The 72,089-nt window shown below is 42.7% G+C and overlaps 4 protein-coding genes across 4 annotated transcripts in view; 3 read left to right on the forward strand and 1 right to left on the reverse strand.

Annotated features, from left to right (window-relative positions):
* Positions 1 to 2,081: 2,081 nt before the first annotated feature.
* lnc.lemp (lncRNA encoded micropeptide) lies at positions 2,082 to 4,399 on the reverse strand. The gene is made up of 2 exons (XM_080849368.1): positions 4,104 to 4,399; positions 2,082 to 3,840 (listed from the first exon to the last, which is right to left on the reverse strand). The coding sequence occupies exon 1, from the start codon at positions 4,306 to 4,308 to the stop codon at positions 4,138 to 4,140; it is 171 nt and encodes a 56-aa protein (XP_080705494.1). The 5' UTR covers positions 4,309 to 4,399; the 3' UTR covers positions 2,082 to 3,840; positions 4,104 to 4,137.
* Positions 4,400 to 13,693: 9,294 nt separating this feature from the next.
* Positions 13,694 to 37,295, forward strand: ttbk1b (tau tubulin kinase 1b; the record flags this gene model as incomplete). The annotated part of the gene is given in 14 exon segments (XM_080849163.1): positions 13,694 to 13,801; positions 16,812 to 16,959; positions 19,939 to 20,012; positions 20,405 to 20,545; positions 20,938 to 21,042; positions 22,937 to 23,002; positions 23,117 to 23,209; positions 23,375 to 23,500; positions 24,201 to 24,352; positions 25,557 to 25,758; positions 26,278 to 26,459; positions 26,674 to 27,181; positions 36,320 to 37,201; positions 37,203 to 37,295. Coding segments are annotated over 14 exon segments (2,880 nt in total).
* Positions 37,296 to 48,963: 11,668 nt separating this feature from the next.
* LOC308373659 (solute carrier family 22 member 7-like) lies at positions 48,964 to 59,211 on the forward strand (the record flags this gene model as incomplete). The annotated part of the gene is made up of 10 exons (XM_080849255.1): positions 48,964 to 49,347; positions 49,634 to 49,737; positions 49,919 to 50,073; positions 54,777 to 54,945; positions 57,086 to 57,209; positions 57,285 to 57,394; positions 57,483 to 57,697; positions 57,800 to 57,908; positions 58,034 to 58,240; positions 59,091 to 59,211. 10 exons carry the CDS (start codon positions 48,964 to 48,966, stop codon positions 59,209 to 59,211), a joined length of 1,698 nt encoding a protein of 565 aa, XP_080705381.1.
* Positions 59,212 to 71,624: 12,413 nt separating this feature from the next.
* The window catches only part of LOC308373658 (solute carrier family 22 member 7-like), a gene marked incomplete at both ends in the record, with an annotated part of 3,772 nt that continues 3,307 nt past the window's right edge, over positions 71,625 to 72,089 (forward strand). The window contains one exon of the mRNA XM_080849254.1: positions 71,625 to 72,005. Within this exon, the coding sequence (XP_080705380.1) occupies positions 71,625 to 72,005 (381 nt within the window). The remainder of the gene's footprint in view (positions 72,006 to 72,089) is intronic.

Raw genomic sequence — 72,089 nt, forward strand, 5'->3', positions numbered from 1 at the left:
TCTACTGAACTCACTGTCTCAATCTCTTCTGCAGTTACACAGAGGATTTCATCTGCATTTCAACCCATCACTCTCGTGTTCTGCTACATTGTGCACTTGTTTCTTTCTCTGTTCCCTTTCTCTTGGTTGCTGACTTGCTTTACATTTAGCTGCAAAATGATTCTCTTTGCCACACTTTTTGCAGTCCACTTTATCCGCTGGCTGTTGGTAGTGCACTAGTGCCCTGGTCTCTGTATTGCATGCACCTCCTCCACTTTAGGTCCGGAGATGGTTTTGACGTTCTCGCGCGACAACTCCGAGGCTATGCACAACTGAATGCATGTGTCGAGCGTCAGGGTCTTCTCGCGGAGCAACCGCTCCCTCATGCTGACATTGTTGCCTCCACACACGATTCGATCCTGAATGAGCGAGTCTCTTAAAGTCCCAAAGTTACACGTCTTTGCTAACACTTTCAGGTCCGTGACATAACAGTCTATTGCTTCACTCGAACCTTGGTTTCTCGAGAAGAAACGGTAACGTTCCACAGTCTCGTTAGCTCAATTTTATCAATGATGTCCTGCATCTTCCACTCAGCCTTTGCTGTCTCACCCATCAGAGTGTCCAACAGCTCTCTCCCGCTCTCACCAACGAGATAGCTGAAAAGTTTTACAGTTTTCTTTTCGTCGTCGTCCACGGTTAAGTCTGAATAAAGTAGAAACTCTTCCCTCCAGGTCTTCCATGACTTTGCGAGATTCCCTGAGTCCATGCATAGCTGTTGGGGAGGTTTTAGTCCCTCTATTTCGGTTGGATGAGAATGCTAATCCCTAGCTAGACTTATATTAATATTCTCCTAACGTTGCAGTAGCTTTTCTCGCGAAACGATACTTTAACTGGTCAAGTCCGTGACCGCTGCCACCATGTTTAATTCTGCTCCTTTTCTTATAAATGAACTACAGAATTACTTTATAACAGCCCAACCGGGCAACTCTTTATTAGCTCACTTCAGGTGTCACATTCCAACATGTCCGTGTGTACACAATTACTATTGTAACAGTGCCAAGGTGTACCCACACAGATCAACAATGCAGAGAGGAAAAGAGATATCCGAGAACATCAGGAAGAAGGTTCTGACAGCCCATCAGTCTTTGGAAAGCTATAAGACCATCTCCAAAAGATTCCAGCTCCATTCATCCATCCATCCAAGACAAATCATTTAGAAATGGAGGGCATTCAACATGACCGCATCTCTGCCTAGAAGTGGACGCCCATCAAGACCATCACCAAGAAGCACCAGAAGAAGAATAAATCAGGTAAAAGTCAACCCACACATCACCTCTAAAGAGTTTTGGACCTCTCTGGCAGCATCTGGGGTAAATGTACATGGGTATACAATCAGACGAAAATTGTTGGTTTTGATCGTGACCAAATAATTCTATCTCGGACTCATCTGTCCAAAGAAGGGACTTCCAGAAGGCCTTTGGTTTATCCAAGTGCTCTCTGGCAAAGTTTAAACGGGTAGCTTTGTTCTTTCTTGAGAGCAGAGGCTTCCTTCTATCAACCCGATCATGAATGTCATGTCTATTCAATTTTCGTCTGATTGTAGACCCATGTACATTTACCCCAGATGCTGCCAGAGAGGTGATGTGTGGGATTCTTCTGGTGCTTCTTGGTGATGGTCTTGATGGGCGTCCACTTCTAGGCAGAGATGCGGTCATGTTGAATGCCCTCCATTTCTAAATTATTTGTTCACAGAAGTGAACCACATTGCTTTAATCAGCACAATCTGTTGAACATTATGAGTTAAAAAAGACTTCCCTACAAAATCAGGAATCTGTTTATATTTTTCAGAAGACAGGATCTACACACCTTACCATCTGATTAGCTTGTTCCTACACCTAAAGCATTTTACCATCATCCCTGTACTCCCTGCAATGACGACTGCTGTCACTTTTCATCTACTTATAGTGATATAATCAAATGTCCTCAGGTAGTTCATGGAAAATGAGTAGGAAAATGTCTTACGTTCAGCCTGAATCAGTGTGTGAACAGTTTATTGTTAATACACAGCCATATCAATAGGCTACAAATATGCTGCATTTGGAGACATTTGATCAGAAATTAAGGGGATGAATATTTGTGGAAAATTGCCATAGCTCAGTTTTGAGCTTGCTGTTTGTGAAGTTGAGCTACGAGCTGATCTAATCATTTAAGATATAATTTACATTGATTCATTAGGACATTTCATAGACACAGTGAATGTGCACTGCCACCATTAGACTAATACAATTAACAACAACCTGTGTTGGGCTCCTGACTGCCATGGGTCCAAATCGCATACACAGCTTAATAAGTAGACAATATAGTTAGTCACAGTCACAGGTGCAGCTATGCTGTATAAGCTATTACTAGAGTTCCCCTGAGCTACTTGAGAAAAGGTAAGTTGAGGTGGGTCGTAAGGCAACAACTCAACTTTGAACCAATTTTTTTTTTAGTACATGGGTTTGAAAACTTGAATATGTGACAGCATTTAAGTGTACTATTTAAGTATACTATGGAAGAGTAAAATAGGGAAAGCCTTGTGTTTTCACTGTCGTTACTACCCTCAGTTATCACAAATCATCTTCAGACTGAACTTGCATCATACTCCAGAATGCAGTGAGACTGCTGTTATAAATGCCCTTCTGCAATATGCCTTAAGAATACATTGTTGAACAATATAACATGTCATCAGTCTTTGTCTATCTCTCCAATCTAACACAACTAAAACGACAAAATAACTACAAATTTTGTCCAGTATTTCATTCATCTGAATTTGTGAAACAGGAGAGTACAAGGAATACTGAACTTTTCTAAAGCCATGGATGAAAAAACAGTACAAAAAGATGGGAAATACTGAACTAGAACAGCTCTCACTCCTACAAGTAAACATATCAATACCTAAATATCCTCTGCATGTTTGATCTGTTAAAAACACAAACTAAGGGGGGCGCTGTGGGGCGAGCCAATAAGCCCCCCCCCATTTGTGGGCTACAATGCCCGCGGGATGCAGGTTCGATTCTGGCATGCTGTCGTTTCCCGATCCTCTTTACTCCTCCTCACTTCCTGTCCAAAATGCTTCAATGTTCTATTCAAATAAAGGCTAAAAAGCCCATAAATAAATCTTTAAAAAATGTATAAAAAAACACAGACTAAGAAAATGTCACACATGTTAAGCTTCTCATTGCACGACAGGTAGCATAAAGGAGGTCAGATGGGATTTTAGGCCAGTACTTGAATACAGGAGATAAAGAATGGAAAACTGATTCCCAACATTGTCCCATGACACTATACTTGCTGTGTGTCAATGGCAAACTAAGCTAGATGCTGGTTTCAAACATTCTTGAAGCAAAGTTAAAAAAATAAACATAAAATCGACAATGACTTCCTGTTTCAACCAGCTTTAAACTCTTCAGTGAAAATGTTCATGCCAAGAATCTTGATACATTTTGCACATCCACACTGAAGCCTATTACACTTTAGGTCTTTTTAAAATTTATACCAGATGGGCTACAGTGCCCTAGAAACCTCTTTATTGCATAGGTTGAAATTGGAGAGTGTTCATAGGGTGACATAAAAACAAGGGGTAAGGTCACAGTGTAAAAGACAATTGATACACTTTTAAATGTTTATCAGTTCAACACAGAGAGCTATGCAGAGCTGCCTCAAACACAAACTGAACAGCATAGATGTGTGGAAGGAAATATCATAAAGACATAGACAAGCCCATAAAAAACAGAGTCACAGTCCTCATAAATTGGTGGAGACCAGCATAGGTTCCGGAAGCTTAGAGGTCCTCATGATGGCAGGAACTTCTGACCTGATCTGTTAAAAAGCAACAGGGGACATGCATTTTGATCACTGGTGCAACAAAAACGCAACAACATAACGTTGCATAATTAAACCTGCCACAACATATAATCTAAAATTATGTAGCAAGCAGTGCTGCGGTGGTAACCTTGTTGCATAACACTTAATTTGAGCCTGGTATATATGTTCAGAGAGTAGCCTAAACCCCAACTGGCCAGTTTAGTGTAGCCTACTTGCATAAAACATAAATACCATGTCAATAATAGGCGACCACTCACCAATTAAAGTAAGAATAATAGATATCTCACGGCCTCATGCCAAGTCCAGCTTTTTCTGCGTTTCTGCTAGTTTATCTTGAAGCCTTTTCTTGCGCCAGTCGAGAAACTTTCGCCGCATTCTGTTGCCCTGCCAGCCGGCAAGGAATCCTGTTGCGAACGAGATGGCTATGGCGACCTGTAACGTCCTCTCCGACACATCTGCCATTTTCACCTCTGTGTATGACTATCCCCTTAAAGCTATCTTTGTAGTTTGACAGGTTTTGTGGGTTGACGATATGCAACCATGTGTACGGATCTGTCACGTGATAGGCTTTCTACAGAGTGTCTGGTGGTGCAAAAAGTACGGGTTGACAGTTTGAAACGACTATGCATGGACATCCACAGGTGAAGGCTACTTTGGTTGTATTTATCTAGTAAAAATACATTATTACAGTGCATGAAATGCCCTGTATTGTTATTACAGTGCATGAAATGCCCTGTATTGTTATTCTTAGGCTTCTTCTTATTATTATTACAGTGCATGAAATGCCCTGTATTGTTATTCCTAGGCATTTTCTTCTTCTTATTCTTCTTACCTTTTTCTGCGATTAATTCAGCCCGAACCACTTAACGTAGAAACTTCATTCAAACTTTGTCGCGTAGGTCTAGTAAAGGACACTTATGCTATGTATTTTTCACTTTTCTAAACTTTATACTTTTTAAGATATTAAATAAAAACGAATCGAAATTTTCCCATTGACTTACATTGGGCCATTATGACATCATAATAGGGTCTTTAAACTGGCTTGCACCTGTGCTTCACTGACAGCTGCGCCAAATCAAAGGAACCTCTTCTCTGTCCCTCTCAATTTAACTGTAACTAGGAACATTAAGACACCTTCCATTCTCTACTTTTTTTCTCTCCATCTTTCTCTCTATCCCTCTCAGTCTACTTTCTCTCACACTCAATCTCTCTTCACTCCATTTTTATCTCCTTTTTTCAATATTTTCACTCTCTTTTTCTCTTTCACTCTTCTTTCCTTCTTCCACTCATCTTTCCTTCTTCCACTCTTCTTTCCTTCTTTCAGTTTTCTTTCCTTTCTTCACTCTCCTTTCTTCTTTCCTTCTTTCACTCTTCTTTCCTTTTCTTCTTTCCTTCTTCAACTATTATTTCCTTCTTTCACTCTTCTTTCCTTTCTTCACTCTTCTTTCTTTTCTTCTTTCACTCTTCTTTCCTTCATCCTCTCTTCTCTCCTTTCTTCACTCTTCTATCCTTTCTTCTTTCCTTCTTCCACTCTTCTTTCCTTTCTTCTTTTCTTCTTTCACTCTTCTTTCTTTTCTTCTTCCTTTCCTAACTTTTGCATTTCATGCACTGGTATTTCCTTCAGGAAATGCATTTTCTAGTTACAGTGCATGAAATGCCCTGTATTGTTATTCCTAGGCTTCTTCTTCTTCTTCTTCTTCTTCTTCTTATTCTTGTTACCTTTTTCTGCGATTAATTCAGCCCGAACCGCTTAACGTAGAAACTTCATTCAAACTTTGTCACGTAGGTCTTGTAAAGGACACTTATGCTATGTATTTTTCACTTTTCTAAACTTTATACTTTTTAAGATATTAAATAAAAACCAATCTAAATTTTCCCATTGACTTACATTGGGCCATTATGACATCATAATAGGGTCTTTAAACTGGCTTGCACCTGTGCTTCACTGACAGCTGCACCAAATCAAAGGAACCTCTTCTCTGTCCCTCTCAATTTAACTGTAACTAGGAACATTAAGACACCTTCCATTCTCTACTTTTTTTTCTCTCCATCTCTCCATCTTTCTCTCTATCCCTCTCAGTCTACTTTCTCTCACACTCAATCTCTCTTCTAAACTCCATTTTCATCTCTTTTTTTCAATATTTTCACTCTCTTTTTCTCTTCCACTCTTCTTTCCTTCTTCCACTCTTCTTTCCTTTCTTCTTTCCTTCTTCCACTCTTCTTTCCTTCTTTCACTTTTCTTTCCTTTCTTCACTCTCCTTTCTTCTTTCCTTCTTTCACTCTTCTTTCCTTCTTCAACTATTATTTCCTTCTTTCACTCTTCTTTCCTTTCTTCACTCTTCTTTCCTTTCTTCACTCTTTGTTTCTTTTCTTCTTCCACTCTTCTTTCCTTTCTTCACTATTTTTTCTTTTCTTCTTTCCTTCTTTCACTCTTCTTTCCTTCATCCTCTCTTCTCTCCTTTCTTCACTCTTCTTTCCTTTCTTCTTTCCTTCTCCCACTCTTCTTTCCTTTCTTATTTCCTTCTTTCACTCTTCTTTCTTTTCTTCTTCCTTTCCTAACTTTTGCATTTCATGCGCTGGTATTTCCTTCAGGAAATGCATTTTCTAGTTATTATTCTTCTCACCTTTTTCTGCGATTAATTCAGCTCGAACCGCTTAACTTAGAAACTTCGTTCAAACTTTGTCGCGTAGGTCTTGTAAAGGACACTTATGCTATGTATTTTTCACTTTTCTAAACTTTATACTTTTTAAGATATTCAATCTTCTTTCCTTTCTTCTTTCTTTCTTCCACTCTTCTTTCCTTCTTCCACTCTTCTTTCCTTTCTTTTTTCCTTCTTTCAATTTTCTTTCCTTCTTTCACTTTCTTTTCTTCTTACCTTCTTTCACTCTCCGTTTCTTCTTTTACTCTTCTTTCCTTCTTCCACTCTTGTTTCCTTTCATCTTTCCTTCTTCCACTCTCCTTTCTCTTCTTCTTTCCTTCTTTTACTCTTTTTTCCTTTCTTATTTCCTTCTTTCACTCTTCTTTCTTTTCTTCTTCCTTTCTTAACTTTTGCATTTCATGCACTGGTATTTCCTTCAGGAAATGCATTTTCTAGTTACAGTGCATGAAATGCCCTGTATTGCTATTCCTTCATTTCTTATTACAGTGCATGAAATGCCCTGTATTGTTATTCCTAGGCTTCTTCTTCTTATTATTATTACAGTGCATGAAATGCCCTGTATTGTTATTCCTAGGCATTTTCTTCTTCTTCTTCTTCTTCTTATTACAGTGCATGAAATGCCCTGTATTGTTATTCCTAGGCTTCTTCTTCTTCTTCTTATTCTTGTTACCTTTTTCTGCGATTAATTCAGCCCGAACCGCTTAACGTAGAAACTTCATTCAAACTTTGTCGCGTAGGTCTTGTAAACGACACTTATGCTATTTTTCACTTTTCTAAACTTTATACTTTTTAAGATAATAAAGAAAAACGAATATAAATTTCTCCCATTGACTTACATTGGGCCATTATGACATCATAATAGGGTCTTTAAACTGGCTTGCACCTGTGCTTTACTGACACCTGTGCCAAATCCAAAGAACCTCTTCTCTCTCTGTCCCTCTCAATTTAACTGTAACTAGGAACATTAAGACACGATCCATTCTCTATTTTTTTTTCTCTCCATCTCTCCATCTTTCTCTCTCAGTCAACTTTCTCTCACACTCAATCTCTCTTCTTCACTCCATTTTGATCTCCTTTTTTCAATATTTTCACTCTCTCTTTATCTCTTCATCCAGAGCCACTCTGGTTCACTCTTCTTTCCTTCTTCCACTCTTCTTTCCTTTCTTATTTTCTTCTTCCATTTTTCTTTCCTTCTTCCACTCTTCTTGCCTTTCTTCACTCTTCTTTCCTTCTTACACTCTTCTTTCCTTCTTTCACTCTTCTTTCTTTTCTTATTTCCTTCTTCCACTCTTCTTTCCTTCCTTCACTCTTCTTTCCTTTCTTCTTTGATTATTTCACTCTTCTTTCCTTTTGTCTTTCCTTCTTCCACTCTTCTTTCCTTTCTTCTTTCCTTCTTTCACTCTTCTTTCTTTTCTTCTTCCTTTCTTAACCTTTGCATTTCATGCACTGGTATTTCCTTCAGGAAATGCATTTTCTAGTTCTTACCTTTTTCTGCGATTAATTCAGCCCGAACCGCTTAACGTAGAAACTTCATTCAAACTTTGTCGCGTAGGTCTTGTAAAGGACACTTATGCTATGTATTTTTCACTTTTCTAAACTTTATACTTTTTAAGATATTAAATAAAAACGTGAATGTTCCCATTGACTTACATTGGGCCATTATGACATCATAATAGGGTCTTTAAACTGGCTTGCACCTGTGCTTCACTGACACCTGCGCCAAATCCAAGGAACCTCTTCTCTGTCCCTCTCAATTTAACTGTAACTAGGAACATTAAGACACCTTCCATTCTCTACTTTTTTCTCTCTCCATCTCTCCATCTTTCTCTCTATCCCTCTCAGTCTACTTTCTCTCACACTCAATCTCTCTTCTTCACTCCATTTTTATCTCCTTTTTTCAATATTTTCACTCTCTTTTTCTCTTTATCCAGAGCCACTCTTGTTCACTCTTCTTTCCTTCTTCCTTTCTTCTTCCACTCTTCTTTCCTTTTTTCACTTTTCTTTCCTTTCTTCACTCTCCTTTCTTCTTTCCTTCTTTCACTCTTCTTTCCTTTCTTCTTTCCTTCTTTCACGCTTCTTTCTTTTCTTCTTTCCTTCTTCAACTATTCTTTCCTTCTTTCACTCTTCTTTCCTTTCTTCACTCTTCTTCCCTTTCTTCACTCTTCTTTTTTTTCTTCTTTCCTTCTTCCACTCTTCTTTCCATCTTCCACTCTTCTTTCCTTCTTTCACTCTTCTTTCCTTTCTTCTTTCCTTCTTTGACTCTTCTTTCTTTTCTTCTTCCTTTCTTAACTTTTGCATTTCATGAACTGGTATTTCCTTCAGGAAATGCATTTTCTAGTTAATATTGATCGACATATGTTTCATGTCCTGTGTTTTTCACATTCCTACAGAATTACAAAATTTAGACGAGGACAATAAAAATAACAACAACGTAATGTGACAGCAGTGGGATTAGTGTGTAAATCCACTGTAGCGGAACATGACAAAATAGCCTAAGTTAAGATGCAATAAAACATCTGAGTGGTTGGTTAATGTGATTGGCTTGGCAATAATTTAACGAGACAATGTTTATTGAGCAACAATAGGCAGGTCTAACTAAGTTCTGCAATTGAGGCATCCAAATAAGTATATTTGCAATGAGGTGATTCATTCAAAGCAACTAGCCTATTTCTTCACAAAAATGCATCTATTGACGACCAAAATTATAGTCATAGGTCAAAAAAAATCAAGGTAGCCTATTTAGATTGTTTTCTAATTGTTATTCCCATCTAACATTAAGATAAACTTAAAAATCTTTTTGGATAAAAGAAGTAGGCTACAACCCCTTTATATTATTTGAAGAGACAAATCTTACAAGAAAATCTGAACTATAGGCTACTGCATGCAGAATGCATCCATTATAAGACCACATCATCTGTCCATCTTATCTTAACAGGAGTTAACTGGTTATGTTGTATTCACAGAGAAAGAGAGAGAGAGAGAAAGAGAGAGAGAGAGAGAGAGAGAGAGAGAGAGAGAGAGAGAGAGAGAGAGAGAGGAAGAAAAACATTCGCACAAAATGTATCGGTAATTTCACAAATTAGTATATTGCAACTAGAGGACTATTGGTCCAAGTTCAATGTGGAAGAAATTCCTCAATGGGCCGTTCTAATGTCATGTTGGGATTCACGCCTTTCAGGTTGCCACGCAACATATGTACGCAAGAGCGCAGTGCATGAAGGGAGTATCCGTGTGATGCTGATTCAGAGCTGAAGCGGAGAACGGGGAGGATGGGAAATGGTGCAGCATCAACGAAGAAAAAACCGCAGCGGCCCTGGGAACGGAATGATGCGCCTCACCCAAACGTGTCCATCTGAGGTCTTACTTCGTCGGCAGGCGAGCAGGTTGGCAGAACAATAGCTACTTTATTTCTTTGTTATCTATGAAATTCGTCATTGCATTGTGCTAAGTTAACGTTCTTGATTTTGTGTGTCGCGTGTGTTGGCACCTTGTCAATACTGACCCTATGCATAGCGGGCGGGGTGCCTGTGTGGGAGGCAAACGCCCATCGGATGCGAGTGTGCTATTGTGATAGAGTAAGCGTTTTGGCACATGTCAGTGAATATCTGTTAATTTACAATTAAATCTTTGTCACCAAAATTATGTCACCAAAACTGAAAACGTTAAATAAGCGCATTGTATGCCTCACGACAGCGATCATGAATAATTAACAAAAACGCATCAGAAGATAATCGTTCGTCACAAGTAGTGGACATAGGGAGTTGTAGTATTTAGATTAGAAAATCCTTCCTACTGGCATGACCGATGGAGGTTTTTGTAGAACTACATATCCCAAACTACTACTCACATCCATATGGAGCTAGGGAATGTTTGCTTCCGATTGCTCCTCATATTAAATGATTGAAACTGCTCCAATGGGTAATGAAAGAAACCCCTATCAAGGTTGGGGTTAGCATTAAAGGCTATCTATTGGACCAGAACATATCTAAGGCGGGACCAGCTGTTAGCGTGATCTTGATGCTTAGATTGAGGCGACGCGCGCCGCCTGTCGCAATTTGAGTATAGTGCCACTGTGTTTGCTCACTGTGCTCTCGCGCTGCAGTGCGGAGAAAATGTGATGGCAGCAGTGCAAGACGATCGGCAAGGCTGTAAATATCGTGATATTGCATATCGAATGCTTTATGCCAAGGGTCCTGTGGATGTACTACAATACAGTAGGCTGCAGCAGTGACAGTTTCATAAGTGCCCGGTTATGCAGGAACGTAACACAGCTAGGCTGCATGGAAACGATTCTCTGTCATAGGCTAGTTACCGTGATGTAGCTGTTGGATGGCACTGTCTTAGAATTACCATTTGTATTCTTAATAACATGCTCGCCGCTCAGGCGAGTGACGACATTTGGTAGACCTATCGTAGGCTACTTTGATAAAGGCTGTGTTTATGTTTTGTTTTACTTCGCTGTGGTGACAGTCGCCTAAATGGTGTCCTGACAAGACAAGAAAATAAGTCAGTTGAAACTCTTGCCTGTATATACCATGCCATATAAATCCCATTAAATTCATATCAACGTTAAAATGTCAGAGAGGTACTTGTCAGTTTTCCACCGGTACCTCTGCAGTTCTGCGCTACCAAAGATGCTTTTGACTCTGCGACCCCCGCACAGTCCCCGATGAAGGTTATCAGAAAACGAAAAGGAACATTTCGCTATCTCACCCATTGCGCCAGGTAAATGAAACATCTCTGGCTTTAAGCGAGCATTCTAGCTAGCCTGCTGATTTTACTTAATTACATTTTCTTCCACAGATTGTGCACTTCACAGAAACGGACAGCAGCATTATTTATCCTGGTCTAGGCTCCGTTGCTTATAAATGTATTGGAATAAAGCACTGTGCTATAATGGCTTTGATACACATGCATCAATATTTTTTTTAATTCTCTCTTGTCTTACACCCGTATAATTGTGATGCGATATATTTGCGAATTATTTGGTAAACAGTTATTCTAAGCTTGGAGCCATCTGTGTTTTGTTCAACATGCAGGTTTAACCCTAACCCTAACTTTTAAAAAGTGTATCATTATGCAGACATGTGAAATCATTTTAATGCTGCCACTTTCTAAACAAGCTCAAATCTAGTGAGTAACAGGTGAGGCAAGTGTTTCTTTCAGTTTCTTAGAACAGTGGTCAACTCCTCAGTTATCTCAGTATCCATAATGTGTCTCAGTAAATGCCGGCTTATCTGACCATCAACCCTTAACCCAGCACTTTCCTTAGTCATGTTGTAAGCCATTTTATCTGGAATGAAATGAAAGACATTGTTTGACAGTGACATTGTTAGATGCATTGTTGGAAAGGCACTTTTAATAGCTGCTGGCAGGGCTGTATGGAGAGAGAATTGAACTGTAGAAGGTTTGAGAGGTTTTCCCTGTGGGGGTCCTTCTGGTGCTGCTCACAAAGCACTAGTCTTTTCTTTTTTCTTGATGGCAGGGTCCCAGTTCTTTCACATTGCCAGGAGTGACAAGAGCGGTGATGTTTTTAAGTAACGTGGAGGTTGTTTTACACAGGGGATCTCATGTCGAAGGATCTTTGATTGGCAGAGTATACTGGGTGTACCCTCAGATGTGCATTAGAATGGAACTGGTGCTGTTTGGTAACTTGTGGTCCAATGCAAAGGGGTGACATGAATTAAATGATGTTTGTTTATTTTTTCAGCCATGAGGAAAGATGACACCATTTGCATTGGTTCCACTGCATTAGATAGCTTTGACCCTCCGGCAGTAGGGTATTGTTTGAAGATTTAGACAGGGAATTTGCGAGTAGTCAATAGTAATGGTCTAGATCTGTCACCTAACCAACTGACATCTGAGGATTTGCGTGACTTTGAGGATATTTTATGTCTGGAGGGAAACTGCTGGAGCCTCCAGCATACTGGTGCCAAAAATAGCTTCTTACTCATCTCTGAGAAGCAGAAAAAAATTACTGTACGCCATCCATAACAAGACGTCTTACTGCTTCATGTGGATCTCAAGTGCATTTGGCACATTCTTGAAGCCTCTTTTCTAAAGACTAGTGCTTTCAAAGCCATAACAGCTCGGAGAATGAATCAAAGATCATTCATCGTCAGAGGAGAACAAAGCTCATTTAGATATTCTAAATGTGTTCTACACTCTACACTGGAAGACGGAGGAACATAATACTGACTTCTTTCTGTTTAAATGGCCATCTGTCTGAGCCTGAGAGTTGATATCTGATACTCCTCAAAGCTTTTGGCTGGGTGTAGTCTGCAGCCTGTGAGGCACCAGTCACCCAAGCTAAGGGGAGCTGATGCATAACACGATTTGCGTGTCTTGCATTGAGATACTGGCATGCTGTGACTCTTTGTTGGGGAGGTTCACACGCAGGAGTCACTGAGGGGAGCAAGTAGGTACAGGCAATTAGGCAGAGCCTGCATGTTTTTAAGAGGGCCCGATGATGAAGATGTTCACGTGGGTGTGCCGTTAACAGGCAGGCGTGGTATGCTGCAGACAGTGGAGTCATACACATACAGATTCAAATCCTGAGCGATAAACAGACATCTGTCTGCTGTGAAATATCAGTAGTGTTTGAGGCCGTATTTTAGAAATTAGTTTTATTTTGCCTATTTGTTAGAATTCTGCCCAGGTGTGTTCTATTTACCGTTGCCAGTTTGGGCACAGGTGTTCATTGTGAGGTCCTTTAAAATGTTGTATTCAACCTCAGTGCTTGTTTGTGTTCGTGTTTAAGTACACTAACTGGTAAGGCTGGAACTTGCTGCTATACAGTTAATTTGTCCAATCTAAAATTACATCATAGGCATTTACGCAATATGAATCATCATCTGCATAAGGTTCGATGAGCAATGGATGTCAGCAGGACTTCTGTCTTATTCATCTATCAATCAAAACCTTTTGCCATCAACTTATCTGCCTCTGAAATATAGTATGTCAAGCTGTAAACATCTCTTCCTGTCTGATTTCCCCCTCAGCACTATTTGTTTGTACAATTTGGTTCTGATAACTTCATAAGGTCTAGGGGAGTTGTCCAGTTAATTGTATAACCCTGTAAGGGTAAGTTAGTCTTTACCGAATGTCTTGGTTTTTAATGAGTGTGTTTGGTGTTGCAGGTAAATGGCTGGGTGCAGCAGGCAGAAGTGCCCCTCTCTAGCCGGCAAATGCAGTGTGTAGGGCCTGCTGTCCAGGGCGACGTCAACATGAACGGGGTCGGGGAGCCGGTGGACATCCTGCCACCAAACTGCATGGTGAAGGAGCGCTGGAAAGTGGTGAGTTACCACACGCCTACATTTGTGTGTGTGTGTGTGTGTGTGTGTGTGTGTGTGTGTGTTTGTGTTAAGTGTGGGTAAGGGTGGGTAAGGGTTGTGGGTGTGTGATGTGTGTTAAATGACTTTACACATTTGCCATAGGATGTGTTTATTAGTCAAAGGCACATACTTTGTACACATTGACGTGTTCAGGTGTTTGTGAGGCCCTTTGAAGTCTCAGCCCTCTGCTGTCAGGATACCAGGTGTGAGAGGAGGAGACACTGCAACACAATATGGCCTCTGTTGTCCAACTTGCACTCTCACATATGCTCACCTGTATCTTGCAGAGTGTGTGTGGAAGTGGGTCCATTGGAGTGATACTATATGAATACCAACTATGCTATTGACACTCTTTACACACACGCAGTCTTAAGATGGGTCATGGCAAGGGCAGAATTCTTGTTACGGTGAAGTTAACTAGACCGCTTAGTTCATTTCTCATGATGAGGATCCCATAGTTTCCTTATACAGTTCATTTATATGTCTCCAAACCAATTCCAACTCTGAGGCATTATGTTCCCCTTAAAAACAGTAGCCAGCGGATACAGTGCTGTGCAGTGAGTAAACCTCAGACCCTGAGACATTAAGAGACGTGCTTTTAACGCACACTAGCACCAATGGGTTTTGGCCTCCTTGCTAACACATCCGCCTCCCGTGCCTGCCTTGTGAGTTTGAAGTGGAGTGTGGGACTGTGCTTGTCTGCACAACGCTGGTTACATAACCATAGCTAAATTATGCTGCATATGGATGGGAGGCATATCTGTAAACTCACAAAACTACTTTAGCATAGCGTTAATGCTAATCATGACTGGACCTTGTTGTCAATGGTCCTAGATTTCTGTCCCTGTCAGTCTGACTTCAGAATAAAAAATACAAAACATTTTCATAGTGCTGTAGTTTTGATGTGGGAGAACTACTGTACCTTGAATAAGTATGGTTACATAAAAACTCTACAGATCTTGTCTGACCTGGCCTTATCTGTATTGCTGGTAAGTGACCAGTCACATTAAGTGTTGGTATTACCATTAACAATAACCGGCAGAATATTTAGGTCTTGCAACATTTTTCCACAAGAAAACTGATAGAAGATGCAGGCTATGCTCATATATTACCATATGTAAATAGTTCAAAAATGCAAACGGCAAACCCAAACGCAGAACTATTTATGGAGGTAAGCAGGTGTGAATAAACCCACTCCACACCTGCCTACGACCCTCTTGCCAGTCTCTACAACTGAGAGGCAGCAATTTACTAGAACCTCTAACAAGGCTCATAGTTTCATAAACTCAGACATCTGGGGCCCTACTATGCTTCATGTGTACTGTGAGGTCTTCTCAACAAAGAAGGGAAGAATTCATCCTAATTATTACAGAGAGATGAGTCGAGGTTGTAAATCATATTCTTTCACTGTCAATCACTTTTCACTGCCTCACACCTCCTCCCTCTGTCCTGCTCACACAGTGCTCATGGCTCATGGCTCATTGCCCTGTGAAATTAAGACCCATAGTGCTATATAATAACTACTTCAAGTTCAAGTATTTATTTGTCATATACACAGAAAAACAGAGTCAGACTGGGCATTGAAATTCTTGGGACAAGACACCGTACAACAACCTACCATAGCATAACATAACATAACATAACATATAAGTACTCTGAACATAAATTCCACATATAATAAATATACAAAATAAATATAAATATACAATACCATCTGCTAAACATATAATACACATATAGTAACCTAAACTAACCTAATATACCTATACTAACCTAAGACAAATCAAATGTGTATCAAACTCTATCACTGTCCATTTAAAAGCCTGATGGCCCTGGGAAAGAAACTGCTCTCCAATCTACGGGTGCGAGATTGAATACTTCGGTAACGCCTACCAGATGGCAAAGGGGAAAAAAGTTTATAGGATGGATGGTAGCAGTCTTTAAGGATCCTGCCAGCTTTCCTGATGCATCGTGTATGGAAGATGTCCTGCAGGGCTGGGAGCTCCCTGCCTATGATAAACTCCGCAGACCTGACCACACTGCGTAGGGCCTTACGGTCCTTGGCTGTGCAGCTCCCGTACCACACTGTGATGCAACCAGTCAGGATGCTCTCTATAAGTACACCTATAATAGTTAGTGAGGATGACTGATTCCATACCAAACTTCTTCAGTCTCCTGAGAAAGAAAAGGCGTTTCCGGGCCGCTTTCACCACCTTGTTCGGGTGAACAGACCAGGTGAGATCATCGCTGATGTTCACCCCAAGGAACCTGAAGCAACTAACCTTTTCCACTACAGATCTATTGATATATAGGGGCGCATGCTCTTCCTCCTGCCGTCTCCTATAATCCACAATCATCTCTTTAGTTTTACTGATGTTAAGAGAGAGGTTATTAACCTGACACCATGTTGTCAGGGTATCAACCTCCTCTCTGTAGGCTGCCTCATCGTTGTCAGTGATGAGGCCCACAATGGTTGTGTCGTCAGCAAACTTCACGATAAGATTTGAACTGTGCGTAGCCGCACAGTCATGCGTGAACAAGGAGAACAGGAGGGGGCTGAGCACACAGCCCTGGGGGGTGCTTGTGTTGGTGATTACTGTGGATGAGGTGCGGTCACCGATTCTCACCACCTGTGGCCTCCCCGTCAGAAAGTCAAAGATCCACCTGCATAGGGAGGTGCTTAGTCCCAGGTCTATGAGCTTGGCGATGAGTCTGGATAGGATGATGGTGTTGAATGCGGAACTATAGTCAATGAAAAGCATACTTGGGACCCATAGTACTATATAATAACTACTTGACCAGCAGTTTGTCCGTTGGGTTTTGCTGGAGATTTAACTCTCTCTCTTCTTTTCCCCTTTTCCTTGCTCTCTGTCTGTCTGTCTGTCTGTCTCTGTGTCTGTCTGTCTGTCTGTCTGCCTGTCTTTCTGTCTACCTGCCTGTCTGTTTGCCTGCCTGCCTGTCTGCCTGTCAGCTCAAGAAGATTGGGGGAGGGGGGTTTGGGGAAATCTATGAGGCACTGGACTTGCTTACTCGGGAGAATGTGGCCCTGAAGGTGGAGTCGGCCCAGCAACCCAAACAAGTGCTCAAGATGGAAGTCGCTGTTCTGAAGAAACTCCAGGGTAAGCATGTGTGCTGGCATGAGATGTGTCACATGGTTCAATGTCAGCTAATGAAGTTGAAAACTCTCGATGCCTGGCAGTCAAATGCTCACAAGCAAACGGATGTAAAATGTGTATATGTGTCCTTGTATACTTCATCACTGATGAAAAGATACAATCCATGTCTTACATTGCACGGCTGAATGCAATGTTATCACCTTGTACACTATTTCAGGGAGAATCATGATTGACAGTCTGTTATCTATCTGTCTCCTGGGAAACCGACAGTATTTTAGATGAGTGGTAGTGTGAGTGATCTTAGCCTGTATCTGCTTTTAGAGACCCTGCCCCCATTGCACACAGACATGCATGAAATATGTCAAGCCAAAAACAATAATCCATTCAGTGAGAAGTCTGAATATGTAGATGAATAACGTTTTCAACTAACTGCAAACAAAACACATGGCTGTCTTTGGAGAAACTGTAATAGCTTAGTTAATGCAAATACTACTGTGACCCTCTTTCTGTATCAGGAGTGGTGTTCATTCTGAATGACATTGCAGAGCGTTTTACACCTTTTTCACTATTGCTAAATTCTCTGGAAAGATGCCAAAGTAGGGGTGAAATGCATAACATCCCTATTACTAGGGATGAGAACCTTTAAGATTTTAACGATTCCGGTTCCTTATCGATTCCTGCTTATCGATTCGATTCCTTATCGATTCTCTTATCGATTCTTATTGGGTAAGGGGTGAAAAAAGAGCACAAACGGATTTTTTACATTAATGTTCTTTTATATAAATATCTAGAATGCTGTACACACCATAAACAGAATGTTTACATAAATAACCAAAAACTTGTATTAAAAAAAAAGACATTCTTGCCACTAAATATAAAACAACAATATTTAAATGCATATGTGGTGAGAGTGTCAACTCTAAAGCTATACATTGACATTGCAGAGCACTGTTGATTGCTATTTCACTCATTCACTCATCTATACTGTATCAGATGAGTGTATGAGTGAAATAGCAAACAACCCCTATACAACCCTTCCTCTGCTACCTACTGATCTTTCTTTTCCAGAGCAGATATACCTCAGGAAATGTCTCATAATTGTTGGAATATTACAATACATCCAGGTTTAGTTTAAGTTAGTCCAATCTAAACCCCTCCCTCATTGCACTCTTGAGATAAACTAAATCTGGCAATAAAATGGCACTAACAAAATCGTTGAATTTTCTGATCTGACATGAAGCCCTTGTTATTGAGTAAAGGACTGTATATTTTTTTGTAGGTTGCTTGGTTGTTTGGCTAATCGCGAACTATTATGCTTAACGCTTCTAATAGCAATGTAGAACCCACTACAAACACAATAACGTACTGAAACATACTTACTTGTATCATGCACACAATGCCTCACATACGTATTTGAACAAAGATGATTCGCAAACTAGGCATTCAGTATATTTAAAACTTAACTATTGCTGCCACTGAATTGAAAGAGAAACGTATCCATATCTAGGGAGCTGCACGCGTTGCTAGACAACGCCATTATTAACGGAGTCTTTTGCGCTTCATCCCTGACTTAAGGTAAACTCCTCAAAATGTTTTATCATAACGGTGTTACTCGTGTGTTATCAGCAAACTTTCTAGAACCAACAGAGGGGAGGCAAGCACTGCCTCTGCCTCAAGCCAACAGCTGAAAATAGAAGATTCTACAGCTAAGCTAGCCTAAGTTATATGACAATGTCCAACATCGCCCATTCTGTTAAGCAATTAAATGCTAAGTTTAGTTATGGTTAACACGACAACGCAAACGTTTGCTGATAACACACGAGTAACACCGTTATGATAAAACATTTTGAGGAGTTTACCTTGGTAAGTTAGGGATGAAGCGCCGTCGTTAGTTGAGCTGCTGCAGGCATCAAAAACATGACAATCTTGTAATTTAATACCATGTTGTGTGCTCAAGTGCTTATTCATAGTAGATGTACCTCCTCCTTTTGACGAAATACATGTTGTACAGACGTTACAAGTGACCATGTTTGCATTTGTTCGAGTGAAATAAAGCCACACTTTAGATCGCTTCTGTCTAGTTGCCATTTCTGCTGCGGTCTGATTTTTTAAAGGGAGAGTTCGCGCATGCGCAAACGGCACAGAGGTCCGTTAACAGACCCGGTTATGAATTTGGCTAACGATTCCAAAGATTCGGCTCATTAGGAACCGGTTCTAAACAAGAACCGGGTTTCGGTTCCCATCCCTACCTATTACTGTTGCAGGGATGCTGCAAAACCTGACATTCATTTCAGTGCATTCTCTTGGTTATAGAACTGTTCAATATAGAGTTGGTATGTTTATGTTTTAAGTGCCAATCCTTAGTTTGTTAAATACTGTGCTAAATACTTAAACTGTAAACTCTAAATCCAACCCGTGGACTCATTTTGGCAAATGTACATGTTCACTGGTTTCCACTGGATGACTGTAATTAGCCCTAGTGGAGCAGTCAGCCTGAGCACAAACACTGTGTCTAATAGGCTTTTATCTTATCACAGGAGGGTCCAAACACAAACAAACACAGTAATAACCACTTCAGAACTGTGCCTTTAACATTCCACGTGCAGTGCACCGGCGGACACACACACACACACATTCTCTCAAAGTGCAAGGATCCGATTTTTTCCAGCTGTGACACTGCACCACTACTGGGAGGCTTTAAGGGTAATAAGCGTGAAAGAGAGAGCAAAAGAGCGAGAGAGAGAGAGAGAGAGAGAGAAAGAAAAAGTGTGTGTGTTTGTGTGTCTGTGTGTCTGTGTGTCTGTGTGTGTGTGTGAGGGTGTGTTTGCCCTTATTTAAGGACACTGTGAAATACCCCACGATGTCCTCTAGCCACTTTTCTCATTAAGCTGTGATGGCAGAAACACTGAAAACAGTACCTTCCATTTCAGTTGTAGTTGTATCCCAGACTCTTTCGTAACCATTACATTTTTTTGCTTTCAGGGAAAAACCATGTCTGCAAATTTATCGGATGTGGACGAAATGAAAAGTTTAATTACGTGGTCATGCAGCTGCAGGTAGGGTAACCACATCACATGCGTTCTGTCATCTGTGTATCTTTATTATTGTAGATCATAATTAAATTATCAGAGTTTCTGTAGTCAAATGTTTACAGTGCTCCAATGCATAATTCCCGGGATGCACATTAATGAGTTTATCGATTCTGTAAATCTCATAATCCCCTAATAATCCCTGTACAGTTACCAGTCAGTTCACTTGTGTTGCAACACATATATAGATAGACGAGGTCATACAAGCGAGGAGAGGATAAAAGATTGATTCTCTCTCTCTCTCTGTCTCTCTCCCTCCCTCCCTCTCTCTGTCCCTCTCTCTCTCTTTCTCTCTCTCTCTCTCTCTCTCTCCCATTCTCTTTCTCTCTCTCTCTCCTTCCCTCTGGTCTCCTCTGTAGGGGAGGAACTTAGCTGATCTGAGGCGCAGTCAGCCTCGGGGGACCTTCTCCCAGAGCACTACACTCCGCCTGGGCAAACAGATCCTGGAGTCCATAGAGGCCATCCACTCAGTGGGCTTCCTGCACAGGGATATAAAGCCTGTATGTAACCTTCACACCCTCTCCCCCCTTGTTTTTTTCTTTTGGAGAAAACAAGATACAGCGCAATTAAATTGTTAAAATGGTAGACGGCCGTCATCGATCATTCTGCCCCCAATTTGTGCTGCTGATCAATGTCATTGAATTTGCTTGTGGATCACTGACAGACTTTGTACGTGTGTGTGTGTGTGTGTGTGTGTGTGTGTGTGTGTGTGTGTGTGTGTGTGTGTGTGTGTGTGTGTGTGTGTGTGTGTGTGTGTGTGTGTGTGTGTGTGTGTGTGTGTGTGTGTGTGTGTGTGTGTGTGTGTGTGTGTGTGTGTGTGCACAGCTTTGACATGGCTATACATCTTCAAAGACTGATTTGTACTCTCCCTTTCTGCTTTGCTCCATTTTAGTCAAACTTTGCCATGGGCCGACTGCCGTCGACATATAGGAAATGTTTCATGCTGGACTTTGGCCTGGCAAGGCAGTACACCAACACCAGCGGAGAGGTGCGGCCGGTGAGTACCAGCCACCGTTGCGGCGGCAGCACCGTCACCGTCACCGCCCCGCCCAGGCATCTATCTCAGCCCTTCAGACCCACACACAGCCGACAGCCAGAGCCCCACAAATTGTCTTAAAAGATTGAGTGTGTCTTTTTCACTTAAGGGAGAGCGATGGGAGAGAAAAGGAAAGAGGAAAAGATATGGAGAAGCTAGTCTTTTTGCTGACTCAGATGTTTCACATTGATTTAAGAGCGGTGCTGCTGCACACAGTCAGCCATTAGCACAGAGCCTGCGGAAATCTGCTCCATACACACACACTGATTCCTGCACACACACGCATACACACACACTGACTCTTGGATTGGACTAGTGATCTGATAGTTCTTTTTCTTAAAAAAAGGATTCCTTAGTTAGTCATTATACTATATATACAGTGTTTAAGGCAGAAATGGGTAACAGCCTCGCACAGTAAATAATGTATGAGGTATGTAGTGCAGTGGAGCCTCAGGGGAGATGTGGTGTCATGGCCCGCGCACTCATCTCTGCAGTGAACAGAAAAGACCTTCAGCTGTGTTAACCAGCAACGTTAGAAATCTCACGGCTGTAGGATTTTATCTAGAAAAAATTGTCTCATTTCTGTAGTCTTGTCATTTTGGTGTTTGTGACTTATGTTCTTTTTCATTTAATATAGATTCAATCAAGACTTGTTATTATTTGTGTATAGTAATGTTTTATGTTTGTATGATTTAAATGCTTTGTCATGTTTTTTTTATTTTGCAGTTCCTTTGGCCTTTTTGTTGGAAGCGCATGTTTTTTTTCTCAAGTGCTTGTTCCCCTTGCCATAGCGACAGAGTTGCATTGTGAGTGGTCCTCTCGGCATCTCTCTATCCTCTACAGGATTACAGAACACCTTACAGGCCAAGATTTCATTGAGGGGCAATGAGCCAAGCAACAAGCAAAGTCCATTGCGCATGAGCTAAAGCTATAGTGTGGCATGTGGAAGCATTGTGCTTCTGACCCACCCATGTTTGAGCTTAGGACCTTGCTCATGGTATGAAATTAGCGAAATGATTGAAGTTATTAAATCAGCTTTAGTTCATGCGTGGCAGACTTTGTTCGTTGCTCCTTGCTTCGCTCGTTGCCAGTTGCCGGTCAATGAAGTTACGGCCTTACATCTTTTCTCCGGACACTTGGTCCGCTCCACACACCAATCCCTCTATCCTTATTTTCTGCACTTTTTATCCATTCCTCACCTCTTTCCCTCCGTCTCATTATTCCTGCCATTTATCTCCTCAAAATGTGGCCTCTATGTGCTCTCCTGTATATATTACCACTCCTTATAACATTTACACAACAGTTGTAACCAGTGTTGACACAGGGACAAACAGAGGAGACAGGGGACAAACACCTCCACACTGTAAGAGAGGGGATGCTGGGATAAGAGAGGAGAGGAGAGGAAAGGAGAGGTGAGGAGAGGAGAGGAGAGGAGAGGAGAGGAGAGGAGAGGAAAGGGGAGGGGAGGGCAGGGGATGAGATGAGATAGAGAGGTGAGTGAGTGAGTGAGTGAGTGAGTGAGTGAGTGAGTGGAGAGGAGAGGAGAGGAGAGGAGAGGACAGAGAGAGAGAGAGCTGGAGAAGAGAGCAGAAGTCGTTAAGCTGAGGCACTGAAGTGAAGCAGATGCAAGTAGAGAGAGGCCTGTTCCCCGGGGCCAAGCATTGAACACAGCATGCTGCACAAACACTCCTCATACACGCAATATACTGTCAACCTCTCTTTCTCACACACACATGTGCACACATAGGCACATGCACATGCACATAGTCATATTTACTGAATAGTTAGCATGTGATCATCTGACATTATAAACTTCACAAAGAGTCTAAAATGCTGCTGCCTATGTCATTTTCAGCCAAGAACTGTGGCAGGATTCCGTGGGACAGTCCGATATGCCTCTGTCAATGCTCATAAAAACAAAGTATGTATTTTCTATGCAATATTAACATTTCCCATATCAGAGGAAATAGATGATATGTGCGTCATGTAAATGATTACCAGCAGATTCTCACAGATTCTGCTCCTTATTTAACAGGAGATGGGTCGTCATGATGATTTGTGGTCCCTGTTTTACATGCTGGTGGAGTTCACTGTTGGTCAGTTACCATGGCGAAAAATTAAGGACAAGGTAATCCACCCTGTTGCTTAGGAGACACCTTTATTATGAAGTGAGCGTCTCCCTAAAGTAAACCGAGCAGGCCTAATTGGCATTTTCACATTCGCCCAAAGACTTTAATGTGTATCATGTTTAAGATGATAATCTCAGACGGGATGTGATGTTATGTGTGAACAGGAGCAGGTGGGCCAGATTAAGGAGCGCTATGAGCACAAGATGCTGCTCAAGCACATGCCTTCAGAGTTCTACATCTTCTTGGACCACGTGTTGGGGCTGGACTACTTTACCAAACCGGACTACCAGGTACTAAAAACTCAACTTACCTAGTCTACTGTGCTGTATTTATCTATTTATATAGGAATCTGTGTTGACTTACTCAATTCTGATTAGTGCCAATTATATCATTAGTGTCATTGTATATTTATAAATAGTGAAAACAAAGTAGTTCAAATTAAAAACGATACATGTCATGAAATTCAAATTAAAGATAGAATTCTTCACAGTCAACTACAGCCTGTCCCATGGTGTTAGTGTACACTGTGTTTATTTTATGAGCGCCATTATTCAGTTATAATTGTTTCCCTTCTCTGATAGTGATATCTATGGAGCCATGATATTTTATGAGGCGATAAAGAGACCAGTTAACTGCCTAATAACTAGCTGATCATTTATGTGCCAAAGGCATCTGCCTCTAATGAGTAGCTTTTAATTGATGCGATTAGATAAGGGGTCAAATATTGTCTCATTAAAATCATTGAATGAAATTGTCAAATTAACAGGCGTAATTGAGTGTCAGTAGTGCATTAAAATCATGTGTCTAATTTTCTGCCATCTCTGGCTCACTTCATCTCTCCACTCCCTCTCCCTCTGCTCTCTCTCTATCTTTCTTTTTCTCTCTCTCTCTTTCTCTCCCTCGGCTCTCTCTTTCTTTCTCTCTCTCTCTCCCTCTCTCCCTTTCTCTCTCTCTCTCTCTCTCTCTCTCTCTCTCCCTCCCTCTCTCTAGTTGCTGATGTCAGTGTTTGACATGAGTATGAAGGACAGAACCATTACTGAGAACGAGCCCTATGATTGGGAGAAAACAGGGACAGAGCCCATGCTGTCAACCACACCTGCCCCAGCCCAGCCAAACACCAGACAGTCTGCAGCAGTGGCAGGGTGAGACACACACACACACACACACACACACACACACACACACACACACACACACACACACACACACACACACACACTAAATAACCCACTTTGCAATTTAGGCTTGGCAATTTCCTGTCTTTCTTGGACTTTCAGTGACACACATACCTCTTCATCCACTTCTAAGATTACAGACACACACACACACACACACACACACACACACACACACACACACACACACACACACACACACACACACACACACACACACACACACACACACACACGCACAGACTAATGCTCACACCCGACCACATTGATATGTGTGTTTGTCCTTGGGGAGATGGCTGTGATGCTCCCTGCATCGCTTGACCGTCTGATGTCTGTCTGTGATCGGCTCATCTCCCTTAACGAGCCTTGGGCGGCCCTGACAGCCTGCAGAGCACAATGCAGCAGAGAGCTCCCCAGCAAGAGCGCTGCCAGAGGAGCACACCTAGGAGCCCGGTGCAGTTTTAGTCTTTCTGATGCTCAGCGTGGGGCGGCTGGCCTGGGACTGCATACTGTCTCCCTCCGAATTGGCAATTCTCCAGAACGGTTTTCCTTTCATCTCGCCCACTCCACCCACCCCATCCCTAAAGGATTCTCTGCTTGGGCATGAAATCGCCTTATTCTTAAACATTCTCACAGACGACCTTGTGCAACGCTGGTCTTTTTCTTGTTTTTTTTCTCCTACAGTAGATGGCTTTGTATTTGTATCCTTAGGAATCTCTGCATTAATTTAAAAGCATTACCCAATCCCTTTTGGATTAATGCCAAAATCCGAAGCTTGGCATTTAAATTCAGACATCGTCCTATTCCCTCATCCTGTGTCTAGACCGGTTTTCATTACGTAGAGAAGGCCGTAGTCCTAAGAGGTGTCACAGTATGTCAAAGAAAACATATTTATTTCTCATTTAATAACACACTTTAATGGTATAACTTTTCTACTACTTTTAAAACTTTCATTTTCTGTTTCACATATTGTAGTTTCAGGACATGTTTAAGTGATGGCAGGGAATGTATGGTTACAAAACTTTTAAGTCATGATTGTTGTATATGTTTTTTCCTGAAATAGCTTTTATTTTTCTATATTGATTTTGTATTAATGTGTGAATTTGTCTCTTGCTTTGAATGTGCTCACAAAAATGAATGACCGATATGACTCCTCATCCTAATTTTCCAGAGGAGTCAATATAACGGCAGTTCCAGGGGAGCTGCCACGAGAGACCACGGACGACGTACTGCAGGATGAGCACCTAGGTGACCAGGAGAATGCCCCGCCCGTCCCGGCACCCTGCAGGCCCGGCGAGGCCGCCCATCCCCCACCCGATGGAGAGGCTGACACTGACTTCAACCGCAACAAACTCAGGATCAGCATCAGCAAGGTTCTCACTTATCCTACAGCGCTTACAACAGTCACTGCTAACACCAGTCACTGCTAACATCAGTCACTGCTAACACCAGTTAGCTTTAACACCAGTCACTGCTAACACCAGTCAGCGCTAACACCAGTTACTGCTCACACCAGTTACTGCTCACACCAGTCACTGCTAACACCAGTCACTGCTAACACCAGTCACTGCTAACACCAGTCGGTGCTAACACCAGTCAGTGCTAACACCAGTCGGCGCTAACACCAGTCAGTGCTAACAACAGTCACTGCTAACACCAGTCAGCGCTAACACCAGTCAGCACTAACACCAGTCACTGCTAGCACCAGTCACTGCTAACACCAGTCAGCGCTAACAGTGTTTCAAAATGATCTGTGTCACATATGTCAATAGAGGGATACATCTGGTAGAGGTGACAAAGGCAGTCATTTACCTTCAATAACCTCTACATGCTAACCACCCAAACCATGAAGAGTATTTATGATTTTTGATGTGGTGCTGTGTTGCTGGCAGACACCGGCGGCTTTGGAGGAGGATGGGCAAGTTGGAGGTACCGGCTCCGCTGAGGCCAAAGGCGAAGCTCCTGAGTCCCCCGGCGGACAGGTACCTCAGGTCCTCAGGTACCGCAGAGTCAACAGCCCAGAGTCTGATCGCCTCTCCGGGGCTGGAGGTGCAGCCGATGGCTACGCAGGACGGTGAGGAAGTGTGTGTTTTGACTGTGTGTGTCTGAGTAGATTATCAGCAACTGTGATTAACCGTGAGAGAAAACATTCAAACTAAAACATACAGATGAAAACATTAAAAACATGAATATGTTGAGAAATAGATACATAGCTAGCTAGTGAGCTAGTGAAGGGCCAGATTCACAGACACTGTCCTCTGATTCGTCTTGTCTGTATACTTTGGCAGGTCTCGCATGGACGTCCTGTGCTCCCCGTCTCGATTGGTCTACTCCTCCCAGCCGGCCCAGATGTTCTCCCTGGATGCGGGGCAAGGCGAGCGGCAGATCAGTGGTCGCCAGGACGTCTCGGTGGACGCCGACCAAGAGGCCCACAGCAACGCGTTCATCCACTCGGTGCCGCTGGCAGAGGAGGAGGACTTCGACAGCAGGGAGTGGGTCATCATTGACAAGGAGATGGAGCTGAGGGACTTCCTGCCAGGGGCCGAGCCCACCAACTCGGGCACTACAGACGAGGAGCCCGAGGAGCTGAGGCCCCTGGAGGACCACGAGAGGAGGAGGAGGGGTCACGACGGCGTGGTGCGGCCCAAGACCCACTCTGCCGAGCGGGCGCGCTGCATGATGGCCCTCAACGACGGGGAGGGTGCAGGGCCCAGCCCCGCCCACTCGCCATGTCACTCACTGCCTCACACAGGCCCCAGGAGGAGGGAGTCTGAACCGTTTGGACCTCACAGACAGGTTAGAGCTCTTCTGTGTGTGTGTGTGTGTGTGTGTGTGTGTGTGTGTGTGTGTGTGTGTGTGTGTGTGTGTGTGTGTGTGTGTGTGTGTGTGTGTGTGTGTGTGTGTGTGTGTGTGTGTGTGTGTGTGAGTGATTGTGTTTGGGTTTGCTTGTATGGGAGAGTGAATGGGAGTGTGTGTGTGTGCGTGTGTGCGTGCGTGTGTGTGTGTTTGTGTGTGCGTGCGTGTGTGTGTGTTTGTGTGTGCTTGTATGGGAGAGTGAATGTGTGAATGTGTGTGTGTGTGTGTGTGTGTGTGTGTGTGTGTGTGTGTGTGTGTGTGTGTGTGTGTGTGTGTGTGTGTGTGAGCGTGTGTGTGAGCGTGTGTGAGCGTGTGTGTTTGAGCAAAGAAATGGTGCATATCTTTTGCAAGTGTGTGTTGACGTCTACTGGCCCACTGCGGTGTACCTGCACAGCTTTTGATTCCTTCACTCGTCCGTCATGAAAGTGAACATTAATATGGGGAGTTCAATTGATCCATGCAGGCTGTGCTGGAAACTCTCTGCACTGATGGGCAGGCACTTTGAACATTCAGTCATGGATGTCTCAAAAGTTCCCATTTTTCATCTTTTACTGATTTGTTTTATTCCTCCATCCACCATCTGGTGTAAAAAGGCTGTTTTGAATGGCTGTTTTTACACATCCCATGTCGTGTTCCCCAAGACAAATTTATGCTGAGCATTTATGCTCAGCATACATTTTTGTTATGGCCTTATTATGTTACGTTTTTGTGACGTGTGCGTCTGTGTAAGTTGTTGTGTTGGGTCACGTGAAGGGGTATGCCACCATTTCTGTGATATTCTGATCTGGTTTGTGATTAACATACCTCATCTAAACCTTGTCTCCCTTGCTGTGCATTATGAAATGCACAGTCAGTGAACAATGTAATTGAACAAGTGTAGAATAAAATGTGGGGCTGTGAAAATCGGGTCAGCTTTACAAGGCAAGTCAAGGTTTGTGCTTCTGTGTTTGAGTAGCCCTTGTGTTCTGTTTAGTTTAGCAGTCTCAGAGGATTGAAAATATCTCTGTAAAAAACTGTAGCATATAGCCTGTATACACAGTAGACATTAACCTACTGGCTGTATTGGTATCAGCAAACACTTACTGTGTAAGTGGGTGTATGCTTGTGTTTGTTTGGTAGAGACGGATAACATACAGTGCCACTTGAAAGTATGTGAACCCCTTGAGCACTTAAGAGTTTTTAAGAGTTGTTTTACCATGATTTTTCATTTTTTCATCGACAATTTTCCATAGATGAAATGTCAGGTTGATGTTTATCATTTGCATGTACTTGTTTAGAGGGAATTGTTTGAGTAGCCAAAAAATAATTAGTGTATTTTCAAAAGTAAGTGAACCCCCAGCTGGATTGGTAAAGTCAAGCAGGTAACAGATTCGGTGAAACATATTTGGGTGCTTAATTAGTCAATTAAGCAAACCAATCAACTGAGACATCCTTAGAAAAAGGGTTGGGCAACACAGATTAAAAGAGAGAGGAAACCAACCAAACTACTGTACTGCCAAGGTGTACCCACACAGATCAACAATGCAGAGAGGAAACGAGATATCCGAGAACATCAGGAAGAAGGTTCTGACAGCCCATCAGTCTTGGGAAAGCTATAAGACCATCTCCAAAAGATTACCAATGCAGCTGGGGGCTCACTTACTTTTGAAAATAAACGAATTCCATGTTTCATGTAGTTTTTGGCTACTCAAACAATTCTCTTTAAACAAGTACATGCAAATGATAAACATAAACCTGACATTTCATCTATGGAAAATTGAAAAAAATTAAAAATCATGGTAAAACAACAGAAAACTCTTAAGTGCTCAAAGGGTTCACATACTTTCAAGTGGCACTGTAGGCATATCTCATCACCTCATTGTCCAGGGTAGTCTTTGTCATTGTGCCAAGTATTCAGAACATACCTTTTTCATAGTTTTCTTCAGAGATAGGCCTAACTTTGGGGCAGACAGTCTCAAGCCTGCTCCTCCAAAGAGGTAGTCTTGACGTGGTTGCGTAATAAGATGTGCACATTGTATCAGGATAATGATGGTCCCAACATTTTGAGCACACTGGTCCTGACAGTAGACTTGTGAGCCCAGATGTATATTACAGTACAGTGCATGTATAGTAAGTGTGTATGCCTGCACTGTACTGTACTGTGTGTCGCTTTTGTCTGCTAAATGAGTAAATGTAACATTACATTACAGTACATCTGGAGAACATCAGGGACTTTGTGTCAGTGAAATGAGTTTGAAATTTCAAAACCAGGCCAGTGTCTTGTGAAAACAGAGCTCAAAGCAAGGGCAGGAATTCCCGTTTTTGTGCTGCATATAGTGTTTCCTTTTGTAAGCATTTTCAAGAACACCCAGGACCAAAACTATTGTCCTAGGCCTTCATTCCAGAATCACGGTCACTGAAGCAATGTAATGTAGTGTTCAGGTTCCAGTTCAAGTACAGTTAAAGCTAAAGTATTTGATCTAGTCTGTTCCTGTGTGTATGTTTGCATTTTTTGTGTCTATTTCCCTCTATGGACTCAGAATAGCAGGCACATACGTGAAGGAGTAGGGACACACTATCACACAGTAGTGAACGTTTTTAAAGAAGTTTTTTTAAGAAGACACATACACACCACCCGCCGTAGTCATCCCAGCCTGATCCCTTTTTCCTCCACTCTTATTGGTCTCTTTCAGTTGGAGGAGGACAGGCCACACCCCCAACACTCTTTCCCGAGGCCCGCCCATTTGAGAAGATTGGCGTCGTATGTGTTCTCCTCCAATTCCATGGAGACGGATCCCTTCCCCCACGACCCCGCCCTGGGCAGTCCGGCCATTCAGCGCAGCCGCTCGGCCGAGAGCAGCCCCGCCCACGCCCACGCCCACCGGCACGCCCGGCGACACATGCCCCTGTTGCCAGGCAACCCAAGGGCCCGTCATTCTGTGCTCAACCTGTCGCGCCTACACTTCCAGCAGATGCTGGCAAAACTCATGAACAAAACGTGATGTGCACTCACACTCACGTACATACACTTACACAAACACCCAGTCCTTTTCTGTAAATGTTTGGTCAACACACACACGTGCACTCTCTACACTCTCTTATCACTTCAGGAGAGCTTCCTCTTTCTTATAAACTGTCAAGAAAAGGAAGAACAAAATACCTTTATCCATCTGCTTGTGCAATAAACGTAGCCCCGGAGCTGTGTGTGTGTTTGTGTGTGTGTGTGTGTGTGTGTGTGTGTGTGTGTGCGCGTGCGTGTGTGTGATCCTGAGTGAAAGTGGGAGTCTGGTTACACTCTGAAAGAGAGACAGAGAAAGGTCACTTGATATCTGTGGCCACTGAGCTTTCAAAATGGCTGCCAAGAGACATAGAACAAGGGAGAAAATGCCAGAGATTTTACTGTATATACATTTCTTTTTATGCAAAAAAAATATTGTATTGTTTTTAAAGCTCTTGTAATGGACAGTTGTGGACCTGCACGCACTCAGTAGTGGGGAACAGGATGAAATGGCAAACACCTCTTAACATGGAAACAGAGTCACCTATGCATTTGCACCCCTTTCATAGCCATCCTCACTGCTCTCTTCATTGCATTATGAGTTGTGCCCTTTGAGCGGTCACCGAAATTCTCAAGACACACACAAAACCTACGACAGGAAGAAACAAATCACCGTTTAGAGGAGACAAAGCCACTGTGGTGATTGAGTTTTGTCGAAGCTGTCGTAGGTGCGCACGTGTTCCTTTTGAGTCTGTGAACATCTACATTCCTGATCACTTGAATAGGCTGAGGAGTCGTAACAGGCACCCAGCTTTTCACCGTCTTCCCGCCTCCCTCTCAGCACACACCTCACGAGTGAGGCAGCATCCTGCTGAGAGCCGAGCGATGCACTTAGTGTCTGGTCACATTCATGAAATGGAGATCATAGCAGATAAATTGAGCAAGATGGAGGATCAATGACTGTGAAAAAGTGTGCAGTCACTGACAACTTGTTTCTGTTTTAATTATTTTTTTTATTTTCAACGGTGCTTTTGTGTCATTGCACTTTTGAAATGATGTTTTAACACAAGGAAAGACATAGCATGGGTTGTGCATCAGAACATGATGATGCACACAATTTTGTTTTGTGTGTAGGTGGGAGTGTGCTTGTTTCATGTGTATCGTGTGGGTTGTTTTTCTGTGTGTTCTTTGTCTTTATGTGTGAGTATGAACATGTGCGTGTGCTTGTGCTTGTGCGTGTGCGTGTGCGTGTGCGTGTGTGTGTTTGCGCTATTTCGGAAGGACACGAGAAGGGCAGAGGCTGCACACTAAGCACTTTCCCTTTGGGCACTAAGACATCAATATGACCCCCAGTACATCTGGCCGCCTACTCTATGACCAGTTTATGGCGCGGGCAGCAGTGAGGGAATGGATGAGAACAATAAGTGAAGCTGACAGCACACAGATGGATGGACCATGCTGGGGAAGATCAAAATAGTAGTGTAGCAATACTGGAGTACATACTTCTATAAATCACTACATGAAGCTGCAAACAGGCTGAGGTCTCACTAGCTTCTCACAAGGTTTTTCATTCAGTTGGAATGCCTGGAGTGTCAGTATTTTAAGAGTAGTGTCATTGGCATCAATTTCAGCATTAACAACTCATTCGTACACAAGCAAACTACGACTGGGAAAGATACAAGCTCCCTATAATGTTTTGTATAGCAAATACTGCTTCAGTTTTCCATCTAAAACTCCTCTTTTGTGTCATTAAGCTAATTTGCTTGATAGCACATTCTTTCAAAGGGAATGGAATAGTAAGGGAGAAAATCTGAGATTTCTCATGATAAAGGTTAAATGGCAAGAAACTGCACTGCTTTTAAGGTATTTGTGCAAATACGCAAGTATGTTGATGGAGTGTTTTTTTGGATAATGTTAAAGGTAACCCTAGGGAGGATGGAAGGGATTTCGAGCGATGGTCATTCATATGCAGTGACAGATGTGTTGTACTGTAATCGTCTGCATCTGAGCCATGGGGAGTTCAAACCTATTATTTTACAAGCTAAATGAAGGTTTACTCGGTATGAGAACCTCACCTGAAAAGATGAAGATCGAACTATAGAACTAGATGTTCTAGACGCTGCTTTGTCACTGGCACTGTCAGATAAATAAGTGAAGCTCAAATTAGACTGAAGTGCAATTGACAGTATGGCAATAGATTGAGGTTTGGGAGGTGATGCTCCCTTCATGTAAATGTGTATGTAAAGTATGTTCAGTTTTGTTATTTGTGGCTGTGTTGGAGGTACATCAGTGTGCTTTCTGATGACATAGTAAATGGATCAGACATTCAACAAGAAACTATGAAGGTTCAAGTTCAGTAGGGCAGTAGGGTAAAAATAGATGATCCAACTGTGTCAAGTTCCTGGGTCACCGGACAGGAAGACACAACATTTTCACTTGGATACAGACGGTGTTACACATCATCTCAAACTACCCCTTGCCTTGTCTTTGTTCATCTCTCTCATCTGCCCTGGAGATTTGATTTATCATCAACAGTAACAAATTCAGAAGGTTTATTAATTTCCCCACCAAAGAAGAGTGGTATGTTATAGCCATTGCTGAGGTCATTGTGAAGAACATCATTGCTGCTACTATCACATGGACAGCATCTCCTTACATTATGTTATCATTCACTCGCCTCCATTTTGTTTTTCTTGTTCACTATTTTTCCTCATGTGCATTCTGGAATGAAATGAAGCCTTGGCTCTGTGTGATAACCTGGATGACCAGGGTTATTTGTACTTGTACATGCATAGAGTAGTGCAACTCTACAGTTGACATACAAGAAAACCTGCTTGAGCTCTACCTATTAAACAGAGGCTGCCAAATCACTTATACAGAGAAGTGGAGGTCTTAATGCAATTGTCTGCACATTGATAGTCAAAGGTGTCTTGATGGATTAATGCAGCATTTCAGCTTATCGGTGCAGCGCTAGCTCAGAAAGAGCTTGCCTAAATAGCTCCATACTCAGGGGCTAAGTTTTCATTTCATCAAAAAAGAAAAAAAAGGGTATGTTTGTTTTCAATTATAAATACAAATTGAAAACGGTATTGCTGTTCAATGCACCCAATCTCTTAAACATGCTTTGCATGACAGCGTGGTCTTAGCTGACTGCTTTTGGTGTCTTCATACTAAGCACACCAAACATGGTTTACATGCATTATCACACACTCATATAATACTACTTGTGGAGCACCACATTCTGTCTTTCTGTTTTAATGGCAAATCTACATTGTCTGTTGTTTTGGGCAAGAATTGTATATCACTCCACAATTAAACAAATGAGACAGATGAAGTCTTTGAATTGAGAAAGGGTCTTCTGGCTTAGACCAGACAGGCTACAGTATGAAAGTTAGATGCATGTCAGGTCAAAAGTTTGTGAAAGTGTGTAGTTTGGATGTTGTGAATTACCCTTCGAATTTCTCACATTTTATAGCAATCAATCTCTGATATAACTTCTTGATTTTCCTGATAGTCCCACTGGTTAATGGCTCACTCTTAAAATTAGTCTGATCATTTGGACTCTCCGTGCCTTTTAACATGGAAGTATTAATTGATTGTTCTAGCACTTGACACTGATCATGCATTTTACCAATGTATATTCAAGGTCGTGTTTCTTTAATTTTATCAATTTTGATGTGTTCACATTTTTTGCCGGCCACCATAGTGCTTCAGTTTGCTTTATACCAGGGCTTAGTTGTATTTCATGTTGTGACGTGTTCTTTAGAACGTCAATTAGCTTTTTGCACACCTATAAAGTAGTCCCATTTTTTGGACCCTATACACTTGCATATCAATTTGCCAAGTTGGAAGTTTAAGTGGAAGCTCACCCTCAGCCTTCTGCATAATTTTGGAAAATTCTATGAAGGGGACAAGGGGCTAAAGGCAGGAGAGGAGCGGGTGGCGAGGGGTAGGGTTTTGCAAATGAACATGAGACTCATTGCCAGGGGCTGTGCAAGGTGGGCTGCCCATTTCTATACCAAATGGTCGTACTTAAGCATCGGCTCTCAAGCAGTTTGCAAAGTTCAGGAGGATTTTTTAATGTTAGATGGCGTGCTGAGCTATTTTCAACCCACCCACTGGGGTTTTGTCAATATTAACCCCAGCACTGATGTGTTTCATCCCGGTTCAATCATATCATTTAGTTTACAGCTAAAAAAAAACACATTTTACAAAGCAAAGAATCAACAGAATGCTGAGACATGCTAGCTTAGCAACGAGAGGTATGGAAGTAACAACTGGGTTTGGCCATAGCAACCATCCATGTGGAAATAGTATTGGCAGTTTGTCCTGTAGGCCTAAGTTAGGAAAAGACTCACTGTATGGCAGGAAGAAGTACTAGAAATAATGCAATTTGAGGTGTACGCTTTTCATAGTGGCCACGTTATCACCTTGAACATACTTTATTTTCTGCTACACACTGCCGTGTCATCCATTGTCCCTCACATAATTGATATTTGTTGCAGCCCAGTAATGGTCATTTTTTATTTACATATATTAGTCATTGTTTTTAAATTCGTTTTGGGTTCTTGCAGTATTAAGTTGGGAAAGATGGTTGCAAGGCCTAGGGGTGTCCTAGATTTAAAACTATTTTGATGGCTCCATGTTTGGTAAAAAATAACCTGCATCCTACTGGAAATCCAAATTCAATATAGTGGAAGTTAACTTTCTGAAGTTAAAAAAGGAATATAAATGTATAATTAGCACAACATCACAGATTAGCATTATATATATATTTTAAAAAAGTCCTCTCGAGCTTTCCCCATACATGTGGTCGAATGTAGGAGTCATTATGAAATCTTTAAAATCCAGTCATTTGCTAAAAGACATTTGACAGTTCGAGGGCAATGGGCAGTGTTCAGCCAAGTTAGGTTTAGTATGTGTAAATAATTGTTCACTTTGGTCTCACTCAGTGAAAATTGCTCTGTAATGTTATGTAAGCCATTTTTGTCTTCCGGTGTTGGCATAGTTTTCTCACACACATATACATACACACACACACACACTCTCTCTCTCTCTCCCAACATACAAACACACACACACACACACACACACATGCTCTTGTCTTCATTCTTATTTACCCAATGTGATTGCAGCGGTTTGTCAGAATGAGACTGGGGAGATTGTGCGTGTGATCACCTAAAAAGAAGAATAGTAAAAAAAAAAACTGGAAATTTGCTGTATAGTGTACTGCCAGTCTGTCAGCTTGATAATACCCCTCTTGGTAAATCCCCATTAACAAAAGTCTTTCAGCAATCCTGTATATGAAAATAATTTAGAACTTTATAAAGACAAACTGAGAGCATCTTTTTGTATTGCAATAACACTGTACAGTTCGACTTGTACCATATCTAGGAAAGCATGTGTTTTAAGCTTTTTATCTGTTCAACTTTTTCAAAGAACGATATGTTATTTAACACGCTGCTGGATTTAACATGTGAGTGATGTAAATGTCAGCATGCTCTGTATTCTGCTTCCTTGTGCTTCGCTGCTGTACATGCCTTGGTCTAAGCACTGTATTTTGAAGCTACACTTGAAATCACTATGGGCTTGATCATTTAAATACAAAAATAAACAATAGGGATGCGAGAATATATAACACTGTACAATGGTCTTTTGTGCCTTTAAAAAAAATGTATGTCATTTACTCAAGACAATCCTGCAAAGCTTGTATACAACCAAAATATTAAAGAAATTGGGGAAGGACTCATGCAGTCTCTCTTTTTTTTTCTGTCAAGTCTGCATCATCATTAGAGCACCTATTATTACAGGGCTGAATCTTATAATGTGGATGATAGTGTCTGTCAACTAGCAATTATTGCAATAACTTCCTTAATTATTCAAGCCTTGTTTAGTTTACCCAGAGCTGTTGAACTCAAAACCGAATGAGCTCCAGTCTCTGTTTTTTCATACACATACAGTATTTTCCACTGATTGTATTGCTTAGATTACATTGCTGTTGTTAAATAATATTCTGCAATCAGATGACTTAATTAGTTACTATGATCTGGAGAACTTTGTAATGGCATTATTCAAACAAAACGTATTTCTGACTTTTGTAGGACATCCATGAAGAGCATCATGCGGTTACGCCCCCCCAGACAAGACCAAAGCGAGTGGACTTCCTGTCCGGCGTGTTAACCTTCAGCTTGCCTCGAGAGGAGGACAGAGAGGGCCATGGCTCTGGCAGTGAGGGGAGCCCCAAGAGCAGCGAGGGGAGCCCAGAGAATGCCGCCTCCACCTTGCTGGCCCCCCCGCACAACAAGGACCACGACCAGGAGGACGCGTCACGCACGCTGGTGCTGGCCTCCCCGGCCAACGGGTTGGTCTCCCCAGGCGACGGCTTGGTCTCCCCAGGTGACGGCCAGGCTACCTTCACAGCCCTGACGCCGCAGAGCGAGCGGCCACCGCCCTACGTGTCGGAGCCCGGAACACTGTCATCCATCATCAGGTCCGACCCCCGGCCTATTATTGCGGTGCCAACTGTTAGCATGGTGTCGGCCTCAGGAGGCACCTCCTCGCCGCCGTTCACCAAAGTGGAGCGCACCTTCATCCACATCGCCGAGACGTCACACATGAATGTCATGACGGCTAGACACCAGCCCCCAGGCTTGGAGGAGGAGCCAGTGGCAGAGCCTCACGAGTCCGAGAGAGTGAGAGGCGAGACGGATGAGGAGAGGAGAGAGAACATGAAGGGTGAGAGTGATGGTGAGGAAGAAGAGAGCAGAAGTGAAGAAGTCTTACGCAAAGAAGAGGAAGAGGAAGAGGACGATGAAGAAGAAGAGAGCAGAAGTAAAGAAGTCTTACGCAAAGAAGAAGAGGAAGATGGAGAGGATGGTGAGGAAGAAGAAAGCAGAAGTGAGGAAGTCTTACTAAAAGAAGAAGAAGAGGAAGATGGAGAGGACGGTGAGGAAGAAGAAAGCAGAAGTGAAGAAGTCTTACAAAAAGAAGAAGAAGAGGAAGAGGCAGATGGAGAAGACGATGAGGAGGAGAAAGAAGAAGACAAGAAGAGTGAGACTGAGGAACACAGGGGGTTAGAGGTGGAGGAGAAAGATGAAAAGAGCCCCGACAGTGAGGAAGAGATAGACAGAGTTGATGAACAAAAAGACATTGAGTGTGATGCTGTGGTCCTGGAGGGGCAGGCAGAGAACATAGAGGAGGAAATGTCAGAGAAAGCCCCTGACGGTGAGAAGGAGAGCGAGAGCGAGAGCGAGAAAAGTGCAGAGAGAGAGAAAGAATGCAAAGAGAGCATCTCAACTCCCCAGGGGGCGGAACTAGAGCACATGCATCAGGCAGCTGACCAATCAGACCCTTCCATTCTAAATGCAAAGGAACCCATAGTGCTGAACGTTCTAGACGCCAGTGCAGAGACTGATTTAGAGATGAAACCAGAAGAGGGGGCGCCATGTGTTCAGCAGGAACCGGGCGCTGATCAGGAAGGGGTGTGTGCGGTCCCTGCTACTGACACTGAGAGAGAAGAGGAGCTGAAGGAAGGGACGTGCCTGGATGGTGAAACGCCACCACTGATTGGTGCAGAGACGAAAGGGGAGAAAATTGAGGCCAGTGTCCTTTCCAGCTGTCAGCGCAGGAGTCGGATTCCAGTGCCAGTATCGGAGGAGGAAAGTGGCTCTGACCGCTCCTCGCACAGAGACCACGGCTCCCCATGTCGCCTGAAGACCAGGCGCCCCCGCCTGGCACGGCTGGTCCTGGAGCGCAGGCAAAGCCGCCACAGGCAGCCGGGCCCCCCCTCCTCTCCCAGCCTGTCCGCCACGGCCTCTGAGGATGACACTCACCAGTCTGATGAGTCTACCAGGGGTGCCCGAGAGAGGGGCAGGCCACAGGCTGCAGAGGGGCAGAGGAAGAGCAGGATCCCCAGGCTGGTCACACCAGTGAGGAGACCCCCGTCACCACCAGTGGCTACTCCTGCTGTACCCCCCCACCCTCAGACAACCAAAGCAACCTCCTCTCTGCACCGGTTAGTGGACCATACGCTCTCATTTAAATCCTGCAGAAGCCTAAATGGCATTCAATGACACTTGTGACAACCACAATTCACTGTTTTCTGAGATTGGTATCATTAGTGCAGGCTAGATCAAACACAATACCTCTAACCTAGTTACCTTACAGTACACCTAAATGTGCTTCTGTTTATCCAAAGTTGCTTAGAAACAGAATGTATGAATGTCAATATAATGTAAATGTTTAATGGTTGACCTGGGTGCATCCATGTTAAAGGTATGTTTTCTTCTCTTCTGCAGTAGACTACGGAAGGTCTCTAGCATGGGCTGCCCGTCCACCAGGTCACAGCCCTGTCCCTCTCCGGCTCCTCAGAACCGCCCTCTGGCTGCAGCAGGCCCAGCTCTGCTCCGGGGGAACCGCAGTGGCGGGCGTGGAACCTCCCGGGCTGCGACCTCCCCAGCCTCGCGCAGCGTAAGCGCCTCCCCACGCAGTAACGCCTCCTCCCGCACCGACAGCCCCTCCCCTCAGCACCACAGACGCCAGCCGCCAACCAATGAGGGGAAGAGACAGCCTGTCACGCCCCGCCCAACCTCCACCCCCCCTCCCAAAACCAGAACCCATGAGCCTGCCTCCCACAGGAACAGGCCACTCCCCTCGGCAGCCACGCCCGGGAGAGGGAAGCGAGAGGGAAGGGAAGGGAAACCTACCGGCAGATAATAACCTCACACCCAGCCATATGTCAATACCCACTCAACATCTACATTACCACAGCACTGGGCAAAGTCCCAGGCCAGTCACCACCACCAGACATCCCCACAGAAGACAGATCTCACCAGACCTGACCAACCGATAGGGAGTCAGGGTGGTGATGTCATCTGTCACCACGGGAACTGCTGCAGCTGCTTTACCAATCCAGATGTGGACAATATTTGCCATGCACCCAAACGCATACCTTACATACAGTTGTAACCTTGGGGAATGTTTGCCTGAGTGAACGTGCTTGTGTGTGAGAGAAACTGGAGTGTGTTTGACAGCTCAACACACCTCACTTGCCTTAATGAAATATGCTTTGTATTGGAACTCCACGGTCACAAATGCTTCCAGTTGAAATAAGTCATCATGTCATTCATATGAACATCACAACCCATATTATGGCAGATCACGATTCTTATTAATTATTTATCTGAAAATCAAAGCACTTTCCTGTTCTCTAAGCGTGATCTAATTTTATTTAAATGTTAATCTTATATTCATTTTATTTTTGTCTCCTAAATGAGTCATGTTTTCACCAGTTCATATAGCCAGTCCAGACTCTAAGATCTACCATTTAAATTGAGAAGAATTGATAATGATTGATTTTACGTATTAAGTTTTACATTTTTCAACAGATCATACAGCTTTGAAATTCAGATTAACGTAACAAGCTATCCCAATACGTACTTGGAGGTATACTCTGCAAATAGCCATAAGGATTATAAACCTCTGCCAAATATCACCAATTTGATATGATATGTATGCAAACTGTCAGGAAACTTTGTCTTTCTTTAAAAGTGCTTGGTACCTTGACACAGATGGTAAACAAGACAAGGTTTGGACACGTCCATTAAAAGACTGCATTACTAACACAAATTCATATCAGTTATCAAGCATACCAAAATGATACTGAAATATCCATACTGTACATAAACACTGCACACACAGAACATACTGCAAACTCTATCCAAGAATCTGAGGTGGGAAAGCTAAATTGTGCTCATCATGTGATGTCAGTCCTTTTTCAAAGCTAAATTCCTGTCATGTCATCAAATACTTTCCTCCTATTGGTCCATCAGTTCAACAGCAGCAGACCAGCACTCCTCAGAGAGCCGGCATGCCTTTGGAAATTCTTGCTTTTGGTGTTTGATAATCATTTACTATAGATCTGTAGTCTATAGAGAGTTTCTTGAAACGAAATAATGTTATTAGTTTTTTATTCAGTAATCCAAGCGGAGAGGGACAAAACAAAGACATAAGTTTTCCATGTGTTTCTGTATTTATTTTTTGAAGTCTTTTGAAATGCTTTGGTTAATCACACAGCAAGCTGTGATTGCTATGACAACCAAATCGCACGACTCTGTTAAGTGGAACAGTGGGACATCAAGCTTTATTTGTGTTTCAACTGGCAAGAGCAAAAATACTGTAATGGGTCCACAACACTCCACCTTTTCTCTGCTCATCACACAAGCGTAAGAAACACAAAGAGATACATACAAGCCCATGCCCAGTTTCAGCAGAACACAGTCAAAATCCAGTTTTGTGTGCTAGAGATAGGATGTGTGTGTGAGAGAGATTTGAAATATGACAACAAAAGCCTTCTTCCCGATTTGTTTCGTTTATGAGTCTTCACATTCTGATGTAACAAAACGCCAAATAGGGTTATGCACTACAGAATGCTTAAGTAACCTTTGAGTAACGTGTCTGTGCTCATGACCCAGAACAAGCATTAGATTTGACACTTGAACTAAGGGATTAACTCAAATGGAATGATTCAGTACTGCCCCCAACAACCCCACCCACCCTAACTCTCAACGGCTACACAGGAATATCAGTAATTATTTGAGATATGCTAAGGCTTGGTCTCAGCCATGAAGTTTAAAAAAAACAACATCATCTTGTCAGTGAAAAATTAAATATTGAAGTTCTTTGAGCAAGCTTGATATGTATTGATGTGTACTTGACATGTAATTATAAACCAATAAAAATAAACAACTACAGGGTGACAAGTAAAAAAAAGAGAGGTATGTGTATTGAAATGTCCTGTGAATGAATTTGTTTCAGTTTCTATGTGATCCATACCTTAGAATGATGGATGGAAGATGGGTGTAATTCATCAACCAGGCTGGGAAAGTGAAGGGTGAGAATCAGTGTAGATGGCTCAGTCTCCCTGGGTCTTACACTGTGGCCCAGGGTCTAGAGATGGGAACAGAGAGATGGTGTCACAGGCGAGCAGAGATGATGTCACAGTTACTCCTCCTTTCGTCTTCAGTGTCATGAACATGTTCTCTCCTCTACGGGACTCGTTGACACACGGCGGACACTGCATGAATGTGTGTTTCATAATTAATTCATTATTGAATATCTGCTTCTATACATGACCTTTCTGACAAGTTATCTGGTTTATCAAAGGTTCCAGTCAATAAAAAGCTCCATTGATTCATTTGAGGTGACTTCAGGGTTTTTATTCTGAATCTCCAAAAAAGAGTTCGTCTCCATTGAGCAAATTCTGTTATAATCTAAGACATTCTATAACTTTCCTTTGGGTGTGTCTGTTTAAGCCTGTTTTTATGGGTTCCGGGGTTTCTTCATAGTCATTAGACAGATTGTAAAAGACAATTTTCCCAAACCAATGGAGGAATAGGTGTCCTAAGGATTCTCTGTGTTTGTCTTTGCGCTTTGCTGAAAAATAATACAGTATTAGAGCACCCTTCTTGGTACAACCATAATTAATCTGACTCCATTTTAATTAGAACTCAGCCTTAGCTCCTGGCCTTTAATGTACTGTATATTGCTACCCTTTAGGTAGGTGCACTACGGTAATTTCTTTGGATACCTACAATTTATTTTGATGAATAGGCCTACCCCTCTTATGTTTTAAGGAAACCAGAGACAAAGGATAGGGATAAGAACACCAGCAGGGGTGTGAGAACGTTAACTAAATGGAACTATGCAGTTCTAGAATGTTTGTAAAAGACACCATAAAACAACATAAACAACATAAGTAAGGGATAATGTATTGTCCGGAGGTCATTCTCCAAAAATAATTCCCGACAGGGCGAACAACACCCCGACGCGCAGCAAATAGAACTTTGAAGTTTCAGGTGTTGCATAGCAACCCATTACTTGCTGACTTCAAATTACTGTCTACTGTTGCGTTAAAATGACTGGACTTCTAGCGGAATGATATGAAAGATGTGAATTAGAAGTACAAAACCCGTTGCCAATGACAGCGCTCATTATCTTTTCGCAGCGGTATGTTAGCAGGAATTAATGTGACCTTTGACGTAGGGATGGCCCATTCAAATCAACGGTACTTTTTGGAACATTCTGAAGAGCCGTATAATAATTAAGCAATAAGGCAAGGCAAGGCAAGGCAAATTTATTTATATAGCACATTTCGTACATTAAATGCAATTCAATGTGCTTTACAGAAACAAACATAGAATTTAAATTGAAACACAGTCAAAGAAACTTAAATAAAAATTAAAAAACACAATGAAAATTGAAAGAAAATAAATAAATAAATAAATAAAACATTAAAATCAATAAATTGCAGGTAAGAGACATTATGATTAGCACTAAGAAGCAGCATACCGTAATAAATAGAGAATTTCACATATAGGCTAAAGAGAATAGGTTTGTTTTTAGTCTTGTCTTGAAACTGTCTATGGTGGGGGCAGTTTTGATGTGGTCTGGTAGAAGATTCCAAAGTTTTACTGCATAATAACTGAAGGCTGCTTGACCTTGTTTAGTTTTAACAGTAGGGGCCGCCAACAAGATTCTATCCTGGGATCGGAGGGGTCTGGGAGGTACATACGGCTGGAGCATGTCCTTAAAATATAAAGGTCCAAACCCATGCATGGACTTAAAAACAAGAAGCATCACTTTAAAATCAATTCTGTGGCTAACTGGAAGCCAGTGAAGAGATTTCAGTATTGGAGTTATATGTTCTGTTCTCCTGGTTTTGGTAAGAACTCTAGCAGCCGCATTTTGTAATAGCTGGAGCTTTTTAATATGCTTTTTGGGGAGTCCAGTGAAAAGACTATTACAATAGTCAATTCTGCTGGAAATTAATGCATGGACAAGTTTTTCAAGATCAGCCTGTGACATGAAACCTCTTAGGTTTGAAATGTTTTTTAAATGGTAAAAGGCTGATTTAGAGATGGATTTTATATGTTGATTGAATGATAGGTCACTATCTAGAATGACACCCAAATTTTTAACAATGGCCTTTGGTTTTAGTCCTTTGGTGTTAAGAAATTCACTGACCTGGTGTCTGTCGCTTACTTTTCCAAAGACAATAACTTCTGTTTTGTCACTATTAAGTTGAAGAAAATTAAGACACATCCAGTTATTGACCTGATCTATGCACAGATTAAGTGATTCTAGCGGGCTAAGGTCATTGGGAGAAATTGCAAAGTATAATTGAGTGTCGTCAGCATAGCTATGGTATGAAATCTGATGTTGTTTGATAATTTGCCCGAGTGGGAGCATATACAAATTGAACAACAGGGGGCCTAGGATCGATCCTTGGGGAACCCCACAGTTTAAGGGGATGGATGAGGAAGTGTAATTGCCAATACTGACATAGAAACTTCTGTCTTTGAGGTAGGATTTGAGCCAGTCAATCACTGTGCCCCGAGAGGCAGTACTGTATCGTCAATAATGTACTTGTTCGAGGGAGTTGTTAGGCCCGACGCGCAGCGAAGACTTACAATACTCTGCAACATTCATGTAGCACAGAAACAACTAACCGAGTCAATTTAGACATATAAAAAGTCGTGTAGATGGCTTAATTCACATGAAACATTCCCCACTACATTAGCCACAACACGCCGCCATCTTGTATAGATATTTCCTTTTGAGTGCGCACTGATATGGAACGCTCAGGTAGATGAAAACAGGTCGTACAGTTACTATACCGTTGAATATAGCACACCCCGGAACTAACTCTCAGAATGGTGGATTCCATCTACCCGTGTTATAATTCCATTTACCCGTATAATAATTAAGCAATAAGGTTCGAGAGGCAGTACGGTATCGTCAATAATGTACTTGTTCGAGGGAGTTGTTAGGCCCGACGCGCAGCGGAGGGCCGGCAAACCCTGGAACAAGTACATTATTGACGATACCGTACTGACTCGAGTACCTTATTGCTTTTATAACACGGTTGCCAGCGACTTTATAAATATTAAGTAAAATTAAATTATAAACACTAAGCTGCCTTTCAGCACAAAAAAGTTCTAGTCACCAAACATTGTGTATCGCATTTCAGTAGCCAAGAGAAAATAGTCCCCATTTGTGTGGCTGTTGCTATGCAACAGACAAATAGCATTGGGAACTTCACGTCTGTAAGACTAGCACAAAAGCTACGTGTGTTTCAATGGAGTTTTGGTCTAAGCGCTAAAGTCACCTACAAATAATATTCGAGACTTTCAGTAAAGACTTACAATACTCTGCAACATTTGCGTAGCACAGAAACAACTAACCGAGTCAATTTAGACATATAAAAAGTCGTGTAGATGGCTTAATTCACGTGAAACATTCCCCACTACATTAGCCACAACACGCCGCCATCTTGGATAGATATTTCCTTTTGAGTGCACACTGATATGGAACGCTCAGGTAGATGAAAACAGGTCGTACAGTTACTATACCGTTGAATATAGCACACCCCGGAACTAACTCTCAGAATGGTGGATTCCATCTACCCGTGTTATAATTCCATCTACCCGTGTTATAATAACATATAACCCACACCCAATTAGTAATTAAAAGTGGAAGAAGGCCATCGGTGGTTTTCCGATCCAAAGGTTCCCATCCTGCCGTACAAGATGATTCATTTTTTCTGAGGGGCTCTATTAAAGCACCATGCCTACATGTCTCTGAACTGTAGACCATCCTATGAAAATAACATATCAATAACAGTTACACATAAATGAACCTACTTTATGCTTTGTTTTACATGTTTAGGGGAGAGAGAAAAAAGCAATGCAATATCCATGACTGTTCTCAATGAGCTGTGCCTGAATATGCTCTGAATATTACTGGCTAAAACCTTGGGGAAAATGTTGCTCTTCAGATGGGTGATGTTGTTAAAACTACTGCTCCGAGAGTGTCCCTGCATAGGTTATGCTGTTGGTGGAGCACCTCTTTGAGTGCAAAGGTAAAGAAAGGTTAGTGCTAGCTCTGTTACTTTATCACCAAAGTTCTATGGCTAAGAATAAACAGATGAACACTGCTCTGAACAAAGTTTGATAGGTTCAGTGAATGATGGACCATTTGTTAGACAGTGCTGAAGACAACGAGGAACAATAATTGTCTTCCACTCAGAAAATCATTCAGTGAAAGGTCATAGGTCATTCTAAGCAGTTCTAAGAAGAGATTGTGGATGTGAAAAGTCAGAGATAGACGTTGTGGAGGGCACAGCAGAAAAGTCTATATAAAAGATAATCTTCATTGAACACCATGTTTACACCTTTGAAATGCTAAAAGATGCACTTTATGATTGGACTGGTGCTGTTTTAGGAGGGGAAACACGGGGAGCTCTGTTGGAGAGCCACAGCTGCTGAGGACTCTTTGGCCAGTGTGGTGCACCCCAGTTCTCTGTGTTGGGTAATATGAGCAGACAGATCAAAACAAGACAACATCACTGGAAGAATCCTTTGATTTACACTCAACACTTTCTCTCTGGGAACCACATAAAGAATGTCACATGTGACTTGAGAGAGACCTTTGGTGTTAGTGAGAACACACTGGAATTAGGGGGCTTAAACAGGGGCCACACAACAGCAAAGGTCAGGGCGAGTAGAGCCTGTTTACAGTGAGAATAATTCAGTTCAGTAAAGTGTGTTTCATTTGTTTGTCCTTCATGTAAGCAGAATACTAAAAAGTCTTTCTGGACTCAGTGATTTAATGTCCATCCACTTCCAAGTCCCTTCGCCTGCGACAAAGCCGCTTTGATCCTGATCCATATAACACAATAGGCTCCAGTGTTAATCAAAGCACGTGCATGCTCCCTCTCTCACACACACACACACACACAGACTTATTACTTTTTTATACCGACCAACCAACTTGACATGCACACACATAGACACCTTGGCACAGTAGCCCAGTTTGAAGTGGGCAAAGGGTGAGAGCCAGAGGTGCCAAAGATGGAGGAGGAGGAGAAAAATAGGGGTGGTCTGAGACATTCACCCAGGTTTGGACTCTCCACCCCCCTCACTAGAAGAGGCCACTCTCCCTGCAGGAAACCTCTAGCAGCTGGTCATCCCGCTGAGCAGGTCTCTGCGGTGTACTTCAGAGTTTCCCCCTCCAGAGAGGACGAGGGAAGGAGAGGGACGCTGGACGGCACTGTACTGTTTGGTGTAGGTGGTTAGGGAGATTACTTCTGACAAGCCACTGGACCCTTGGACCACAGATTTGCACCTGCATCAGTGCACCAGCTTAACAAGATCCTCTTCCTCCATAAACACATCTGACGACGAGGAGACCAAGGCTGGCAGCAGTCAGTTTAGAGCTGAAGATATCTGCGTGAAGCTCAAGTTCCAATATACCACCGTGCCGCCCAACAGGTGACTGTTTCATATTTCTGTACATTTCAATTATTCAATATATTAGTTTTCCCTGTTATAAAAAAACTGATCAAATGTTGTTTGAGATGTGAGCAGCTTGTGACCAGTCCACAGAGAAGTTTTCATATTACACATGACATAATGCGTTGTATGTACAACCAGATTTTTTCGTACACAACATGCATTTGTCACATTTTCCAAGAACTTATGTTATCAATCAGTTATTAGAGTGCATTTGTCCATGGATGACATATAAATATAAACATGAACTGAAAATTCAGCATCAAAGGGCAACTATGTCATACCATTTATCAGCACTGACTATGTATGTATGTATGTACGTATGTATGTACTGTATGTATGTATGTATGTATGTATGTGTGTGTGTGTGTATGTATGTATGTATATACAGCCGCGGAAAAAATTAAGAGACCACTTCAAAATTTTCAGTTTCTCTGGTTTTACTATTTATTGGTATGTGTTAAAGTAAAATGTACATTTTAGTTTTATTCTATAACCTACTGGCAACATTCCTACCAAATTTCAAATAAAAATATTGTCATTTAGATCATTTATTTGCAGAAAAATGACAATTGGTCAAAATAGCAAAATTGATGCAGTGTCTTCAGATCTCGAATAATGCAAAGAAAACAAGCTCATATTCATTTTTAAACTACACAATACTAATGCTTACACTTAGGAAGAGTTCAGAAATCAATATTTGGTGGAATAACCTTGATTTAAAATCACAACTTTCATGTGTCTTGGCATGCTCTCCACCAGTCTTTCACATTGCCGTTGGGAGACTTTATGCTACTCCTGGCGCAAGAATTCAAGCAGCTCGGCTTCTTTTCATGGCTTGTGACCATCCATCTTCCTCTTGATCACATTTCAGAGGTTTTTTTATGGGATTCAGGTCTCGAAATTGGGCTGGCCATGACAGGGTCCTGATCTGGTGGTACTCCATCCACACCTTTACTGGCCTGGCTGTGTGGCATGGAGCATTGCCCTGCTGGAAAAAACACTTCTCAGAGTTGGGGAACATTGTCAGAGCAAAAGGAAGCAAGTTTTTCTTCCGGGACAACGTTGTACTTTGCCTGGCTGAGGTTTGTAAAAGACCATAAGGATTGAAAAAGCGGACTGGAGGTTCTTCTAAGTTCGTCTTCTCTGATGAGTCCGATTTCACAGTAGGTGCAAGACTCTCTGGCTTGTAGGCCTCTCCAGGTCTCCGTCTAACCATCAGACGACCATGTGTTGGGCAAAGCTGAAAATTGGACTCATCAGAGAAGACGAACTAGAAGACCCTCCAGTCCGCTTTTTTCAATCCTTATGGTCTTTTACAAACCTCAGCCAGGCAAAGTACAACGTTGTCCCGGAAGAAAAACTTGCTTCCTTTAGCTCTGACAATGTTCCCCAACTCTGAGAAATGTTTTTTCCAGCAGGGCAATGCTCCATGCCACACAGCCAGGCCAGTAAAGGTGTGGATGGAGTACCACCAGATCAGGACCCTGTCATGGCCAGCCCAATTTCGAGACCTGAATCCCATCAAAAACCTCTGAAATGTGATCAAGAGGAAGATGGATGGTCACAAGCCATGAAAAGAAGCCGAGCTGCTTGAATTCTTGCGCCAGGAGTAGCATAAAGTCACCCAACGGCAATGTGAAAGACTGGTGGAGAGCATGCCAAGACACATGAAAGTTGTGATTTTAAATCAAGGTTTTTCCACCAAATATTGATTTCTGAACTCTTCCTAAGTGTAAGCATTAGTATTGTGTAGTTTAAAAATGAATATGAGCTTGTTTTCTTTGCATTATTCGAGATCTGAAGACACTGCATCTTTTTTGCTATTTTGACCAATTGTCATTTTTCTGCAAATAAATGATCTAAATGACAATATTTTTATTTGAAATTTGGTAGGAATGTTGCCAGTAGGTTATAGAATAAAACAAAAATGTACATTTTACTTTAACACATACCAATAAATAGTAAAACCAGAGAAACTGATAATTTTGAAGTGGTCTCTTAATTTTTTCCGCGGCTGTATGTATGTGTGTGTGTGTGTGTGTGTTTGTGTGTGTGTGTGTATGTATGTTTCTATGTATGTATGTAGTTTGAACAGAAACATAACTTCTTGAGCAACCCTTAGCTCAACTTGGTACTTACCCTCTCAAATATTGATGAGAAAAATATAGAGCCCAGATATCTCAGGGAAATCTTACGTCCTATTCTAAACGCCTTTTGAAACTCATATTAGATGTGGGAAACTGGTGGACTAACATGAATTGATGGTGACTGTGGGTACGTTTAAGTAACAAAAACAAGCGGGGGGGGGGGGGGGGATGAGCATAAAACAGCATTCTAAGAGACAAATAATCATCTGAAATATTGACTGATAACTTGATTTGTGGGGCAGGATGAGGTTCGAAAGCATCCTGGCAGAGACGGATGGATTTGGACGATTTCAGATCGCCCTTATCACACTGATGGTGATTCCCCGCATCACGCTACCCTGTCACTTCCTGTTAAACAACTTCATAGCGGCCACACCGTCACATCACTGTGACATCAACCATCATCTGAATGCTGAGGGGGTCTTTGAGAGTCTCACTGGTGAGCAGAGACTGGCTGTCAGTATTCCAGCGAAGGCAGATGGGACACCCTCTTCCTGTCTTACGTACTCAGAGCCCCAGTTCCACCTGCTGTTCAACTCTTCCAATGCCACTGACCTTCCTGCAGAACGATGTCGGAAAGGATGGGTGTATGACAACAGCACTTTCAAAAGCACCCTGGTTACAGAGGTATATCCATCAGTATCTCTGTCTCCTTTTCACTCTTTCACTCACTCATGTCCAGCTGCTACATATAACCCTGGAAAATAGACCGTACAATTCCATGTGGTCATTTCAGGAAGTATCATTTCATCTGCATTCAGTTTGACGTTGCATGAAAATATGCATTCATCCCAAGACATAAACAAAGATATAAGACATCAAAGCCAGCATGTTATTCTTTCTATGTCCTGGTCTTAATCTAATTTCTTTCTCCACCTCTTTTCCTTTATTATATTTGTTTTGTCCTCTTCAGTATGATCTGGTCTGTGATAAGAGAGGGCTGACAAAAGCCTCTGCGACCATCTTTTTCATTGGAGTCATGCTTGGGGCAGTATTCTTTGGTGTCCTCTGTGACAAGTAAGGAAATATTCAGTTACCATTCAAAAATGAAATGGCAAACAAATATTACCCTACGTATTCTGAGGTTTAAACCTGAAAACATGTCTTTGAGTATGCTACATCATGAAAGTATTTTTGGGGTTCATAGGTTTTTTGGAGTTCAAAGGTTTTTCTTGTTCATAAACTCTTTTATTTCCAGGTATGGCCGCAGGAGTATGTTACTGGTGTCCTACATCTCGGCTATCATATTCAGTCTGATCAGCGCCCTATCAAACAGCTACATCATGTTTGCTGTGTTTCGATTCCTCACTGGCTTTGGAATAACAGGAATTAGCATTATTTCCATTGTCCTCAGTGAGTATGCCTGTGAACTGTACCCTAGGCCTACTAGGTTATGATACATTTGTGTTCCAAATCCATTTATACAATGAATTGTACAATGTTTGTATAACAAGAATTGACATGTCATCTTAACAGGGTTTGTATGCTCCAAGACATGCATACAATTTAATATGTTTTATTGGACAGACAAGACAACACTAGGCTTGACAGCAGGTGCTGACAAAAACCCTTTGAGCACAGGTTTATTATTTACCTGAGAAGTGCATACCTGCTTGTCTAAATCTCTGTAAAAAAAAAAAGGTAATCAAATGTTATGCTATCTTCCTAGACACAATGGGAAATCAAATGAACGGTTAGGGTACTATGGTGTCTAAACTTAATCCCATCCGCTTTTGAACAATTAATATATCTGAAAAATAATTGTGTACATTCCCATTGTGCATTTTCGGTCGGGAAAGCAGTCGGCAAGAATGTATGGATCATAGCATTCGTGGACCGTTTAAAAAAGTTTAATGGGATCCATTTTGTAGTATTTGAATGTATGGGAACACATTAATGGCAAAGGTGGGAGGCGCCATTTCCCTGGAAACATTCAGATTTGCACATGCATTTTACAAAGAACCCTAACCTAGCCCAGCACAAATGGCCAATTGACTGCGTTACAGTGCAAACCGGCATACCAATGTAGTAAGGAAATTGCACTTAAATCAAATGCCGATTTGTGGTTGTGTAGGCTACAATGCACTTGTCATCTCGTGAAACCAAAACAAACAAACTCCACGAAAGAATTTTTGTTTTAATTATCTTTTTAGTACAAAAATAGTTCAGAGAACACTCTTGGGTAACAGTAGCTTACTGCCAAAACGTGATCCAACAGACAACAAACAAGAAAAACAAACTTAACCATGCCCTGAACAACAGCAAAATAACATAATGTCCGCTGAAAACGTGTCCCACAGCTCACTCTCACTCACTTGAATAGGGACAATAGCGACGAGTGTGAGCTTTATCCCCCGTTGCCTCACAGGAAGGACACACATAGCTCCTCAAAATGGGACAGAGTACCTTGCCATCTCTTGCTTTCAATTTGTGACTGAGGTAGACATCAGCAGCTTCCCCGTTCTGTCGACAAAATCCACAACCGTCCTTTGAGCTCCGACTGCCGCTGCTGCACGCTGACATGCTGCTCTCGGAACTGTGGTGCGTTGATGAACGTTTTTGCTCATTGGCTGGTTGTCCGATATGCACCACCGGTAGGCGCTGCTGTTTAAATTCGTGAGCTTTAGGCTTCAGTCTCTCATCATGCCCGAGGTGTTCTACAACTGCCCCGAGTTGAAGATAATCGCGCCACATATTAAAAAATCCGTTCAGTGGAATTTCCTTAGACATATCTGTAAATGGATGAGGCATTTAGTCACTCTAAGGGGAATGTGAGGGAGCACCTTTTATATAGTCCCTGCACCCTACCTGTCTACCAACATTAATACAATGTAGCATTTCGTCCCGACTGGCCGTCTCGCCCTGTCTTGTCCTTAAAAGTTTTTTTGCAACACTCATGGATGGGTCAATCATGCTGTGTCCAATCTTGCTGTAACCAACTTTAACACATGCATCTTGAGACGTAAATCTGTTGCTCTTAGAATAAAAAAAAAAAATCATAATTAAAATAACTACAAGGCTACTCAGCCAACCTTGTTAACATGACGTATTCATAACTCCTGTCTGTATACTGGGCCACTGTATCAAAATACAATCAACTCTATTATAGGCTAGTGTCTTATTTTATTCTATATTATATAAAGTATCAACAGTAGCGCTGAGACAAACATATTTCGAACTCAGACAGACTTGTTTACATTTTTGTGACATAGATGCCAAATATATTTCCCCCTTTGACCATCATTCAGCTTTTAAGGCCATTCTGTTAAATGTGGGTGCATAGAGGATGTTGGCAAGTGAGATTTGGCTCTTGGGGAAGACGAGGAAAATCGGTCAAATAGCAGCGGAGCTTTGATTAAGTCGATTGCAGGCGACTTCAATATTTCAGCCATATGCGTGTGGCATTTAGGATGACCTTTATGCCAGTCTTCCTGGAGACAAGGGAAACACTCATCATACAGACAGCGTGCCAGTTTGTCAGCAGGAGATGTCATCATATGTGCTACAATGTTTCAGTCCTAGACGTTCTGTCTGGGGAAGTAGCAAAGAGTGTTAGTATTTTGTTTTGGGCATATAGGCTACATAAAAAAAACGGTCTCGGGAGGTAATCTCCCGGGATGCATGTTTTGATTGAAAAACAAATATTCTTTATACTTTTTTACCTAAACAACGGGTTTTAGAACAGCTCGACTAATACTCCGGTGCTGAAGCACTAGACAGCCCAGAATGCTCCACTTTGCGTCACCCTTACACTCTCCTGATCCACTTGTAAGTAACAACTGCAAAGAAATCACTTGAATTGAATGCCGACTCTTGGAGGCTGCTTTCTTTAATGATAAACAGGGCAGGATCGTCTGTTTGGGAACTTCTCTCGGGATATTGACTTTATGACTTATTCAGTGATATTCTAACGATAAGCCAAACTGTGTACTGTAGATGGTCTTAGGAATATTGTCATGTCATGTCTTTGAAAATCCAAATACTGTTAATTGTAATAATCAACAGTAAGTGAAAAACAACATTGTTAAACTGATATTATAAAGATATACCTATTTGAAAACACTTAACATAACCTAATTGGGCTGAATGCAAATGTTAACTTAAGAAAACATGATTGAGCCAGTTCATTATTTAATCAAATCATAAACAAACAAAAAAAATAACACCAACAACAAAAATTATTCCAGGATACAATTCAGCAGGCTATGTCTAATTCAGCCATTCTTCTATAAAGGCTGACAATTATTTCTTTAAGACTGCCCTGTTCATAAACAAGCCTACTCTTCACAATGTGTGTGAGTATAAACACTAAATAGGCTCACAGTCTATAAGAAGTATAAAGAAGATTTAGGCAGGTGGACTGCATAAAAAGTCAAACTGACCCTGTGTAAAAATAAAGGGGGAACTCAAGATCTGAATTTCATTTGAGAGAATAAAGTGTTTGCGTGTGTACATGTGCATTATCATCATACAACTCCTGTCCTCAATCAAAAGTGATGTTTGGACCAGGAATATAGCACAGTGGAAATTATTCTATCCACTGGTCCAGCACAAATTGTGGTGAGCTTTTTAAACTGGTCTCCCTCCTGATCTGTTTACTCTCCTGGGTGTCACATTGCTAGCCTGATGATGTCATACTCATAATTCTAGGCAGAATATGAGTCTGATACTGCTCCATTGAGCTGTGATTATGGGGCGTGTTTCCTCGAACCAGGAAAGAAAATGCCTCTTCGCTCAATTGGATACCCAGAACCAATCAGAGCAACGTAGTATGACCATCTTATACGTACATTAAACTTTTACCGGATCCCGTAGGAAGGACGGCAAAAACATATTTTCGATCGACAAAATAATCGCGTTTCTCTCTTCCTCTTTCAAAATGTATGCGCTGTCAATATCTGTGAGATATGCATGCCTACGTTATGCTTATTAGCAACGAGGCTAGCTAGCTACAATGTGTTTCAATGGATTTTTGGTCTAAGCGTTAGCAATAACCTAACAATAATGGTCTAGAGAGCTTCAGTTAAGACTTACAATACTCTGCAACATTTGTGCTGCACATACACAACTAACCAAGTCAATGTAGACATAACAAGTCCGAGCGGACAACAAGATGCGTCAACTCAACTCTGCCACCTTGTGGACACAGGAGGGAATTACAATTGAAAGAATGCGTTTCAGACAGACCGACCGTCAGACGGACGGACATACCCTCTTATAGAGATGCCAGACGCATCTAAAAAAGTTGTGTAGATAGCTTAATTCACATGAAATATTTCCCACTAACAGGCTCCCGAGACGCCGCCATCTTGGTACGATTTCGAATCTACCGTTAATTCAACTCAAGCCATCTGTCCATCATCGTATAAAGCCCGCCCTGATAATTTGATTGGCTAGATCCGCTTCGGCTCGACGGTAATTTCTCCCCAACGGAGCGATGCCAGACCGAACTTCCCAACCTCAAATTTTGTGGGCGGGGCTAAATTCGGGCTGGCATCTAGGCTATCAAATTGCATGACTCTTGTTAGGGATTACATTTCAAAAGTCTGCCAGTCGTGGAATCCTACAAAGTTTCTCCAAAGACTCCAGCCAGGACAGGTTCTCAGAGAAACACTGACATGACGGGTAGGGAATGGGTGCGGACATTACAAATACACTTGCCCAGGTGTGACCTGAAACACAAATATTCATATCAAAATAATCTTTATGCTCATTGAGAATTTTACTAACACCAGGCTCTACTTGAAATGTATGAGATTAGAATTGCGACTGGACCTTCAAGGCATGAAAGTCATCTTGGAGTTGACACAGGGTCTAAGGATAGAGATCATTCAATGTCTCTATAGAGATAGATGACAAATATTTGAATACTTCAATACCATTTATAGCGCAACACTTTTGAGCAGTTGAGTGTTTCACAGACTTCTGTTTAACCCTTAGTTTTAAAGTCAAATATAATTTTGCAACAAAAAGTCTTTTAAATCATTTACTCAGGTTTCAGCACTCACTGAACGATCTAATCTTGTTTCTATGTACATTGTATGTTTCGTCGGCAGGTGTGGAGTGGGCAGATATAGAGCATCGGACATTTATTGGCGTGTTTGGAAGTGTATCCTGGACGCTAGGCAACATGATGCTTGCGGGAATTGCATACTTGGTCCCTGACTGGAGAATGCTGATTATCACGGTCACCGCTCCTCTAGTGCTTGCAATCATAACTTGGTGGTAAGAGCACTATACATGTGACATAATACAGAGAATATAAGATAAAACATTAGCCCTTGTGATTAGCCCTGTTTCAGTTTGTGGTGGTACCAGTGGTGCCTATTATGATTTGAACCAACACAATACTTATTTGGGTCACACTTTATTTGGATGGTCCCCATATAGTCTATCTACAGGGGCTCAGATTGTAAACAAACTATCTGTTGAAACTTTATAAACTACAATTTGGTTGAGGTTAGGGGTTTGGTTTAGGAAAGTGTCCAACAGGAGCGGCTAAGGGCGATTCGCCTCCACTGAGGCCCTGAGGAGGAAGAGGAGGGAGACGTGACAGGCATGTGATAAGGCTTGAGGAAAGATACATGAATAATGGGTTGAATTCTGTGATGAGGGAGAAGCTGCAATTTGTACTGTAGGTGACGGGATTTATCTGTTGAGTGATGGTGAAGGGGCCAATAAAACTCGACCAAGGGGAGGAATTGGCTCCAGCTTGCCCAGCGGAGGTGCCCACCAGAGTAGGATCTTCAGCCTTGGCTAGGGCTATCTGATCATCCATGAACCATTGAATACACGAATACACAAGGAGAGACGATCACATGTGGTGGGAGGATGCTCTCAGGATCATCCGACCCCTCAGCATCCCTGTGGGTCCTGGAGAGGGCATCAGCAAGCTCATTTTTGGGCCCTGGACGATAAGAGATGGTGAAGTGAAAGCGGGCAAAGAAGAGGGCCCATCTGGCTTGTCGGGGGTTAAGTCTTCAAGCCTACATTTTCTTGTGGTCTGTGAGTATGGAGAATGGATGCTCCGCCCCCTCGAGCCAGTGGCGCCACCCTTCTAGGGCCAGCTTGATGGCTGCTGGGATGAATTTCCTGGAATAGAAGGCGCATGGATGGAGACATGGGGGCTAACCTGATCTTTGAGTTTGGGTTAGGGTTATACAGTATATAGTATTAGCTGCACATACGATCATCATGGAACAACATATATCCATGACCTAATACAATGGAAAGAGAGCATAATGAAGACATAGAAGAGTGAGATGAGCCACAGGTACAGAGAAAGTGAGACAGAAAAAGAGAAAAGACAAAGATGTCTGTTATCCACCCAGCAGACAGAAAAGAACTTCAAACTAGAATATTTAAAACCTAGATACAATCCAACAGTGGCCGTTCATGTCATATTACATCCGGAATCATCATAATAGGAATCATCATCCGTTATTTTCAACATCATATATCAAGTTCGCCTATACAGTATGTCGAGCAGATTAACCATAATTGAGATGTAGGCCTACGTTTATTAACTAGCATTAACCTGCCCCTGATAGGACAGTGTCCTAACCATATGGTAACTGTCTATCTTGTTATTGTAATGATGTTAATTACCAGCATGCGTGTGTTACGTTCACGTTGTCATGTTAATCCATTATTAAACATATGTATACTTGTGCATATCGTTTGTTTAATAGAAATGCCGATTTTTAACAAACTGTCCAATAACTGACAAAGCTACGCTAGCGCAGCTAGTGAATAGCTAACGTTAACGTTAGCAAGTTTGAACCAGAGATAACTTGCCTAAGCCGAGCATAACATCAGTGGTGAAAGTAAGCAGGTACTGTCAATGACAATAATGTGAATAATGAATATGCCTTTTATCCCGTAGGCTTAGTTGATTGCTTTAACAAAGGAAAATTCCAGAGTTCTCTGTGTGGTCTGCCACACAGCTTAAACCACCGGAGATATTTGGCCCTGTCTTGTTTTCGTTTAGGAAATGAGATACAATATACCCCATTGCCTATCCTCTCATGATACCTCGTATCAGTGTTGTATCCACCCCATGCACATCGTTTGACCATTTTTGTTGAACTTAAATCACAACAAACCCCATAAAACAACCGGAAAATCATGGTCTCTATTGCTATCCTATGGAGCTGTAAACTCAAGATGTCCGAGGGTGCATCTCCATACTCTTAAATGTAAGAGAGCTGTCTTACAACCTTGGTGTCTCATCCAGACTAGTGTGCAGCTGTTACTATACTGCCATTGGCCCATCTGCGTTCGAAGGGCGGGGCTTAGCGATAGGTCAATTGAACAAGTGGTTGTTAAAGTATTGTGATGTGTTCATTCATGGCTGATGTGACAGGTGGATCCCGGAATCAGCCCGCTGGCTGATAGCCAATGGGAAAACAGAACGAGCTCACTACTTCCTGCAAAGGTGTGCCACCATTAACGGCAGAAAAGAATTCTCCTCCAGAATTAAGCCAGAGGTGAGAGTCTTGACTTTGTTCTATAAACCATTCTTGTTCTGTGCTTCTCAAACTGATTGTAATATTTCTGGTTAGACTTTATCGAGTGTTGTAGCAGCAGACCACCAGAACCGCAGCTTCACATATCTGGACCTCATCAAGACCCCTCGCATGAGGAGACTGACTGTGCTCACAGGCATTGTGTGGTAAACTATGTGAATGCCCTGAGTGAGTGAATAGATGTTTTAATAAATTACTTGAAAAGCCCGGTTTCACATTTCATGTCTCTCCTAGGTACGGAGTTGCATCTACATACTATGGCATCAGTTTGAACATCACTGGCTTTGGACTGGACCTTTACCTGACTCATTTTATCTACGCATCCATCGAGCTTCCCGCCAAGTTTCTCATCTATTTCAGTCTGAATATCATTGGCCGCAGATACAGCCAAGTGGGCACCCTTCTGCTCACAGGGATATGCATCCTGATAAACATCTTCACTCCCAAAAGTAATGAATCCCATACAAAGAAAATATTTCATGCAATGTATTTTTACTTCAACCAATGATATAGAAATGGAATGATGGTTGGTGTGTGTGAATGGGTTTTAGGTTTTTGGATGTTTCGCACCATTGTAGCAGTGTTGGGAAAAGGTCTTTCCGAAGCCTCATTCACCACAGTCTTCCTATACACTACGGAGTTGTTTCCAACAGTGGTCAGGTGAGCAATTTCACTTTCCGTTCGGTAAGACAGAGAGAATTATCTCAATTTTTTGTGACTGATGAAATCAAGTTCAAATTAAGAAATTAATCTGACTTGCATTGTTGTTGTGTCTACAAAAACAGACAAAATGCTGTTGGCTACACCAGTTTCATGGCTCGTCTAGGTGCCTCCATCTCGCCTCTCATTATGCTTTTGGAAGATGTGTGGAAGCCTCTCCCTGAGGTGGTGTTTTGCTCAGTGGCCATCGTGTCTGGACTAGTGGCTTGGCTTCTACCTGAAACCAACAATGCACGGCTGCCTGAGACCATTGATGACATTGAGCAAACAAGGTGCTCTCAGAATCAAAATTCATCCACTAGGGCATATCTATAATTCTATAGGCCAAATACAATGCAAACTAACTTTACCTAATAATCCCAATATGCATTTTGTATTGTGTCACAGTATTCATTAGTCACAGTATTCATTTATTTAGCTATAACACACTAGCCTGGATACCAGACGAACTTAGCCCCGCCCACAACATTTGAGGTCAGGGAAGTTCGGTCTGGCATTGCTCCGTTGGGGAGAAATTTCCCGACCAGAATTTGTTCGGACCAATCAAATTGTCAGGGCATCAATGTAATCAACCACGTCACCAAAGAGTGCTTGGCTTGAATTTGTTTTCAACAAACATGGCTGCTGCTGGAGAGCTAAAATGTGTAGATTCGAGTCTGTTTTAGAAGACATTGACAGCGCATTCATTTTGAAAGAGGAACAGAGAAACGCAATCAAGGCATTTGTCGATCGAAAAGATGTTTTTTCCGTTCTTCCTACGGGATCCGGTAAAAGTTTAATTTATCCCCTATGGTCTATGTTATGATCATACTACGCTGCTCTGATTAGTTCAAGGTATCTAATTGAGGGAAGAGGCATTTTTTTCTGGTTCGATTGAAACACGCCCCATAATCACAGCCCAATGGAGCAGTATCAGACTCATATTCTGACTAGAATTATGAGTATTACAACGTCAGGCTAATAACACACACCTTCAAATACAATCTAAATACATATATATTATATAGTAATAATTATATAATATTAAAAGCACTTTGAGCTGTATTGTTTTGTATGAAAGGTGCTATACAATTAATGACATAATAACATAATAATAATAAATATCCGTGTATTTTTTTGCAGAAAAAGATCCATCTGCATGTCCTCTCAAGACGGGGGGGAACTAAAGCCGGAGCCGGAGCCACTAAAACCACAGAAGGGATCAGAAGTCAATTCAGAAAAATCAACCATGATTCCGTCATGATAGTGCATCGGTCTTACTATAGACCCTACTGGGATGTTTTTATTGGTAGGTGATGTGATTAATAAAATATTTTATCACTGATTAAAAAAATTATTTGGACTCTTGGATTGTCTTTTTGAAAATGGTAAACAAGAAATGGATCACCATAAAGGTGCTTTGTACCTCAGGAGGTTAACACATGGTAGAACTTTATGGGACAGCACAATGTATTGTATAAAACAATTGTTTAGATATCAAATATTTAAACGCATGACACAGGAGCAATTACATGAATGAACAGTTTATTATTGCAGCATATGGAAAGCTCAATTTACAAGTACTGACCAAATTGACTGCAAAAAAAAGCCTAATTTGATGAAAACAACTGTTGAAAGTACCTATCCAAATAGGTTGAATATCAGATAAACCGAAATAAGCCTGAATGTATGAGAGTAAAATAACATAAAATGACAACCAAAATGAGTGAGTGAGGGACTGAATTAGAGATAGCGTTGGTATAAAATAGGGGATATTGAAGAATCCCCAGAAAGGACTGTATGCTGGTTAATTGAATGTTGAGTGACAATCGCCACAGGCTGTCCGGTAAGAACAGTGCAAAGAATGCCAATGTCCAATGTTAACTGATTTATTGCACACACACATGAAGTGAAGATATGAAGTGATAGAATCCGTGACTATGATGATGAACAGTGAATATAATTGCCGTTGTAAATGACTTATATCCACCCTTGAATCCGTGAACTGAACCGTGGTTTCTATGAAATGATAAATAACAAGACATACAGATATTTACCATTATGCACAACAAGAATGAATATGATGAATGTTACTATGAATGAAATGAGGATCTGTCCCTTAACCGTGCCGTGTAACGGTGAACATTCCATAGCAACAGTTACTGGATACAAATGATACAGATCAACTGATACATGTAAATAACAGATACTATATACAATGACATGAACGGACATGAATGACACATATAGCAAACACTCACTATCTCAATGACGCACGGCAAGTGAATGAAAGTCTCTGAACTTAGTCCCCCAAATCCTTGGTGCTCCTCTCTCCAGCTCTGCTCCCACAAAATGGCCAGAGAGGGGGTCGGGCTTATATAGGGGCGAGAGGGGCTGAGATGCATGTCCAGGCATGCCTCAAGGGGAGACTTGAAACCGTCCACAGAGCTATGTGGGTTTCTTTAAAACGGTCTCTGGGGTGGCCAATAGACAGTGACATTCCACTGTTTACGACCCCCCACAGAACCTAGGGATCAGCTGATAGGCTGACCTCTGCCTGGACCCCAGGTCCTGTGACTGGCCCAAACAGCGGGGTGCCTCAGCTAGATACAGCTGGGGGAGAAGCCTTTTTTACAGCCGCCCCAACTTTGTGAAGCAAAGTTCCTTCCAGTGACTCCAGTCAGTTGTATCCGGTGGGGATGATGGGAGCCTGATTGCAACGGGCCGCGTGTAAGTCCGGTCCATGATCTGGATCTGTGCTGTCCGTATGCTGATGAGGAATGGTTAGAAGGAACCACACCTGTGGACAATGAATGCGGCTGAGAAAGGTGCCGCCTGAACGGTGAAAAGACAGCCATTCTGGGGATGACTGGGCTGCTGCGCCGTCTTCGGCACTCAGCACAGCCGTGCTGGTGCTTCCTGATGGCCTTTCTCCCCCCCAAGATCCAGAACCGTCGCCTTAGCTCTGTAAACACCCTCTCTGGGCCCGGATGCCTGAGCCGGCTGTCACCGTCCTGAATGATGAGCCTTGTGATGGGGTGATGAGGGTCCAGCACTATGGGGTGCACTGCGTCATCCTCCAAGGACTCACACCTGCGGAGCCGCCCCCCCACACGGATCAGCTGGGCCTTTGTGTCGAACTCTGGAGCCAACGTGTGCAGTCTGCTGGCTGCAGAGACAGGTTTCCCTGTGGACAGAAGAATGAATTCCTCCGGGAAGCAGTCTCTCTGGACTGTCCGGAGGAGAGCAAGCTTAGCTTGCCTGACGTCCCCTGCTGTGGGGTCTGTGGGTATGGCCGCCCCATGACATGCTCTGATAGAGGCCTCCAGCAGCTCTTGGTAGCTGCTGAAACCCCCTGCCCCTGGATGAGACTGAGCAGAGGTCACTGAGACGTTACCACAGAAGGATGACTTCTGCAGGTCAGCAGGCTTGTAGAGGAATGACTCGTCTCTACCTGCTGGCTGTGAAGGCTTCTTCCTCCTCTTGCTGTGTGCCTCAGCACGGATGGACTCCTGGCACAGCCGTGCCCTAGTACCACCCCGGTGGCCAAGGACGGACTGCTGGAGTGCTTGATGTGGCAGGCGATCCACCTCCACTCTGACGGTTTCCTCCTTTGACCTGACAGCGGCTGTGTCCTGCTTCGACCGTGTGATGTGCTTCACATTCGGGGAGGGCAGGACATCCATCTGCCAGGGCTGAGCCATATGATGAAGCGGCTCAACAGTTGGAGGATGAGTCCCAGTGAGTAGACACTGAGGGGTGGAGGACTGATGCAAAGGTACCTTGGCCGGGCCTTGCAGTGTCCAACCGAGGCGTGTCTTCAGTGCAGCCGGTCCACCTGGTGGGCCGAGGAGCACTCGCTCAACTGGGGTGATGAGATGAGGGTAGTCAGACCCGATGAGGAGCAGCGGTTGGGCCTGACTGAATGACTGCAAGAGCAGGCCTCTGAGGTGGTGATAGGCCTTCTGCAGGGCTTTGAGCGGGTATGAATGAGTGGATAAGCCTAGCTCTGTTGAGGTGAAAGCTTGCTCTATCCTGAACCGCTTCTGAGGGTGACTGGCTGATGCCACGGAGAATGAGACTGACCTCCCTGGCACAGACTTGACGTCCTGACGGATGGTTCGGAGTGCCAGATTCTCACTCCGTCCGTGAAGACCCAGTTCCTGAGCCGCACTGTGAAGCAGCATTGTGCGCTCGGAACCGTCATCTAGGATGGCGTACGTGTCCATCTTCTTGTTGCCATTGAACAGGCACACCTTCACCAGCTTTAGTAGCACGCGACTACCCCTCCTGGCAGGATCCAGGTAGTACGTCTCTGGCTGATGAATGGCGGTGGATGGCTTCTCTGGTCTGGCGTTCACCTCGTGCAGCACTTCCAGATGCGTCAGATTGCAGGTCTGGCATCTGGCCTTGAGGTAGCACTGCACTGTTGGATGATCCCTTCCACACCTCAAGCACCGTTTCCCATCCTTCATCCAGCTGACCTTCTGATCCTTGCACAGCTGTCTGAATGCTGTGCACTGGTTGAAGTAGTGCTGGATGCTGTCGCAGAATGGGCAGTACTTCGGTGGGTGCTCTGGCTTCCGTGGTGAGGGCTGCGCTGTCTCAGTGGGCTCGACTGCCTTAACAGGTGAGTCACACCCAAGCAGGACAGTGGTAGAACGCACGGCTGGGCTCTGGTTCCCCCTGGCGCCCCTCTGGCGGTCGGGTGGCTCTTCCAGCGGTGTTCTGGACGTGATGAATGACACCTCATCCTGCTGCGTTGGCACCTGAAACTGTGGTGCGTGAGCAGACGGGCTGTGCCCTGGATGCATATGCATACTCTGCACATGGTCAGTCAGCACAGCCACAATCTGTGGCGGCGGATGATGTGGGCGTGGCACCTGACATGGTGATCTCTGCTCTGCTGCTCTGACCATGTCGTGGTATGACACTGGCGGAGGTGGTGGCGGGAACGTGTCATCAGCTGGTTGGACCGTCAGTGGAGAATGATGAGACGTGGGCCACGGCACACCTTGCAGGTCATCCAATGGCTGAATGAATGCCTGACTGGTTGGCAGCGGCGTGGACGAGAAGTCAGGGACCTGAAGACTGGCTTTGGATACCCCACTGTCCGCGATGTGGAGTCGCCCTGATGGTGGAGCAGCGAAGCTGGTGGCTGGAGCTGGTGGTGCATCTGATGCACGTGGTGAGAGGGCTTGCAACATCTGCAGTATATCCCTCCTGAACTGCATGTTGTTCTCCCTCATCTCCCTCAGGGCTGAAAGGAATGCCTCTTGAAGGTGGCTTGACGATGATTGTCCAGCAGGTGGAGCTAGTGAGTCCACATGACGTTGACTGCTGGATCCACCAAAGGCTTGGTCTGAGTGTGTGTGTGCCTCATGAAGTTGTTGTCTTGGCATGGACATCCTCACTGTGGTAAATGTAAACTCCGGCGGAAGAAGGACCATATAAAATAGGGGATATTGAAGAATCCCCAGAAAGGACTGTATGCTGGTTAATTGAATGTTGAGTGACAATCGCCACAGGCTGTCCGGTAAGAACAGTGCAAAGAATGCCAATGTCCAATGTTAACTGATTTATTGCACACACACATGAAGTGAAGATATGAAGTGATAGAATCCGTGACTATGATGATGAACAGTGAATATAATTGCCGTTGTAAATGACTTATATCCACCCTTGAATCCGTGAACTGAACCGTGGTTTCTATGAAATGATAAATAACAAGACATACAGATATTTACCATTATGCACAACAAGAATGAATATGATGAATGTTACTATGAATGAAATGAGGATCTGTCCCTTAACCGTGCCGTGTAACGGTGAACATTCCATAGCAACAGTTACTGGATACAAATGATACAGATCAACTGATACATGTAAATAACAGATACTATATACAATGACATGAACGGACATGAATGACACATATAGCAAACACTCACTATCTCAATGACGCACGGCAAGTGAATGAAAGTCTCTGAACTTAGTCCCCCAAATCCTTGGTGCTCCTCTCTCCAGCTCTGCTCCCACAAAATGGCCAGAGAGGGGGTCGGGCTTATATAGGGGCGAGAGGGGCTGAGATGCATGTCCAGGCATGCCTCAAGGGGAGACTTGAAACCGTCCACAGAGCTATGTGGGTTTCTTTAAAACGGTCTCTGGGGTGGCCAATAGACAGTGACATTCCACTGTTTACGACCCCCCACAGAACCTAGGGATCAGCTGATAGGCTGACCTCTGCCTGGACCCCAGGTCCTGTGACTGGCCCAAACAGCGGGGTGCCTCAGCTAGATACAGCTGGGGGAGAAGCCTTTTTTACAGTTGGGATGAGTGGGACAGAATCGTAATGGTCTCCGTGGATGGAGGCTGGAAGTAAGGACACCTAGGCCAGATCTAGTGAGCAGGGGGCCTCATTTTTGCTCTGCCTCCCCAAATTGATCAGCTTTATTTGGCCTTTTGAATCTGCCATGTCAATCACGTTTATATCATTTGCCGTCAAAATTTCCTGAAAGTAATTTCCAACATAAAATTCTGAGTGGTATTTAATACAAACCATGGACATGTATATAATACTTAATAATAATTGTGTGGGTGAGACAATCTATAGTTATAGATAGTTATTGCATGGAGACGAAAGAGCAGTAGAGACAGCAATATGTCCTGCAGTCCCAAATCTTAGCAGGATTGAAAATCTGTGGGTAAGTCTTCAACGTGTGCACGTTGAACTTGGAAATGATCTGCAAGGAAGAGTGGATGAAAATGTAGAAACAAGGTTAGGTGTGGTTAGGTGTTGGTTTATGGTTTATGGTGCCCCTAATAAACATTCCAGGAACGATATGCACCAGTTGTTGATCTTCCCACCCTCCTGCTGAGACTCCTATCTCAATCCTCTGTCTGTGGCTTTATCCATGTGCTTTTCCATGCCAGGGTGAAAATAGGGACAGGGAAACAAATTTAAGAGTGCTAAGTGAGATACTGGATTGGGAAATGATTTCTTTGACATGTTTGGGCTTATGGTCTCAGTCCTACAAACTGCATATATTAGTCCTAACAGAGACATGAGAACTTGGTCTCTGTGAGTTGTAAGGTAATCTCTCTCTGGAGGGGGCACACCCCATTTTTGTGTGAGAACCCTCTCCATTTGTCTGTCTTATTAACGTGTGATCCTCATCACGATGTTGAGTTAACCCTTCAGGGACAGAGGCCTGTTTGACTTTTTTAGGAAGTCTCAAATGCCTTGATGTTTTTGTATATTTCACCTAGCTAAAACTACCGATGCAAATTGGCTTTTATGATTATGTTATAGAAGACATCAGCAATAACAACATTAGAGTAAAAAGAATGTAGTAAAATAAAATTGTATTTAAATCAAATCTAAAATCACCATTACGAAAACCTTCATTCAGAGGTGCTCAGAATTTGTAAAAAAAAACTAAAACGTTGTAAAGACTTTTGAACTTTGAACCTTGTAAACATAGTTGTTGGCTATACATTGAGTTTAGCATTCAGAAAGTGTGTGTGATTTCACTACTACATATTTTTTATTTCAGAGTGACCTGTGCCTTTCCTAAACTTGTGTCCCTACAAATGCATATTGATGAGTTAGGTGTTAAGCGCCTTGAGACAATTGTATTGTTATGGCGCCATAGAAATAAAACTGAATTTAATTGAAATTGAATTAAACAAACCTGGGACACCTCAGACAAAGACAATCACCCTTATGTAATGGCCCTGGAATGTCTTTTTGGCCAACTTCCCCCACAGGTTTAGGTGCCATTTAGACGGAGCCGAGTTTGTCTGTGTCCGAAATGAAACTAATACAGATAGCCCTATCATTTAGACGAACACTCTCTATCCGCCCACCGTATCTGCAATGATTCGAATCGGGGGTAGAAAGTGAGTAGATTTGAATCGGTACGGGGGCTGGTGTTCGTGTGCACGGATTCACGCAACCTGATGATGTCATTGTCCCACGTGATCGCATCGCGATCTCCAACCAATTACTCACCACGCCATGACCCAATAGAGATCACTGAATCACCATGCTCTTATCATATGAATAGCTGTCAATTGGTAATGGTGGGTCCTTAGAAGCAGAAACCTCACTCAGAGACTGAGGCCCCGTGCACACGGTGTCTAGTTTGCATGAACCAGGATTCATTTTTCTCACGGATCGAATCTTTAATTGCGTGCAGATGGAGCCGGGTCAAGAAAAATGTGCATGCACATGAAACCAGCGGATTGGATTGATTCTGCTGTAGTACAACCTCCACACCTGTTGGTGGCGCTTAAACGGTGCTACAGACAACTGAAAAAACAGAGAAGAAGACAGGAGCACGCTTATAAAGTGACAAAACAGAAGTCAAGATCCAACTAGCGACCTTTAGCCTAGCCGCATAGCCTACATTTAATCTGCACAGTAACACATTATTGTGGTTAATATTTATTACGTAATAACGTCCATATGGCTAAGTAAACCACGAAAAACTATCCACATTTTTGTAGAGCAGCAGACTATCCCAATACAAACAACTAAGCATAGTAGAAAAATGTAAGTCACGAAAAAGGAGCCACGTCAATCATTTAGTGTATGTTGTTGCTGTTATGAAGTGAAGCAATGGGGTACTTTGAGTGTTTGGATGTTTCGTATGTTTCTTGTATACGTGAAGCCTTCGATTATTCATCCTAGTATACACATTGAATATGTACTGTTTACTGTGGTTGCACCAAGTATTAATAATAATAATAATAATAATTAATTTTATTTTTAACGCACTTTTCATTCCAAAGAATCTCAGAGTGCCCTCGTATTAGAAATTAACTATAATAATACAATGAAATTAAAAACAAATTTACATATTAACATAAGCATAACAGAAAAGATTTAACACAAGGCCAGAAATGCCTTCCTGAATAAAAAAGTTTTAAGTCTTAGGTGGTCAGGGAGGCTGTTCCATAAATGTGGCGCTGCCGAGCAAAAGGCCCAGTCGCCCATGGTGCGGAGCTTGGTTTTGGGGATGCGGAGGAGCGAGCTGTTTGAAGACATGAGGTGCAGGTGGAGGTTTTGGGAGTAATTCATTCTTGCAGGTAGGGAGGTGCATGCCCATTAATGCACGTATGGGTGATTATAAGGACTTTGTAGTCTATCCGGAAAGAGACAGGGAGCCAGTGTAGTGAGTGTAATATTGGTGTTATCTGCTCATATTTCCGGACCTTCATCAGAATCCTGGCAGCGCTGTTTTGGATGTATTGCAGCTTCTGGATGTTCTTGCCAGTGATCCCATAGAAAAGTGAATTACAATAGTCCAGTCTTGAGGAGATAAAGGCGTGGACAAGCTTCTCTGCATCTGATAGGGTTAAAGTGGGGCGGAGTTTGGAGATGTTTCTTAGATGATAAAAAGAGGTTTTGCACAGGTGTTTTATATGATCATTAAAGTTCAGGTGAGAGTCAAACCTAACTCCGAGATTAGTGACTGTGGAGGAGAGGGGGATGACCTGGCTGTCGAAGGTGAGATGAGTCAAGGAGGATGACTGAACCTGGTGTGGAGTGCCAACAAGAAGGGCTTCAGTTTTGCTACTATTAAGCTGGAGAAAGTTGTTGCTCATCCATGCCTTTATCTCCCCAAGACAGGTGTTGAGAGATGACATGGCTGCAGTGGGGCTTGGGGCAGTTTTGATATAAAGCTGTGTGTCATCAGCATAACAGTGGAAAGACATCCCATGTCTGCTGATGACGCGTCCGAGGGGGAGCATGTACATAATGAAGAGGATGGGGCCGAGGACCGACCCTTGCGGAACACCACAGGAGACAGGGAGCTGTCTGGACTTGCGACTTCCCAGTGAGACATATTCAGTTCTGCCAGAAAGGTAGGACTGAAACCACTTGAGTGCAGTGTCTGATAGTCCAATGGTGGTGTGGAGGCGCTCTAGCAGGATAGTGTGGTCTACTGTGTCAAATGCAGCAGTCAGGTCCAGGAGGATGAGGAGTGAGGGTGATCCTGCATCGGCTGTCATCAGCAGGTCATTTGTCAACCTGAGCAAAGCTGTTTCAGTGCTGTGGGCTGAACGAAATCCCGATTGAAATTTTTCAAACAAGTTGTTGTGTTTGAGGTGGTCCTGAAGTTGAGAAGCAACTATCTTCTCTAACACCTTGGACAGGAAGGCAAGGTTTGAGATAGGCCTGTAGTTGGCTAGAACCTCCGGGTCCAGGGTGGGCTTCTTAAGAAGGGGACGGATGACAGCAACCTTGAGAGCAGGTGGGACATAGCCAGACTGAAGGGAAAGGTTAACGACTTTGGGGATGAAAGGACTGAGAGTGGAGATGTGTGACTTGAGCAGAGCAGTGGGAATGGGGTCCAGGGTACGGGTACACAATCTAATTTTTCTGAGGATTTCTTCAACATGGCTCTCCCCAACCTCAGTGAGATGTAGAGGAGACAGCACACTCGCAGATGAGGTGTTGGTGTCATAGGGAAGCAGAGCTGGGGAGCTTGACATCTGAGAGCGAATGTTGTTGACCTTGGATCTGAAAAAGTCAATGAAGCTGTTGCATTGCTCCTCTGTAGCCTCAGTTGAAGAGGATGGTTGTGGCTTCAGGAGATGATTTATGGTGATAAAAGCTGTGTGTAGGGGTTGCTGTGGGAACATGTTGAGTCCCCTTATGTGCCACCTAAGATTTTTAATGACCATTCACTAGAATTTGGCATGGCATATCATTTGAAAGAGAATGATTTGAGGCATTTTAGACATCAGTATGGTTTTCTCCAGGTACCCAATCAAAATACGCCAGTAGGCCATTATGTCATGCCACGCAACCAAAGTTTAAAATGTCGCTCATTGATGACAAAATACCCTGATCATATTTAAAATAAGCCCACGGTCAGATTCTTTTGATTTATTTGAGAAAAGGATAATTTAAGCAACTGGAATTAACAAACAGCTTCGGTTGGGGGAGTTACCAAACGCAGAGCACTCCTTACAAAATTGGTCTATTTTTAGAATGTAGCCTACCAGTCAAGTTGGTTAGTCAGGAAGATGGCCACAGACAATAGCCATCATCTGTTTCACTCGAAAGGCATCAGAGTGTGAGGAAGCTGTGGACTTTATTTGGAGCTATTAAGCAGGTAGGCTACGTAGCAGCTGGGATATGAGGTCAGACGAGTGCAGAGCCACACCATTAAACGAATAGGCACTAGGCCTATGGGCCATGTACGAATGGTGTTTTTCAATAGACAAGTCTGGCAAATTGCACGACTATCAGCCTAGTCATGTAACTTAAATGGATTCAGCCTTTGGAAGAGCATTGAATCGAGCTTAGATATTAGTGTCGCTAAAAGTTGTTATGTATTTGTTTGCTTACGTTAGTTGTTCTCAGTAAACACAATTTAGGAAGGGGACAGTGTCTTGTATGTTTTGCTTAACAATGCCGCATAGCCCACCTTTTCATCCCCTTATTCCCATGTCAGGTGTTGATAACGGTCAAGTTGTCAGTGGTTCCTTATAGGCTACTTGACACGTCAAAGCCTTGAAATCCGCGTGGCTGGTACTATTTAACTTTTACAGGATGCGACGAATTTAAAAATATGATTAGATACAGATGTAAGGAATTTGTTAAATGTTCATTGCCCAGGTACTACAAACACTTATCGTCCATGGATTTACTCATATTTAATTACGATCCCGTTGTCTAAGCATTCTTTTGTTGAGGAAGCGGCGTGCATCCGGGATATAAGCCTGGCCATCAAACAATTGCAAGCGTGAAGTCGCATACACATTTCAGCGAGTGGCGAGTCCGACCGAACTGAATAGAGGAGTGGGTGCCTACATTAAGCCTATGTCTCCAAATACAAGGCAGACTTTTCTTTTGTACCCAAGTAAGTATATTTTACTAACGTACGAGTAGATATTTAACGGTAACTAACACTTTCTTCAATTTGGCAAGTTCGTATCATAGTGGTGTGGAACTTGCTTCAGTATCTCGAAAAGGATATTTCCTTGAGAAGTGGATCGTAAACCGGCGAGGAAGTAATGTTAACTGCTTGCTAAGACTTTCATAATATTAAATGATTAGCATGGAAACCCTTCAGTAAGCATCATTCAGTTTGTAAGGATAGCCTACACGCCTAAGGGGGCTAACGGTACACGTGCCATCCTTGTTTCTTTTCGTGCCGGGGAAAATCCTTTGGCGTATTTGGCATCGTTCTACCACCAAGCAGCAGTTGAATAATTTAGCCAACTTGGCCTCATGGTGCTGCCATTTTGTCTGGTATCCTGCATTAAGGCTATACAGATTTTTTTCTTCAATACTATGACCATGGTTAGACAATGGATTTTTCAATTGGATGATTTATGAGTCACCTTAGCCTCAGTGAAGGCTGTCATCGTATCTCGATAAGCTAGAGCATAATTCGAATGCTGTAATAATACGAGTGCTATGTATTAAGTAGTCAAAATTGATATAACCAGATTGTACAGAGGAATCTTCTTGACGTTTTTTGGTCTCTCCGCTTTAGGTTTTGAGGGGCTCCGGCAGCTCAAAATATCAGTTCTAATATCAAAGTGCCCGGGGTGAAAATCGACCCCACACATGCTGCCGTTGAACTTTCTGTCAAACTCTGGACTACCTATTGGGGGAAACTGGTCCCTGTAGGCCTGACTCAGAATCGGTACCGGCCGGGATATATCTTGAGGTGAGACACTGATCAGCACACACTCACAGTAGATTAGTGTACAGTCAGTGTACATTTTAGTGATTTTCTTACAGATGGCTCCTGTCTTGTTGGCGTTTATTATGTGATATTGAATGCACATTTTCTCTCTCTTCCTCATTGTTAGACCAGTGGATTAAAGAGACCGCTGTTTCTTTTTGGAAAGTGATTCTGTGCAGTTCAGAATGTGCCACTTCTCTGTGATAGAGAGGTAAAGATAAAAGAGCACCACCCATAACATGAAGGAGCATATTACCAGTAAACCCTTGTAAAGTTAGTGTTGTGGTTCTGGGTCACATGAACTCCAACATCAGTCAGAGAGAGCCCTTGACCCAGAGGTTGTAGAGAGCAAACACATACCAATGATGAGTTTTCTTTTTTTCATTCCACTTAAATGATTTAGCTAAGTGTTGATGCCAGCATCTTGCATGTAAGTGTTATACAGTTCTTGGCACAAGATATCCAAAACATTCCTGTGTAATTTGAGTACACATACGCTATACATAGGCCTACAATAAAGGCCCTATATATAAGTTCTTACCCAACATAACATTTCAAATGAAACCAGACATCTGACTGTGAACCAATGTTTTTTGTAGTGCAACAAGTGTTGTCATTTAACACACTTAGGCCTATGATTTTAAGTGGTTATTAGACAAAAAGATCCTGGTATGTTGTCTTGGGAGCAGTCACCACTTTGACATCTGAAAATTGATTTAAGCTGATCATACTAAAACCATACCATTGTCCACAGTAGAGAATGAGGTGTCATGTCTCTTGTACAGCAGTATGAGTCTCGTATAGGATTCTATTTCAGTCCTGAACTATATACCCTTTTCACTCTTTTTCTGACAGATACCTAGAAAAGGGAAGAGGTTGTTAGTCAAGGCAAGAGTTTGTGTAGAGGTCGTGTAAACGCCCTCCCTCACCAATACAACACATCAGCTATTATCGAGCCGACACCATGAAGTTTGAGAGCATTCTCTCTGAGATCAACGGGTTTGGAAAGTTCCAGATCATGATCGTTCTTATCCAGTGTGTATCACGCATCACCCTACCTGCCCACTTCCTGCTGAATATCTTCATAGCGGCGATGCCATCTCACCATTGTGCCATCGATGGCTGGTTTACAGAGGATGTCCCTAAGAATCTGACTCTTGAGCAGAAGCTGATCGTCAGTATACCAAAGCAGGCAGACGGGACACCCTCCTCCTGTGTTATGTACTCAGAGCCCCAGTTCAACCTGCTGTCCAACTCTTCCAACACCACTGACCTTCGTACACAACAATGTCAGAAAGGATGGGTGTTTGACAACAGCACTTTCAAAAGCACCCTGGTTACAGAGGTACAAAACTACAAACAACAACACTGTCATCTTTGTTTCTATTGTCTCCTCTTTTTTGTTTCTCGTACAAAATGGCCTAATTTA

This window comes from Sprattus sprattus, assembly GCF_963457725.1.
Source record: "Sprattus sprattus genome assembly, chromosome: 12".
Lineage (NCBI taxonomy): Eukaryota > Metazoa > Chordata > Actinopteri > Clupeiformes > Clupeidae > Sprattus > Sprattus sprattus.

Coding starts and splice junctions, on each gene's coding strand:
- lnc.lemp (XM_080849368.1), bottom strand. CDS start 4,308: ATGGCAGATGTGTCGGAGAGGACGTTACAGGTCGCCATAGCCATCTCG.